Source organism: Limanda limanda, chromosome 8 (assembly GCF_963576545.1).
Source record: "Limanda limanda chromosome 8, fLimLim1.1, whole genome shotgun sequence".
In the NCBI taxonomy this organism is placed as follows: Eukaryota; Metazoa; Chordata; class Actinopteri; order Pleuronectiformes; family Pleuronectidae; genus Limanda; species Limanda limanda.
Genome location: NC_083643.1, coordinates 24,398,527 through 24,461,054, shown reverse-complemented (window position 1 = coordinate 24,461,054; position 62,528 = coordinate 24,398,527). Strand labels below are relative to the sequence as shown.

Here is a 62,528-nt window from a genome sequence, read left to right as displayed (position 1 = left end):
CTGAGTCACACAGTTAAGAATAAATCTCACATTTGTGTGTTATATGCTAAACTTTATTGTGCAACATGTCCTTCGCCTCATTGCATTGCGCACAACTGAAGTTGACCCACTGAGGCTGAAGGACTGACATCACCCATATGTACCACGGTCTATGATATGTACTGGACGGTTAGTGGGGAAGGTTAGCAGTGAAAAGATTTGCCATTATTCAAGAGGGAAAATTTGCAGGTCAGATTTACTGCACATGGCAAACCGACTGCCATTTGCAGTAATTCTACAGAAGTTATGGAAAGCTGGTGTGAGGAATTTGATGCAAGTCAGACATGTCTTAAATCTGCCACCCTACATAAACCTTTTTCATCTAGTGAACATGACCTTTCCTCTGGCACCACCCTCAGGACAAATGTATTGTAATTTAAATTTAAATGTTTGCCTCACTAGTGGTTAGATCCTACTTAAAGAAATCCCCCAGACAGTTAGTTTCCAGGTGTAATGAGCATTACAGCCCTGGGGACCCTCGATTGTCCACAGACACTTGTGTCAGTATTTGCCCACAAATATGACATCAACCACACACTCTCACTTTCTCACAAAACACCGCAGGTGTTCGACCTTGTGGACATCTCCTGCAGTTCAGTGAAGCAGACGCAGAGCTGCAGCTAAATGTGTGCAGATGTCCTGTGGAGGTTGATGGTGTAGATAATGTTATTAATGAGAGCAGACAGCTGTGACAGGCTGGATTAATGTATTCACTGCCGACATTAACTCATAAGAGTCAAAGTCATTGAACACACATTTACATCCTGTCACCACTGATTTACATGTTCTGAGGTGAGGTTTATTCAAGGTTTCTTCTGTTCATTAAGAAAGCAAAAGTCAATTTGAAACAAGGCTCAGCCTGACATCCACTTCAGAGTCAATATTTTGGATTAACAAGGTTTTTAGCTTGATTTGAAAAGTCTAATTTAGTCTCTGGGCCTTTGTCATGAAACAATACCTACATATATTCCTATTCTCCATCTGTGTCCTGTTGCTCTGAAGCTGTCAGTATGCAGGACACACTGACAGGTATGCGTTAATGCTTTGGGCGTACCTGACACTTGGAAATTTCATGCTAATGTACCTTGGTACCTGGTTAATGCAACATTGGACACAGGAAATAAAATCCTAACACCAGGTTCACCAGCTGCCTCTCTCTCCTTTTTCACGTTTAAAACTACAATGCAAAGTAAAGGCCATTTAATACAGATCCAAACATTGTGAAAAAGCTGATGACCTCTGTGAGCTTTCAAACCAAAGGAATCCCTGCTTTCACTGTGTGTATACATTTTCTATTCAGAACTAGGACCTAATACGGTATTGTGTGGTTCCCCAAAAGAGATGGGTGCAGTGTTTGTGAAACTGAACTAAACTGCATCATCAGGCCTGTGTGGATTTCTTTGACAGTGAATTGTTAGTACTGTCATCATAAGTTTCCTTCACATGTAGCATGATGTAAACATCAAGGTGATCATGAAGCAGAAGGTAAACATGAAGTAATATATCACTAATCTTTGCTGAACATTCTAAAGACCAACTGATATTCAACAATGTATATGCAAAGATAGTATTAGCCTGAGTTGAACTGTTGAATCTCAACTAAGACCCTGTTGAAATGTTACGCACTGTGTGGATTCTTTGTCCGTGGAATGTCCTAATTAAATGTTACTGACCCCTAAGAGTACAAAATGTTATTTAGTTTATACTTAATATTAATATAATTCATATGATGATAGCAATAATGATATTCATGTGATTTTCTGTTGTTTTTTTCCTTGACCCTTCACATTGTTGTCTCCAGCCCAGCGACACAGACGTAAGTGATTATTGATTACTAAAATCTATTATACTCGTATCTAGCTCTAGATTTTTATTGTATGACCGCACCAGAGCAGCCTTGTATGATTCATAGGTCAAAAAAGTCCTTTTCTATTTCAAACTTGCAAGCCACGTTTTGAATTTGTGAGCATTATTCAAAAAACGGATTGAGCTCATTGCTCCATTAACCTCAGTGACACACATCCTTTGTTTCTCTAAGATGTGGTTTGCTCTTCAACTGTAAAACATATTTATTTTGACCATGAAATATGTATTTAGTGAGCTAGTAGTTAGTTGAGTTGTATCAGCTTCTGCAGCTTTGATCAGTGATTCAGCTTGTTTGTGAGAATGTGATGCTTCCTCCTCTCCTTCTGTCTCCTTTGTCTCAGTGTACAAACATTGAAGGCGTGTGTCCACTCAGCTGTGAGAGTGCTGTAAGTACCAACTGTACCCTGACCGACGATTTCCACCAAATATTAGTGCTTATATATCTAGCAATGTAAACACACGCTGCTTTCTGTCACTTCCCGTCCAGGACCTGAACTGTTTCCTGGTCGACAATAACGGTTTCATCATGCTTTCCAAAGAGAGGAATGAGGTGAGATCCAGAATCTGATCAGGAGAAAATAAAACTCACAGTGTAAAGGATGCTGGGAAATGACCTGGGCTCTCTGTGCGGTTCTGACTTTATAATGTTATTGGCCAACGCATCACCTTGCTGGCTGATGTTGCATCGATAGGCCACACCCTGTGATGCCCTCAGATAACCCTGCACTATCAGCAGCGCAGGCAGACGGGATCGGTTCAAAAGAATGAGACCTGACCGACATGAGTAAACTGGTTTGATGTGGGTTTTCGCGGCTAACTGAAATGAACTGAAAACACACCTAAATAACAGCTGATGATTAAATGTGAACACTCTCCTTTAATCCACTCAGAGTCGGTAGATTAGTAATAGATTTTTTTTTTGATCATGAAGTTCAGGGTCCATAAGGTCAGTGTCAGGATGTGATTTCCCTGCGGCACAGCGGCTCTTTGGATCATTTCACGCGTTCATAAACAACATCTGGATGGCTCACAGGATTTGAGGACATTTACCGCTTTAATCTCTCTGTGTGGAGCGTTAGCAGCGAAATATAGCAGCAGATGCACCTGCCAACCTTATCTGACCGTGGAGCTGAGCCGGCACTGAGTGTGCCGCCAGACCCAGGGCAGATGAGATCTGTCCAGGCGGAGGTCACACTGGTCTGAAGCTAATTAAAGTCCTAAACTGTTGGATTAAAAACCCAATGAAACAGAACACCATTTGAATTAGCATAATTTGTCTGTTAAAATTAAGCTGTGAGTGAAGGATGAGTCATCAAACAGTTCAAAACTGTTTTAGAGGAAGAGAAAAGACAGAGATTTAGATCTAAAAGTTACAATAAGAGCTCTCGGACACTATCAAGAGATAAATGAGCAATTAAAATAGAGACCCAGAATTAAAACATTTATTTTTAATTGCAGCCTTTAAAGTGTTAGTTTGAGTTACAGATGTGACTGTTTGTTTTGACTGTGTTCTGATGTATCATGAGACACTGAGCTCTTTGTCACAGACAAGAAAAAGATCCCAAATGTTTAGATTTCTTGAGTTCTAAGGAGGAGTCATATCCAGGTTTACTTGCCAGGAGTCTTCTACATCAGTGCTTTATCAACTTTATCTGACATTGAAAAATGAAAATGTTGTTGTAGCAAACGGAATTATTTAAAAACAAAATTATAATATAATTTAATGTTGTTGAACAATTTATCCATTCATATGGTTTCCTTATCTCACAATTATGTGTATTGCACGATTTTAATTTATTTTCCATCAATTTTCTGTCCTTGGCTAAAACAGTAACAGAAGGAAAGTTGAGTGAGTGTAGAGACGTGCAGAGCCTCCCCGTGCTGTCCATCTGACAGCTGCTTGTTAGCTCCGGATTAACTTAGCCTGTTAGGAGCCATATTACTGAGGATTAATCCTGAGCCCACCAGGCTTCGATAAATACACACACACATACGCACACACTCTCAGCTGTGCAGCCGCAACCACTTCATGCCCCACACCTCCTCTTCAGCTCCAACACATTACTTCTATTTCACTTATTTCATCTCTCTCCAGAGCTCCAGCGTGTTGTTTGGTTCGTTACCAAGAGTGGAACCTGTGATATGTGTGTGACAGTGCAGCCTCGGTGTCACAGCCAGATGTGCAGCAGCAACTGGATCTGCTGAGGCCAGATGAGGCTTAGTTATCTGTAGGGCTGTCAGGGGTCAAATGGAGCTCCAGCTGCAGGGTTACTATAATAACTGAAGGTTATGTGTACTTTACGTTCTCTTAATGAAACACTGTGGAAAACTGAATCTCTTATGTAATATTGTGCGAATGTGAGTGGGCTGTAAACAGATAGCTCAAACGCTTTGTTGTGGCTGTAGATCCATTCAGTCAAAACAAAGTGAACCGTCTGATCATGGACTTTAGTTTCTAACCGGAAGTTAAAGAGACACAGTGACGTGACGTTTCCTTTGGTCTCTTCTCTTAAATAGGAAAGACTCGTTTAAATGAACTGTCATCTTTGCAACTCACTAACTCACAAACAAAACTGCAGTGGGGTCATCATGTTGCTCCGTGTCTGCTGGATGTCAAACTAGACAACTTGCTTGATTCTGCCCCCCAACCCCACCCCATCCCCAAGTGGCCCAAAAAAGGAAACTGGACTAATCTCTCTGTGAGGATCGACAGAAGGGGGTTGATAAAACTTCCAGCAGCCAACAAACAGATTCATCAACAGTCACACAACCTCCTTTGGCCTTTAAATGACAAGGTTGACTTTGAGTTAAGATGCTTGAGTGTTTGAGGTTAAACCTCCTACTGCCCTTCACAATAGACATGGAAGCTATTGTCAAAAGTGCCATTTTATATCATGTTGCCAATAAGATGTAAAAATAATAAGTGAGATGCTGAAACTGAGCAGCGAGGCATGCAGGCTGTTAACCTGCTAACATGGTAAATGCCCTGTATTTATGTTGTGAGTTTTTCAGACGGTACAATGGTCAGCTCACAGTCAGAAACATACACTGTTACAGACAGTCACACAATCCATACGGTCATTTATATACTATCGAAGTGAGCGGAGCACTCCATCACCTGAAAGTTTGTGTTTGCTTTTCTTTTCTTAGGGAATGATTCCAACTTCCAACGTGATATATGTCGCATAATCAAAATAAAAAGTATTGGTGTGACACTGGTGGAGAACAGAAAAAAAAGAATTCAACAAACAGCAGTAAAGTGTTGTGCTGTAGAGAAACCTTAAACCTCGAATTACTGAGCTCATTTTTTATTATTTGCATGTCTGTTGCATTCCCAATGGCCTTACTAGGCAGATATTATGATGAAGTGCTGCCTCCATATTTTGCTGAGCGCTGAACTTTTTACAGGAAGCTTGTGGAAACACCCAGCATCCTCCTCTGGAGGTGTGAAGGTGCCGCTCGCAGGTCGTTGCAGGGCACGGTAAATATTTAATCAGCAGAGAAATTAGGTCAGTGCTGACTTCGAGAAATACGTCGGAGGGAGGAAGTGGCGCGTGCAGGGTGACCAAGCAAAACACAGGGCTGGTTATTACTGGTGGTGTTGGGCTTTGTGCTGAGGAAAGGTCTGTGTGATCAATGGTCCCTGCCTGCGAAGCTCATCCTCAGGTCGGCCAACCGCTCAGATGGATGCACACGGTCTACAGTGGATATAATACTTCTGTTAAAATGTCAGGATTTTGTCATGTAAACAATTTTTACCAAGGTAAAACATGTTAGCCCTTTTCACACCTTTCTTGTGACCTGTGATCTCTGAAATCCAACAGGAAAATTAAAATAAATGCATACTACTGCGAAAGCTGTGGTCAGCAAAGAGCTTCCAGAGCATGGACAGCATCCTATTGTACAAGGCTATCAATCAGAAGAGGAGTACAAAAGATTTTTCCAAGGCTTTATATTTATTATGGAACCCAGTGAGGACATTATGCTACAGTAGTCACATTATCACGAACAGGACCAAACTGGATGAAGGAGTTTCTGGCCAGTGATGGTTGCTCCATTCATGTGACAACAATTTCCATTTGTTCTTCATATGTGGGCCGATGTGGCGCAGGAAGTAGAGAGAGTCATCCACCAATCAGAGGGTCAGCATGATTCATGCAGTGAGTATGAATGGTGTGTGATAGACAAAGCACCTCAAGTGAGTGATAAGACTGGAAGGTGCTTTATGAATAGAGAAACATTTACCATTAATGTGTGTGCTCTATGGGGAAGGGTGGAAAGACGGAGGAATGTTTCGTGATGAAAAGAAAACCTTTGTGTTGTCCCTCAGAACCCTGTTTCTGATGAGACGTAATCAGAAACAATATGTTTGGTGCTAAAACCATGCTGCACTGAAAGAATTATGAATATCTCCTAAATGTGGAGGGATGCACTCGGAAAATCCAAATCATCTCCTTTCCTAACCACTATTCCTTAAACCAGATGGGTGTGAACAACACAAGGTCAAGGAAAGATGTGAAGGAGAAGCCGTTGGGAGTTAGGTAAGGAGAAACATGGGGCGGAGAAAATCCATTTACACCCGGTGTTGTTGTTTTTTTAACAACTTTATTTATAACAGAAGATATGCACAAAATGAACAGTACTGTAGTCTATGCGTTGAAAGTTGTAATCAAATTTCCAGTGAGACACAGAATGGCTCTTCCTGAAAAGAGATAGTTTCAGTTTATACAGAGGAAACATTTAAACTAATTTACTCACAGGAAATAAATAAACAGGACTGAAATGTTGAAATAACATAATATTGTGAGGGAAGAACGTAAAAACAAACCTTATGTAAGAGGAGAAAATTCTTTATTGTGTACATTCCACAGTCGGGGGACTAAAAGTGTTTGTTGTTTATTGTGACTCTTCACTGGACAGATGTGACAGAAAAAATCAGTGGCTAAGACACCATGTGAGGATTCACTTTAATTTGGATGGTGTCAGGAGATTTATATTTACATGGGTGTGTTCAGGTGCAACTAACTAACTGCATCGCAGCTGCAAAGAATTGTGGGGCGGCATTTACTCCTTTCCTTTTTTATAAAGGATGGTCTGATGTTTCCTATGCTATAAGAGAAAAGTTAGGAATCACTGAAGCTCCGTCCCTTATCCTTCAGAGAATTTGAACAGCTCTCATTATGGCGGCCGCTGAAATACTTCTATTGGAACACAGCCAAGGATTTGCATAATTCAATTCACTTCAATTTTATTTGCAAGGCACCAAATCACACCGCACACTGTAAAGTACATAGTGAGGTCGAGACCGTACAAAATAATAGAGAAACCCAACAGTTCACCAGCCAGCATGACAATGACCCAGAGCATACAGCTTGTCCAAATCAATCAAACAAAGATGTTCACATCAAAAGGTAAATTTAAGGTTTGTATCCATTTATTTTCTTAAATGATTAGTTTTATACTTAAATTGTAAGGTTTTATGTATAAGGTAAAATCGAAGATGTCCAAGTTCTAAAATGATTTATCTTAGTTTAACTTTTTGAACAGGGGTGTGGACTTTTCATATCCACTATAGTCAGTTTTGAAATTAAGAATTGACAGTGTGTGCTCCATGGGACTGTAATGTGCACCACTGGACAGAAACCTAAGAGAAGAACCTTTTGTTAGATTACTAGGCATTTTTAGCAATTAAGTTTATAGTGGCCATTTAGGGTGTGTTGACTCAGCTTTTACTCAAAATACTCAAATGCAGACTTCATTATGAGTACAAAGAAATGTTGTAAAGCTCAGTGATCAAATATTGATTTGTTTGTGGACACCATATCAACATCCAAATCGCTGAGCTGTCCACTTCTCTCAGAATGAATATTGGAACAGTTTTTTTATGTAATGATTTGATGTTGTCCTGCAAGCTGTATGTTCAGGCTGTTGGTTTAGTCAGTAAACCAGTTCTGAAGACAGTCCCATACGGACTCCTCATAATTGAGCCTGCTCCTGTGCCATATTTCTGCGTAGCTCCTGACAGGAGTTTGACAAGAGGGTGAAGTATCAGCATAAGCAGCATCTGACTGCTAACACTCAGCAACCTGTGAGTCCTCTGAGGCTGCTGGGGAAATCCAGTCCAGACAGAGATAGAGTGTGGGCAGAGAGCAGCTTGCAAACATGAACAAAGCTGCTAAGGCAAAACACTCAGGGAGGGACACACACTCACATACCCACACACACACACACACACACACACACACACGCACACACACACACGCACACACACACACACACACACACACACACACACACACACACACACACACACACACACAAAGCATGAGAGAGAGAAAGAAAGTGTGAACATTTTTGTTTTAGTACTTTATTCCTGCTGCTACCTCACCAAATCAGACTTTTTCTTTGTTTCCCTTACAACAAAATTGTAATCTTTAAAACTCCTACATCCTGTCTTTTGTCTAAGCAGTAGACTGGAGGAGGCTTTCAGGGACAAATGTCCTAACTAAATGTAATGAAGTGCAGTGAGGATAATTTTATTTAGGGTTTAAGATGGCACTCTTTAATGATTTTAATGTTTGTTGGCAGTACTTTAATATTTGTAAGAGCTACTTATAATATGAAATTTAATTTATTTGCTTTGATTTGAGAATCTAAGATAATTGCTGGTGAATGAATTGAAGCTGAAGTGCAGCGCAACTAGGGAAGCACAGCCAAAATATTATTGATCAGAAAAATATACAATATATAAAATATTCAGTAAGATGTACGTAATCAAGCAGAAAGGAAGAATATGTCTTTTTTTGATCTGTGACCAAACAGAAAAATATAATAGGGCCTAGAATGACACTGTGTGTTACTCCACAGGAAATTGGTGCAGTATTTATGAAACTCAACTAATCAACATCATTGGAACTGTGTGGCAGTGTTTGATCAGATTTGACTGACAGTGACTGAACAGTCTGACCACAGACCACAATCATCAGATCCTGATTCAGATGTCGTTAAATCTTTGTACATGACACCACCATTTTCTATCAGTGAGAAGCTCAATGCAAAATTGGGAAACAAGTTCAGTTGTTGTAATATTTGTGTAATAATCAAAACTGGACATAGAGGCTTAATTTAAGATCCTTTTGCCCTGATTCATAAACTAATTCAAACTTAGTATAGACTTCAAGGCCTTTAATTCCACAGCTCCTGTGTTGAATGGAAATTAATAAATAAAATAAATACAAAAACAAACAAAAAAGATACATCATTCATCGCTGCTTGGTTTGAGCAAAATAATCCAGAAAAATTAATTTTGAACTAATGTTGAACGCAACAGACGGGAAATGAAATGGCATTATCAATCAACCATTTCCTGATGGGTTTTGAAATAGAAGTCATAACACTCTCTTTAGTTGTCCAGACATAAAATGTCCCAACTAATGTCATAACACACTGGTTTAACACATTAAACACATTATTCAATTAGTAGCGTTGATTGTAATATCAACTGATGCACAAATAACTGTGTCTTTGTGGATGAATGATGATTGAACTGGAAGAACAAATCTCAACTGTACCTCCTTGTATCGTTTCCAGGTCGGTCGCTTCTTTGGCGAGGTGGACGGCTCTGTCATGGCGTCACTCATCAAGATGGGCATGTTTCAAAAGTACGACTGATTGCTGCTTTGCTCTCTTATCAGTTCAACATGCTGTTTTCTTCAGAAATACAGCTGACAAATACATTCAAGCAATGCATGTATGTGCAGCACTTTTGTTATCATACATCACTATCACATGTTCTGCACAGCCATCTAAATACCTTTTAAAATAACAAGGAGAGGGATCCCTCACATGTGACACTTTCTGAGGTTTCATTTATTTTCCCCTGTTAATAAGATCATTTTTTGTAGTTTTTCCTTACACTTGTTGAGGGTTAGGAACGGAGGATGTCGCACCTTGTTAAGCCCTAATAGAAACAGCCTTAAAAGTGATTTGTAAACATGGGCTATACAAAAGAAATCTGATTGATTGATTGATATTACACACAGACAACTACACAAATATAAATGTCATCTACACTCACTGTTCAGTAATGATGTGTAACCTGCAAACATATGTACGTCTGATTTTGTTTGTTTTTGTCTTGAGAGTGATGAATGACTGTGTGTGAACTCCTGAGCTGTTCTCTGCTCACATGTTACTGAGTTGAATGTTTGCATGTTTGCAGAGTGTCATTGTTTGACTACCAGGCGATGTGTAGAAACACTCACCATCACGCCAGCAGCGCCCGACCTCTGCTCAGCGTGAGTCGCACCACTGCACTAAAATATACTATCAGTCAACTAAATGTTCAGTTGTGTCCATTACATAAGCAACAAGTGTCATGACAGAAATATGCAGTAAGAGTGTGTTGATTTTCTATTAATTAAAAAAATCAACTCAGTTCTTTAATTCCCTTCTTGTTTCTCTTCATCTTTCAGCCATTTTACTGCATTGCTGCGTTGATAAAGTGGCTCTTCTCCAACACACTGATGTAAGTGATGAGGATTTTTTACTTCTATCTGTGAAATTGACAGGAACTGTGGTAAAGAGGCTGATGTTGATCCAGGATGTTACAGGGACGTGAGCCCCTCCTGCAACTGTGAATTCAGATATTAATGCATACACAACTTAGACTTCATTTCACAATCATGGCTATATCAAATCATCACAGCAAGTGAAGATGAAAATCAATCATTCTCTCAAGGTTATAAAGGGAATAAATAAAAGTTTAAACGATTACTCTTCCCTGCTCTGGAAGCCATTTGTCCGTTTGAAATAATCTCCCAAAGTTCCCAAATATATTAAATCTATTAAAATTGCATACATGAAGACAGAGCTGCAGGTAATTTATCAGCATCAGCAGGATGTGAAATTAGTCCGGTGGGTTTATTTTATATTTATGAGCACTCAGTGTGCAGAATTTAACTTTTCCTTTTTTGAAAATATGTTAATATCTCTACAATACCACCTGTATTAAAATTTGTATTAAATAAGGTGAAAGAAAAGAGCGTCTGCTTATCCTATGAGAAAATAGACATGTTTTGTATGTTGCATATAATTTTTCAAAATGATCTGTAATGAGGTGTTTGTGTCTCCTGCCAGGTTTCTGCTGGACTTTAACCTCTGTGGTCTCTGGCACTCTGATTACCTTGTGGACGGTAAGATGCTCTGATGATCAAATCAAGTAAAACGTCTCGTTCATCAATGCTCGGCTGCTTGTTGACGAGAACTGATAAGTTAAAAGAAGTTAAGATATTAAATAAAATACATGTGAAACTGAAAAGTGCCAGAGCAGCTGATGGTGTGTTTTTCCACAATTTATATCTCATTTACAAACATCTGTCTCCAATACGGCGGTGTCATCTTCATCATCACCATCTTCATCCTCATGATCTTCATCATCATGATCTTCATCACCGACTCGGTGTGTTCCCTGTGTCTCCTCTGTGATCCATCTTCATCCTCTCAGCCAAGGCTGGTTATCACACAAGTAAGTTCATCATGTCTGTATGTGTGTATGTGTCTGTCAGGTTTAGCTTCTTATCGTGAGGTGAGATTAGATTTGGACTCAGGATATCCTGCACCATGAAGCTGGTTCACTGTTAACCTAGGTAAATCACCATGGTAACAGATGCTGCGGGGGCTGAGAGGATCAGATTACAAATATCCTGTTAACAGGTTGACTGAGTCGTCATTCCTACAGGATCCTGACATGGAAAAGAAAGTTTACAATAAAGTGTTTTCAAACAGCAGAAAAAGAGAGTGAGTTTACCTTTTGTGAGCTAGTTCAGGCAACTAGCTCGAATCATGTGATATGTTTAATTCTCCACAATCCTCTACATTACACACCCTCCCATTTTTGCGGTTTGTTTAAGCTTCAAAATGTCCCATCACTCCCTTTGCTTGCCCCCCCGCTGCTGCTGTAAAACACAAACTAAAAGCTTCACACACAAAAGATCGGAAGTTTTTTTAAATTCGCCCTTTCCCCAGTAATATAGGTCTTTGCTTTTGATGTTATATAATATTATTAAAATTTGTGTGTGTGTTTGTTTCAGCTCACAAGCAGAGGAAGGTGGAGGCGCAGCAGCCCTGTGACACTGAGTATCCTGGCTTCATGTACGACTCATCTATCAGAGAAGCTAACAGCCTCATCAAGTGTGGACGCTGCCAGAAGTACGAAACACACACACACAAACAAACACAAACACACACACACACACACACACACACACACACACACACAGACACACACACAAACACCCACACACACACACACACAAACACACACACACACTGACCTTAACTAAACAAATGAAATCCTCTTCCTCTATTTACTAAAAGCAATATCATCCGTCAGTTTATTTCCTATAATTGCCAAACATTACTGTCATTGTGACTGATTATCTTTTAAAGGTCTGTTGTTATTTCTCTAGAATTGTCAAGGTCTCGACCTTAATATGTTGGGATTTGATGCTTAAAATTGAATTCAATTGAATTAAATATGTCCCTAATATCATTTTTTTTGTTGCCATGCACTTTGTGCAGCACTTTGTAACCTTGTTTAGATAAGTGCTATACATAAAAAGATATTATTATTATATATTTTATTATGTAACCTATATATTACTGTTACAGTGAAGTTAACGTACTTGTTAATTGGACTGATGAAGAACAAATTAAATTTTCACTTCAATTTTATTTGTAAAGCTCCAAATCACAACATATATTATCTCAAGGCACTTTTCAAGGTGGAGTAAATATTAAATCAACCGTTCTGTGTCTGTGTCATTAACTGGCTGTTAATGGCTAAGCAGTGACAGTTATATGTTGTTGAATGAGTGAGTATGATCTGTGATTGTTTATTAAAGGTTCAGTGTGTATAATCTAGTGACATCTAGTGGTGAAGTTGCTTGTTGCAACTGAATACCCCTCACCCCATCCTCCCCTTCTCCACATGAGAGAGAACCTGTGGCAACCTTCACTTGTCATAAAAACTCATGGTTTTAAGTTTTTAAGTAAAAAAACATGGCGGCCTCCATAGAGAGGACCCAATATGTTTTAGATGAAACACTTTAGTAAAAACATCACACAGATTATTTTATATACAATTTCTAATAGTTCCCTTTCACCTACATTTTACACACGTGTGATGATTGACTGAGGAGCTGTAACCTGTTTGTGTTTCAGGATGTTCGTGGTGCAGCAGATTCCTGACAGTAATCTGGTTCTGGTTGTGACTCAGGCCGACTGTGACTGTTCCCGTCAGTATGGAGCGATCCTGCTGGAACCCAAAGAGATCAAATATATCCTTCATTCACTGACAAACCGCAACAACACCGCCCCCTGCTGGAGACGCTCTAGGGAGGACACGGCTGTGACCTGGTTAATTGGACAGTGTGTTGCTGATGGTGTTGGTTCAATAGAAACTCATGTAAAGAGCGAATGATGCATTTAAATACCCCTCGTGCAGCCCAGAGGGATACGTGTCCATATTTCCACTAGTCAGGTCCATCCGTTAAGAGCCAGTCTAAATATTAATTTGTTTCTTCTCATTCGTGCCGGTTATCTTTGGTCTTGGTTTATTTTCTTTGAATTCCACCTTCTTGAACAGTTTTCCTTAACTCCTGTGAACATAATGCCACAGTGAAATGCAACAGGATGAAATCCCAGAAGGTCCGACGGCGTCCAGAGTCGTGCCACTCCTACCACCCGAAGGTGAGTGCTGCTGACGCTGTGGTGAACACATGGACGATTTAAAACACAACCTCTGTAGCAGAGAACGTTTACTGATGCTGACCAAGCTGACTTGTGTATGACTTTTAAGATTCATGACTATAAAAATATTTAATTAATACAACAATACTATCAACAAACAAATACAAAAAACATAACACTTACCTTTAATTAGATTAGATTAGATTCAACTTTATTGTCATTGCACAGTACAAGTACTAAAACAACGAAATGCAGTTTAGCATCTAACCAGAAGTGCAAAAAAAGCTGTAAAAGTGCAGAGTATTATGCATATTAAAGTGAAAATGTAAATAAATAAGATCTGTACAGTAAGAAATATATATGGAATATTACAGTATTAACAGGAATTGTAAGATATAAGAACGATGAATACACTATGAGCAGGATAAAAATATAAATATATATAAGTATGAATACACAGGCGGGATATACAGTAGTAAAAAAAGTAACAGTCAGTGCAAATGTACAAATGTTCAAATGTCACTCAAAAGTCACTGTTAGTATTTAAAATTGATGACGATAGTTTATCTGTTAACGTTTTTGTTAATAACTTGAACTCTTCCAGTGTTTCATACACAGATGATGAATAACAGTGTACTGAAGCTAAACACAGATGAAATGAGAAATTATAAATCTTTACAAATAAATGATCTAAACAATTAGAAATACCATCACTGCTGCTTAAAGCAACATTATAGTGTGTTATTAATATGTGTTCAATTAAATGATCCTTTAATGTTACAATGAACCTTATCATAAGGTGAATATTTAACATTTAACATTTAAAGATCAGTTTACCTCTCACTTGTCTACTCTTAGTCATTTTAATAGACAATATATACTAAGCTGTTGATGTGGCTTATGAAAATGAACATTCCTCTAATATTCCTGTTGCTCTCAGCTGTGTGTACTGTGTTTAGCGTGAAACTGGTTGGTTTATGTACAATGTACAGAGCTCACTTTAAACAGGCAAAGGAAAATCAATAATATATTAAGTCATCAATTCATTCCATTAATCATATACAGATAATACTTGAACTAATACAAGTTAATGCAGTTGATAAAATGCTGATATGTAGTACGTTAATAAAAAACTTATAATCTGTAACTTCAACAGGAGAATGCTAAGGAATGTGGCGGAGCGTCGGCCATCTCCCTGTCCTCTTCTCTTCTCTCTGCCTCTGCGCTCGTCTCATTGGTCCTCCACCACTGGACGTAAACCAGGACTAACCCACCAATCAGGATGCTCACAGGGGAGCCAGGATGCACCATAACAAAACACTGACCAAATAGCCTAAGGAGGTTTTTCTAAATACTTGCCACAAGAGACAATGGAATATCACAGATGTCCCCCCCACCCACTGCTCAGACATGCTGCAGTTCAATCTGCAGTGGAGATAACGGGCTTTGAGATTATGCTTTTTTTGAATGGACTCATTTGTCAGTTTGGAGTAAGTCAAACCGAAGAAGGAGCTAAGCTGCGAGGCAGCTCTGAGCTGCGTGAGAATCAGGAGTCATCACTCTGCAGACGTTCTGAACAGACTCCTGAAGGAAACTGGAGTTTAAACAGTGCAGCTTGTGGTTGGAGAAGTGTTGCCATGACTCACAACAAGAATGTAGCTTTTTTGATGCAGAAATATTGTGTAAAAGTAGAGTTGAAATTATTTACAGAAAAAAACTGTTAAAAGACAAAGAATCCGATGGTGATGACATCAATGTACTGTGGTGTGTAAGTCAATGTGAGTGGCAGAAAGGTGGTTTCTACAATATATAGTAGCTGGTTTTTAGACTGGTTTCCCCAAAGAGGAACAGAGAGCTTAAAATATCATACAGCTTTTGTAAAATTTCCACCAACACTTCTTTTATGTGTCTCATACTTTACATATGATGGGACACAAGATATGGTATAGATATAGTTATTTCATAAAGTAATTCCCAGGAATCTCTGATCTGGTGATTTTCAGTTGAAAGATTAAATAATATATTGTTTGGTTTAAAAGAAAGGCCCATTTGGTCTAGGTTTGATATTATTGGATGTTTTTTGTATATGTCAGAGGTTTTTACAAAAAATGCAGCTAAAGCAAGAACTTTGTATGTGTGTCAACATTTAAATAAACTTCAGTGGGATGCAACTAATTCCTGTGTAAACAGCACTTATATGTCACCTAGATGTATTAAACATGTTTTCACGGCATTCAACTAGAGAAGTCAGTTGACCAGTTATTTAAAACAGATCCATTGTAGTTGAACTACCTGGCACATTAAACATGACTCAGGTATGAGAGAAAATACTGTATCTGCAGCACCTGGAGCCTTTAAGTGAAACCATCAGATATTAGATGCATGTCCTCTATAAGTCTAATGGCTTTTAATTTCCTAATAAATTCTTTAATTTTTGCTTCTACCTGTTGATATGTTTGTTTTTCTTTAACTTTACTTTCCAGCACCAAGTGGATGAAAATGTCACAACATTTGTTGAAATCCAATCATTCAAGATCTATAAAATATGTTCACAGTTGTTTTGTCACAGTGAAGATGACCAGCAACCTTTTGGAGATTAAATCATTTTACCCTTTTAGACATTTTCAAAAATTTTTTTCCCTATTCTGCAAAGTAATGCTCTTACATTATACTCACAGTGTGTTGAATATAATGCTACTGCAGTAAATTGTGAAGAAAAGTCCCATTATGAGCCACACAAACATCAGTTTATTCAGTTAAAAATTTAAATTCTTTTAAATTCTTGTAATTTTCCATGTTAAAGTATTGTATGTTATAAATTTATAAGTTATAAAAGGTTTCATCATACAAGTGGGCTTCTCTAAAAATATTTAAGGTCTTGACCTTATTATGCTATGATTTGCCTCTCAAATTGGACTTAACAGAATATCTTTTATCACTACTGAATATTAATTTTGCCATGGACTTGAGTGTGAAGCACTTTGTCACCTCGTTTGGATAAGTGGCATACAAATTAAATTATTCTTATTGCTCCAATATGTAAAGAATGCTTCACACCTCCATTTTGCAAAATATGTGCGTAGGAGAGAGACGAGAAGATCAAAAACTAGTAAAGCTCCCGCAGTGTCCAACTTGCGGTCAGTGATATCTTTTTTCGAAGCTATTGATATCCTCCGAGAGTGTCAAATGTCATATTAAAAAGCTGGGTGTTCACTAACCAGAAGGTAAGTGGTTTAATCCCCATCTCCCTCATTCCAAGTTTCCTTGGGCAAGACACTGAACCACAAATTTCCGCCGACAGTTCTGTATGATTGATGTCATAATGGGTAAAAGGCTTCTAGTGGTGATCAAGACTAGAAAAGCATAGTAAAGATGTCATAGAAAGTCATAAGTTGTAACTAAAATGACCACACTGCGACTGTATGCTCCGCTAACCAGGGCAGTTTCTGTGTTATGTTTCTCCATAACTCTGTACCAGATTAATATAAACATCACTTTAACCTTTACCTTTTGCCACTGAAACATAATCACTTTATCTTTGAGTCCAAGTGACAACAGAAGTTGAAGAAATTCACTCAAGCAGTCTCTGATATATTCAACAGGCCAAAAACACATTCAGTGATTCGTACCAGATGTAATGAAATTCCCTACGGCCAGAGAGATGACAACGTAAAAAGTGGAACAAGTGCCAAGGTTAAATATAACAAAGGAATTTATTTCAACACAGTCATTTTGTTTTGACTAAGTTCACATAAGTTACTCTACTAATCACAGATCTCAGCTCTTTAACATCATTCATACACGAAAGGGTGTGACTAATTCAGACTCTTGGAATCTTGATTAGTCATTAAAACAATTCACTCATTAAAACAAGACAAAGCAGCTGTTTAATGTCAGAATGTTCACGTGTCAGTCACGCCCTCCTGCAGATAAACAGTGAGGTCACCCCCTGCTGGAGAGGTGTAGTAATGACAAAGATGACAATACATTCAGGAGAAAAAAATCCCTCTATGGTAACTTTTATTGATAATACTTATGCCGTGGGCCTTGATCTCAGTAACTTCTACCTCAGACAAATATTTCCTCCACTTCCCAGAATGCCTTTTGATAAGTCCTGCTACTGAAAGATTTTAGCAGAAGTTCACGCAAACCTTTGTGTAATTTCCTCCCTTGTGTAAAGGAAGGGCCTCATAAAGTCTGTTAAAAATTAAATTTTAACGACTTAAATTTTGTTAAACATCATGGCAATATTGGTCATGTGGATTTGTCCTCCTGTAATATTCTTCTTAAATCTTCAGATGAAACCAAGTGGCTGCATTTAGATCCAATCCAGTCAAAACTGTGCAATACGTTTTTTTATTTTAATTGCTTTAGATCAGAAAATGATGAGGATGTTTTTACGTATAACAAGTGATAACTCAGTTTTACATTTCTGTACACACTTAAGAGAAACTTAAAAGGCTTTAGTTACTAAATGCAGTATTTAGAATTTCCTCTGGAGAACAGAGGAATACAACAGGCTGAGAAGAGAAGTGTAATTGGTTATCTTCTCTTCATGGGAAATGTTTTAAAAACACAAAAAACTAATACAAATACTCTGATTGAGAAATCCATGTTGAAGATGAAGCCGTCACTATGCCTGACGATGTTAGAAACAGATTTTGTGATCAATGTTTTCGGGGGATTTTTGTTTCAACAGTAAATGTTCCAGCAGAAATTCTTCGGCAAGCACTGAAAAATGAAAGCTGTTATTCACTGGGCTGATGTTTGCAGCCGCTTCCTGTCGAGGTATTATCACACAGAATTCATACAAACATTTACACATCATTTTACAGCATTGAGGTGTTTCTGTAGAAAATACATCCAAACTGACCTGTGCCCTGAAACATATCAGTGATAGGAGTTAACACAGGAAAACATCTGCACCAACTTTTAAATGTTGCAAATACAACTGCAGGAAACAAAAAAATAAATAAAAACGTCAAATCAATCCGCAAGATATTGTGACCTGTAGAAAGGAAATTTAAATTAGCTGCAGAAAGGTTGAACTTGAGCTCCTCTCATTATAAGGAAGGCAGACGTCAGTCAGAGAGCAGAACTTTATGAAATAAATAAAAAGATATAATCAGTCTGTTATCACGCTGTAAATATGACTCATTTACAGTCCATTCAGAAAGATTAAAATCTGATCGTGGTTGGTCTCATGTTTGATGGGTGTGTTGAGGCATTCTGGAGCAAATCCATGTCCAATAATGAAATATGTCATTTTCTTGTTTGCCTTGTTCCTTCATTTTTATTAGGAAAAAAATATAACTCTGTTGAGGGGATACACTGGATGAAGCTGTGAACTTGCTGCTGTCAGGGATTAGAGTTGTTCATTTGAGGGTTTGAATCATTAAAAAAGGTTCAGTGTGTATGATTTAAGTGAATGGAAATTATTGGCAGAAATTATATGTAAAATAATCCTGTGTTTTCATTATTGTGTAATCATCTAAATTGTACTAATTATAGTTGTCTTTACCTTTGAATGAGTCGCTTATATTTAAATACTTTATATTAACATTGGGAACGGGTCCTATCTACTAGATGTCACAAAATTCTACACACTGAACCTTTAAACGTACTCATTTATTGAAATAATCACCTCCCAGGCTCTGTAAATGTAAATCCACACCGAGTTGAGTTTTTTCAGCTGGGATGAAAACTGGCTTCCTGCTCTACGCGACCTGTGGTTTCTCCTGAGCCGGGCCTGTCTCTTCGGCATTCCCTCCTCTGTCCTGGTTCCAGTCTCGGAGGCCCTCCGGCAAGCTTGTGTCCTCCTCAAAGCTCCCAGTCCCCTCCACAAACTCCTCATATGTTGACTTCTCCTCAAATGGCCGAGCGCCCAGCAGCTCCAACATGTCCCCCTTGTCCAGAACCTCTTTCTCCAGGAGACGCTGGCCCACCTGATGACACAAATCAGGATAGAATCTTGAATTGTACATTTTCTTGTCCCAACAAAATAATGATTATAATAATGTCATTAGTAAGACACTTTTTAACACAAGTAACAAAGTGCTTAACAACAATTTGAATCTCGCAATCAGAATTTAAATAATACAAATCACAATGAAGATACAGATAATAAGAGCAATAGACATCACGTGATAAAAGCTTTTTTTATAAAAATGTTTCTTAAGAAGTCAAATAAAACGGGTAAGCGATTCTATCTCTTCCGGCAGACTTTTCCAAAGTGAATGATTTCAGCCTAAATTTCAGAATGGTTAGCATCGTCATATCAGAGACTCTCAGACAGCATCCTGTTCTGACAGGAAGATACAAGTTCTGAAATATAAGGAGGGGCCAGTCCATGCCTGGCTTTAAAAGTTATTAAAAGAATCATAATTATGTCTAAGCTAAAAAAATGTCATCTGTATTTTAAATTAGTTGAAAGGTCTACAGCAAAAGGTAATGAGATGAGCAACTACTTATTTTACTATCCTACTAATTATCAAAAATTGGTCTGTCCAGTCTGAAGCTCTTGTATGTCTTTGTGTATTAAAAATGTATTTTCCTTATTTGTACCTGGCCTGCAAAGTGGCTGTTTGAATCTGGAAATATTTTATTGAATATAAATGATACAAATCCCACCGCTCTTAAAATCATACAACACTCCAGTTTTAGCAGGTGATGTGTCAGACTCTCACCAGCTCTACCAGATCCTTCTTTTCCAGAATGAGCTGCATCGTGCGCTCGTAAGCTCGATCCACCAGCTCTCTAACCTCCTGATCGATCAGCTCGGCTGTTGCCTCGCTGTACGGCTTCTCCAGGACCATCTCACCCTGCCGGGGCAGATCGAATGACACCTGCCCCACCTTCTCGCTCATCCCAAACTGCACCACCTGAGGAGCACAGAGGAGAACAAGACGTCATAGCAGGAAAAACCCTGTTCCACTGAATCAGGAGCCCAACAGGCCCAACAGACTCAACAGGCCCTGCAGGTGTGTGCCGGTTACCTGGGCGTAGGCAGACTGTGTGATTTTCTTCAGGTCATCCTGAGCGCCGGTGGTGATCCGGCCGAAGAACACCTGCTCGGCAACGCGGCCTCCCAGCATCATGCACATCCTGTCGAAGAGCTGCTCTTTGCTGTACAGGTACTGCTCCCTGGGCAGGTACTGAGCGTAACCCAGACCCTTCCCCCGCGGAATAATCGACACCTTGACAAAAACAGAAGCATTTGAGTGGGACATTTGGACAACTGCTAAAAACATGGCAGCCTCAATGAACATAAAGGGCCCATTCTAAGGTAAAGCTAAAGTGGTCACTTATTTTTAGCACATCTGATATATGAATTGGTCCTGATAATTGTTGCAGCTATGGTTATAAAATTGACTATAAACTTATTTCCACCATTCTCTCAAAATCTGTTATAGTTTGATTGTATCAATAAGGTCTTATCCTGGTTGGTTTCAGGCTATAAACAGTGATTAATCTGATGATTGTTTCCTGGATTAATTGATACATTTTTTGTTTATAAATTGTCAAAAGAATTGCAAAATATATATATTTTTAAAGCCATTATAGTCTGTGTTGGTGTCTTTAAAAGTCTGGTTTTGTTATAAACTGTTATAACTGTTAACAAAAATATTATGTTAACAGTTTAGTTTATGTTTATGTGAAGTTTGACAAAGAACTGCATTAAAGCTCGGGTTGGTAATCCTGGAAAACTAGCAGGCTGCAAATATGCAACAGATACATCTCATCCCTTCCCATCTAAGCTACTATTGCTCGTGTTTATTACTTTTTTCCTTTTATTTTTCCATATTGTATTGATGGCTATCAGAACATCAACAGAGTTCATAAAAATGCCTACGGCCAGTGGCAGACTGCACATCAGGAACACCGGGACATTTCCCTTCCCCGCTGGCCTAATGGTTTTTTTTGGCCTTGAAACACGTGGACTGCTATTACGTTGGCGGGTGTTGCAGACATCATTGAAAAGATGTCAGATGGCAGGAAGTTACTGCGTCACCTTATTGTGTACTAGTCTGGTAACCCTTATCAAATAGGGTTAGCATTTGTGTGTTAAGGGTGGGCAGAAAAATAGTCAAATTCCCAGCCTGAATTATTATCCCTGTCCACCCATGTGTACAGCAATTTTTTTTAATGGCGGACAAGTTAGGCGATTAATTATCTAGCGATTATCACATAATTGTTTCAACTCTGTCTCGGTTTAAATAAAAGCCAACAACAAGGCAACTATACTGCTAATTTGTTGGTTCGTTTGTTGTTTTTTTAACTTTCCTGTTGCTTTTGACTTAAATTGCATTTATCCAACTGAAGCTTTTTACTTGTTTGAATTATTAAGTGCAATCCTAATAATCTTTGTTGAGTGTTTTCATGAACATTAGTCATTCTTTATTATTAAAATAAGATTTTATACAGACATTTGGATTTTATAATTGCACAATGAAAATATTCAGATTGACCCACGCTCAGCTTTGTTTGAGCAGTTTATCACTACAAGAATCACTGTATTAGATACACCTACTTAAAACAGACATGGTGATTTAACGTTATGATTATTCTGAGACCATTAGTACTAATGTACTAGTATTTTGTCTGTAATACAATACAATTCAACAGCAGCACAAACTACATTCTCCAGAATAATTCCTCAGCGTTTGAACACACTTGACATTATAACCTTCATGAAGGAGGATTTACTGCTGGACTGTTGTGTTAGCCTGCATTGCTTTTAGCTTTTCATAACAACTTATGTGTAGGTATGTGTAGGTGTGTGTTAGTATTGGTAAACTCTACCTTCAGCAGTGGGTCGGCGTGTTGCAGGAACCAGCCCACGATGGCATGGCCGGCCTCGTGATATGCCACAGTTTTCTTCTCTGCGGGCTGTAGGACCTGAGTCTTCTTTTCCAGACCTGAGGACAAGCCCAAAAATCCAGGATTTAGACTCAGCGAAACCTAAACTGTAATTTATCTACAATATCTACTGATGTTAGAGCTGTAATGTCTGCTGGTGAACACTGTGCAATATGAAAGGTATGAAAATTACAAAAATAAATTGTTCAAATTTAAGCTAAATCAGATTTATCAAATCGTCACGTGACACTGACCTCCGATGACTCGGTCGATGGCCTGTTCAAAGTGTTTGCCGTTGACGGATGGGCTCAGGTATCTGGCGGCAATCAGAGCCGCCTCATTGCAGACATTAGCGATGTCAGCTCCTGATTGATTCACAGGGAGAAATATATCAAGACACATCTTGAACAAAAGTCACAGGAAGGTGGTGCTGTTTTCTATGGAAGCCCATTTCCGCCACTGTGATGAAAAAAAAAAAATTGGTATCTCATAATTATGAGATACTATCTCATAATTATGACTTAGCATCTCATTATTATGAGATACTATCTCATAATTATGACTTAGCATCTCATTATTATGAGATAGTATCTCATTATTATGACTTAGTATCTCATAATTATGACTTAGCATCTCATAATTATGACTTAGTATCTCATAATTATGACTTAGCATCTCATTATTATGAGATAGTATCTCATTATTATGACTTACTATCTCATTATTATGAGAAAGTATCTCATAATTATGACTTAGCATCTCATTATTATGACTTAGTATCTCATTATTATGAGATAGTATCTCATAATTATGACTTAACATCTCATTATTATGAGATACTATCTCATAATTATGACTTAGCATCTCATAATTATGACTTAGCATCTCATTATTATGAGATACTATCTCATAATTATGACTTAGCATCTCATTATTATGAGATAGTATCTCATTATTATGACTTAGTATCTCATAATTATGACTTAGCATCTCATAATTATGACTTAGTATCTCATTATTATGAGATAGTATCTCATAATTATGACTTAGCATCTCATTATTATGAGATAGTATCTCATTATTATGACTTACTATCTCATCATTATGAGAAAGTATCTCATAATTATGACTTAGCATCTCATTATTATGACTTAGTATCTCATTATTATGAGATAGTATCTCATAATTATGACTTAACATCTCATAATAATGAGATGCTATCTCATAATTATGACTTAGCATCTCATTATTATAAGATAGTAACTCATAATTATGACTTAGCATCTCATAATTATGACTTAACATCTCATTATTATGAGATAGTATCTCAAAATTATGACTTAGCTTCTCATTATTATGAGATAATATCTCATTATTATGACATAATATCTCATAATTATGACTTAGCATCTCATTATTATGAGATACTGACTGCAGGGTCTGTCATGCAAGTCAAATGTTGTATTTCTGTTACAGTGGCGGGCGTAGTTATCATTAACTCAAACCTTAACTTTACTTCACTGAGTTCCCAGCCTCTCTACCACTGCTCACCTGCTCTGCTGCAACCCGCCCACAGTCAGACACTAAGTCATAATTATGAGATAGTATCTCATAATTATGAGATGCTAAGTCATAATTATGAGATGCTAAGTCATTATTATGAGATGCTATCTCATAATAATGAGATACTAAGTCATTATTATGAGATACGGATTGTGGGCGGGGCGCCACAGAGCAGGGAACCCGAGGCTGAGCGGGTGCGGGGACAGCAGCCTTCCTCGCGGAAGTGGAAGACTGTGCATCGATACAGAGACATAACAGGATCGATCCATGTTTTCTGCTCCGTTCATTGTCTTAGCGATGTGCTGCCGCTGAATAATTATAACAAGCGCTGCTCCAGGATCAGAACAGACGCTCTTTAAAAGTCCGGTTGTCTTGTGTGTGTCGGACTCTGCTTCCGCCTCACTTCCCTCTGACCCGCGCTCACTTCACACTTTAACAATAAACACCAGCACCGATCACAAGTTATTAGGACACGTACAGGACTGATGTTTACTTTGTGTTTGTTTGAGTTCATGAAACACGTGTTGTGTGGAGCTGGGGACTACGTGCACACGGTGTTTAAACATGTGTTTCGTAACGTGAGATGTAACGTGACGCGCACAGTACAGGACCGTCAGCGTTGAAGTGACGGAGCGATCCGAAGTCTTGATAGGTCATCATCGAATAATTACTAAAAAATACATGTGATTATCAGTTTTAGTGAAGAGGAATAGAGACAAGCATACACACACACACACACACGCACGCACGCACGCACGCACGCACGCACGCACGCACGCATGACAGACCCTGCAGTCAGTATCTCATAATAATGAGATGCTAAGTCATAATTATGAGATATTATGTCATAATAATGAGATACTATCTCATAATAATGAGAAGCTAAGTCATAATTTTGAGATACTATCTCATAATAATGAGATGTTAAGTCATAATTATGAGATGCTAAGTCATAATTATGAGTTACTATCTTATAATAATGAGATGCTAAGTCATAATTATGAGATAGTATCTCATAATAATGAGATGCTAAGTCCTAATTATGAGATGCTAAGTCATAATTATGAGATAGTATCTCATAATAATGAGATGTTAAGTCATAATTATGAGATACTATCTCATAATAATGAGTAACTAAGTCATAATAATGAGATGCTAAGTCATAATTATGAGATACCATCTCATAATAATGAGATGCTAAGTCATAATTATGAGATACTATCTCATAATAATGAGATACTAAGTCATAATTATGAGATGCTAAGTCATAATTATGAGATACTAAGTCATAATAATGAGATACTATCTCATAATAATGAGATGCTAAGTCATAATTATGAGATAGTATCTCATAATAATGAGATGCTAAGTCATAATTATGAGGTAGTATCTCATAATAATGAGATAAAAAAAAAAAAATTTTTCATCACAGTGGCGGAAATGGGCTTCCATAGTTTTCTCATCACCAATTTATCTGATTTATAGTTTCCTTAAAACTGAACACGTAAATTTACAATTTAGTCTTAAACTTGCTTGTTTATGGCTTTCATCTGTTTGTGTCTGCAACTTGGAAATTAGGATTCAATGTAATGAAATAATTTTTAATAATATAACATGTATTTAGGCTGATAACTCTCATACACAATTTGAATGATGGAAACATAACATTGTTGTGAACTGTTACAGACCAGTGAATCCTGGTGTTGCAGCAGCCATCTTCCTGGCAAGATGGTTTTTGTCCATCGTTGGGTCCAGTTTGATTGGTTGAAGATGAACTTTAAAGATGGATGCCCTCCCCTTGATGTCTGGAGGACCTGAGACAGGAGACGTCCATTTAACAGAAGAGAAAAGCATTAGTCTCAGACAAACACTCAACAACCTCATACATTTAGCTTAGTGTACCTGCGAGGCTCTTCCTTTATGAATGTGTATATGAATGGCTGAATGTGAATTGTAGTGTAAAGTGTCTTTACTGGTTGTTAGGACTAGAAAAGCACGACAAATGTAGTCCATTCATGTTTCAGCTGAAAGGAAACCAGCTGAAGAATTAAAAGGAAGCACTCTGATACTGTTGACGTGTTGCATTGTGTGTATTGGCATTTGCTGCCTGAGATCACATTAACCTGCATTTTTTTAATATATGAAAAGGTTTGTGCCTCTGCACCAGCAACAGCCGAAGCCAATATGTTCTTGTATTATCCGTCCATTTCTCATAAACATGTCATCTCAGGAATGCTTAAACTGAACTGATGACTAGAGATGTAAATATAGGTGAAGTTAAATGGATGTTCACTGCATCTTGAGAAGTTGGAGGCAAATAGCCTTAAAGCAGTAGCACAAGTGGTATAACAGCTTTGTCATTGTGTTACAAGTTTGTCATTGTGTAACAAACTCATCATTCCAAAAAGCATTTTAATGATTTACTAGGGGGAATTTTGTATTTCTTGTAATCAGTTCATAAAATTGTTTTCAAGAAAATATCTGATCGTAAAAGGAATAAATTTATGAAGCATTCTTCTGTTTCTGTTGATCACTCAAAGTGCTGGTGATGTGATACACTTCATGATATAGGAGATACAATTCAATATTTTGCAATATATTGTGAGCAAGGCGCTGTAGTGCTAATGAAAATCACATTAGCACAAAATCAAACATTAAAGATATTCAAAAGCATTGTTATTTTCTTATATTGCTTGAGACGCCAAACCCTAAATAGTCAAGTGACGTCAGCAGCTTAGTCAAGAAGCATTTTTTCAAGTCTGTTCAGGATGTGTATTTGTCAATGCCTGCTGTACCTATGTAGATCTGTCTGTCGAAGCGCCCCGGTCTCATCAGAGCAGGATCCAGGATGTCAGGTCTGTTGGTTCCAGCCAGGACCACTACATTAGTAGATGTGTTGAAACCTGCAAGTACATGAGATTCACATTTTAATGACCACATCAACTTGAAATCAGGAATCAGACTCAAGTTATGATTCAGCCTACCGTCCATCTCCACCAGCAGCTGGTTCAGAGTGTTCTCCTGTTCACTCTGACCACCAAAGTTCCCTCCTCCTCTCTTTCTCCCAACAGCATCGATCTCATCGATGAAGAGGATGCAGGGGGCGTTCTTCCTCGCCATGGCAAACATGTCCCTCACCTTTAGTAGAGAAAATTCGTAATTAACTTTTTTTATAGTGTTTTTCTAGTCTTATCAGCCAGATTCACCCATTCAACCAGCACAACTATATGCTGCATTTTTTTCTATCACACACTTCATAGTCATACTCTGTTGGCACAGTCATCAGGAGCAATTTTGAAGTTTCACTAACTTGCCCAAGGACACTTTAGCATCTAGGCTGGAGGAGCCAGAGTTCAAACCACCGACCTTCTAATTAGTGGGTGACCCGCTCTGATTCCAGAGCCACACACGTTTTAACGATGTGATTCTCTTAAATGGTAAAACATTTCAGGTGTTGTGGACATGCTGTAAAATTAATTTTGAAGCAAAATGAATCTGGGTTCATCTATCCATCCATCCATCCATCCATCCATCCATAACACCTTAACCAGAGAGTTATTAAGGAAAGCAAAAGAAACTCGACTTCACATTCACCACAGTCGTCTGGTTCAGTACACGTCTGATGTGATTTCCTTCACTCACCCTGGCTGGACCGACGCCCACAAACATCTCCAGGAACTCAGAGCCGTTGACAGTGATGAAGGGAACGTTGGCTTCTCCAGCTGTGGCTTTGGCCAGCAGAGTCTTCCCCGTCCCAGGAGGACCAGATAGCACAGCCCCCTGGGATACCACACACATGTTAACATGTTATTCATCATATGTTGTTTCACTGCTCTGGACATTGAACTGCACAAACTAATTTATAACTTCAGAACCACAAAAGTCACCCAACAAATAAAAAAACGTTATTGTTAAAGCTTTGTTAACTTAAAGTAGCAAGATATGTGGGTTTCACTTTACCTTATAATAGAAAATGTTTATTGCAAAATATAATGGCTCTAGATTATTGACACATTCAGCATAGATCTGTATAAGCCATGCTTTCACTCCACAATTCTGTCCTCCACAAGACCAAGCTTTTCTTCATTTACAGCACAGAATAAGAGAACCCTAACCCCCCATACAATCTTAGTATGAAAAGGAGAGCCCTTTTGTTTTCTTCAGTATCCATCTCCAGTTTTCCCCAGGTTGCACAAATGGCAGAGGTTGAACAACTCGCAATCACTCTAGAAACTCTACCTGGCAATACAAAACAAGACTTACTACATGAGGAGGCAAAGAAGGTGAAGAGCACTAGATTGATAGAAACTGAGCTACAACAAGAGTGAACCTCAGAAAGGCATACCTTGGGGATCTTGGCTCCAAGGTCCAGGTACTGCTGTGGGTTTTTCAGGAAGTTGACAAACTCCAGGATCTCCAGTTTGGCCTCCTCGCAGCCGGCCACATCCTTAAACTTCACGTCAATGCTGTCCTTCATCATTTTGGCTGTTGACTCACTCATGCTGAAGGGCCCGCCCCTCCCGCCACCAGCGCCTCCTCCCATTGGTCCTCGACGCAGAGTGAACAACAGGAAACCAATCAGCAGCAGGGTGGGGAGCATGCTCATCATAAAAGAGCTGCGAGAACAGAGAAGAATAGTCATTATTAGGGTGGTTCAATGGAAAGGATGAACATTGTTGCCATGATGGAGATCAGTATCCACAACACCTGTAAATGTCTGTCAGTCCATTATGGTGAAATAAAAACAGTACAAAATTATCCAAACAATTTGGTGGGGCACATGTTATTGGCTGCAGGCCGCCAGTTGCCAAACACAGCTGCAATTTATCTGAGGTGGTAGAGGAAGTTCAACTTCCACAGACTGCCTGTTCAGGCCCCACTCCCACAGAGGGAAAAGTGAAGGGGCAATTATCTGAATGAACGGTATAATGATATAAAAATAAAAATTTTAATATTTCAGTGGAACCATGACATGAAAAGAAGACTTCTCCAACAGCTAAAGTGTGTCCATATGTTTCTCTCAAACACAGATGTTGGGACAGGGAGTGGGGGTTCATACTACAGTACTGTCAGACCAATACCGTAAACAGGGTTTGTATGTTGAACTCACCCATCGCTCTCAGTGCTGTAGACTACGGTGGCTCGGTGGGACGGCTCCAGGCCGAGCTCTGCGTGCGCCACCTCAAGGTTCCTCTCAAACGTGTCAACGCTGCCGATGTTGAACCAAACGTGGCTCTGCACAGATGATTTCATGTTACTTTTTGATGTCACATCGTTCATGTAATGTTATATGTAATGTTATATACGGCACAATAACATGCAGCATCATCCAATACCTTTTGATGGCGGATTGATTTTGTGGTGTAATTAATGGATAAATAAATGAATTCCTATTGCACAACATAATAATTCAAATAACAAAAGCATCTAGTGAGGCACAATGAACATGTGCTTGGGGCCTTATTCTATTAATATTAGTCCGTTTCATGACCCTCCCATGCTTTGGTGGTCCCCTTGTTACATCAGATTCATTGTGATTTCAGATTTGCCAAAAAAGCAGCAGACATTCATAAATGTACCAAATATTAAAAAAAAATTGGGGGGGGGGCGGTTAATTCACATCTCTTGTTCAATGTCAGATTTCATTTCAACGTGCATTTTGTTTTTTCTCACCGCATCATCATCAGCTCCCGGCACCAGGATGACTTTGACATACTGTTTGTTGATGACCTCTAACCGGTCCACCTGGACATAAAAAAAATATTATTTTAAAAATCGGTTTTCATTTTCTGATTTTTCTGACGAATTGTTCCTGCTCCTCACCAGGCCTCTGCCAAGGAATCGATGGACAAAATCCTTCCAGCTGATCTCTCTGCCACTGTCTCTGAAGAACATGTAGAGTAGAAATGAACTGACACCGGCCGCGGTTATCGCCATGTAACGGAAATCCTTCTCATCCCACGGGAAGTCCCCCTAAAGAGACAGGTGTGAATGTTAGTGTTAGAAACAGATTACAAGCTTCATTCCAGCGGCCTATCCATTTTTAAGACATACTTTTATCTGAAAGTGTTCCTTGATCTTACCGAGTTCTAATTTCCCTACTTCTCTTTCCACATACCATATCGAGTTCTATGCAATTGTTTTTCATCTGTTCCATTTTAAAACTGTTGATTTTATGACTGGCCTGTTTTAATTTGCTGCTATTGTAAAGCACATTGTAATACGGATTTAGAAAATTACTCAATAAATAGGTTTATTACAATTAAAAGGAAACTTGATGTCATCACAGCTGTCATTTTAGATTCCACTTGAATATTGAAAAGACAAGTCTGGAGTGACTTGAATTACTGAATGTCTAGGGTTTGTCTCACCTTAGCTAGACACATCTCTTCCGACTTCACCTTGGTTAAGAAGATGATGCCTAATAACCACCGTCAACTCTGGTGTTTATATATATATTTTTTTGAATAAATAAAGTTGCCCTTATATATGGAACTTATATGTAGCGCATGTAGTTTGCCGTTTTTTTTAAGACTACTTGTACTTACATGATTCTTGCTGTTCTAGGTTTGTACCCTCATGGTTGAATGCAATTACTGCAAGTCGCTTTGGATAAAAGCGTCAGCTAATTGATATGTAATGTAATAAAATGCATACGTCTTGAGCAGCAGGTCACTGGTTAGACATCTGGCCGGCAAATGTTTTCTTTTTGACTAACAACCTGAACTGTTGTTTTCAATGACAAATATAGACATTAAATGTGATGGGATTTTGACTTCACAAACCTTCTGCAGTCGGCTCCACCAGTCTTTTCCTCCTCCCTCCTCCTCCTCTATTCCCTCCTGATCTTCCTCCACCAGCTCCTCCTCCTCCATCTGAAACTCAGATTAATTGTTCTATTACACATCTGTCACACCAATCTCCAACCTGGTTTCCAGTTCTGTGAATTATTTTATCCCAGCTCTTCTTTCAGTGAAGTAATCAATGTTATTTTTTCCACTGATTCCATCTTTTGAACCTTAAAGACCTCAACCTGGAGCCAGAACATCTATTAAGAATCAACAGTGTCACATAAAACAGTAACACAGAAAATGTCAATATTGTGCATCTTTGCTCTCGTCTCTCGGTTGAAATTAACATCAGTGTTTGAAATGGTTTATTTATACATATTGTTCATTTAGTTGTTTGTACTGCTGCCTTTAATGGAAAGTTCGCCCGAAAATTTCAATTCACTCATTATCTACTCACTATGCCGTGAGTAGATAATGAGGTGGGTGAAGTGTTTAAGTCCACAAAACAACCTAACATGCCTCCACACTGCTCGTGTAGTGTCCAGAAGCCCAGACATTCATATTCCAGAGTGTGCGTGCGAACGTGAACACTGCTGCAACGAGGATATTAGAGGACATTTCGGCTAAAACTCGGTGTAAATGACACCATTTTGACCTGAATATGATTGTGGGGCCTGACGGACACTTGGATGACACCACACAAGCGGTATGTTATTTTCTGTTGTTGAAAGAAATGATCCCCAGTAATTAAATTGTTTTGGATTTGGCTGCAATGCTGGTCACCCCTGAGACTCCTGAAGTGTTTGTGGACTCGAACACTTCACCCACCCCTCCATGGGCATAGTGGTGGGTAAATAATGAGTGAATTTCCGTGAACTATCCCTTTAAAAGTAAATTTGAGTGAATCAACCTGCTGGAACTGATTTAAAAGCAGGGTGAATGGTGGCAAATGCAGGCAAAAAAATATGTTCACATTAAAAGGGAAATGTTTAAATGAATGAAAATATATTACATGTCCTACATGAAACAAAACCCTTACTTTTCAGAAACAACAAATAAACATGTCATGGTACCTTTTCATAACAATTTGCACCACCATATATTCTGTGGGTCTATCTCGTTTTCATGACCGTAAAATAAATCAAAGATAAAACTTTTTGGATGTACACACTCCACCAGCTTTCTTTGTCTTGGACACAGCAGCTCTTACCTTTGGGTTCACTGGAGTACAGTCGTCGCTGTGCTGTCTGGAATCTGCGACTGAATGGGAAGTGAGCTGGAATCCGATAGCCGTTCTGCAAAAGACCACATTGCCTTTAGTGCAGCTCGTCTATAACTATATATACACAGTATGGCTTAGCAAATATGACCTCTGACAGGTAAACAACCTCTCTCTGAATTTCACTTCTATTTAAAACATCTGAGCTAACCTCTGAACTGCATTAGACTCAGTGAGCAGTGGAATACTTACAATGTAGGGAACTAGGTCAGAATTTGCTCAGAATTATTGATTAGCTAGAGCCAAACTAAAGTAAATAACCTCGTTGACATTCTTTGTAAGCTGGAGCTGTTTTGGTCACAGCATGCTTCCATACTGCTAGTGTGGTTCGACTCGAAGCTACGTCAGTTACACTGTGTTTTAAGCATAAAAGTCAAGTTTGTTTGTGTCAAATATAAATGTCGGGCCTTTCTTCTGCAGTGACGGCTTTTCTAGCATGAAACACCTGGTGCTTTGAGCTGCAATAGAGGGATATTAACATTATGAGGTAGGGCTGCAACTAACGACTATTCTGATAGTCGATTAGTCACCGATTATTGAAACGATTAATCGACTAATCGGATTATGAATGACACAAATTCTCAATTGCTATTATTTAGCAAGCAGCTTTTAAATTTAGCTTGAGGTTGTTCAAGGCATGTGATGACTGAAAATAAAGACAATAAAGATCGATACTTCATTATAAAAAATGTCTTTTAATAAACGTTGCTGCATATAAGGGTACTGTTGACACAAAAGCAAAGACAAATCAAGTTTTTGTCCATTTTATTAATAAAAACATCAACAAACGAAACTACAGTCTTCTTCTGACTAAATCATTTTGATTAAAAAAAGACGTTTGTCAGGCAATAGGATAACATTTTGCTTTTAAACTCGTTAAAAAAAAGTTTAAACCATATTTTTGTAATGGATTCTAGAATCCTGCGCGCAGGTAAATACGTGTATATATAACGTCTGACAGAGGCGAGTCCGCATCGTCTCCGTTACAAAGTCACACGTGCCTCCTCCTCACATGCACGTGTCCTGCTTCCATGGAGAGCAGGTCCGCCGCAACAGATACTGTAGGTAGTTTTTCTCGGGCTGTTTCGGGTGAAGTTTTCCCGAACTTTTTACTTCCTGGTGCGCGACTGCGCGCGGCAGCGGACGCCGACATTGGTCCATGTTTTGTTGCTATTGCACATGCGCGACTTTCAGAGATAGGAAGGAAGCGAGATGGCTCACTCCTCAGCTGCTTTCATCAGCACCTCCGGTAAAACGACGTTAAGTTCCGCTGCGTGGCACGAGAAACACGCGCTATGACGTCACCAACGAATCATCGACGAGTAAATTCGTCGGCGACTATTTTGGTCATCGATTTTTGTCGACGACGTCGACTAATCGTTGCACCCCTATTATGAGGGAATCTGGTCCTGATCAGAATGTTACACTGGAAAATAATGACCGATTCATCCTCCTCTTAAAGCCACACATTAGCTTCAGTGATTTTAAAATGGATCGGTGAAATTGAACATCAATTATAATGAAATTGGCTTCAGTGACATTTATGTTTCGAGTATGGTCTAGATGAAAAGTTCTAAACACCAAAAACACTTTAAATCTAGAAATAATGTATATGATAATCATATAACCCCTGACATAAATACACTGCCCCAAAAAATTATGGGAGCACACTAGGGGTGCAACGATTAGTCGACGTCGTCGACAAAAATCGATGACCAAAATAGTCGCCGACGAATTTACTAGTCGATGATTCGTTGGTTACGTCATAACACGTGTTTCTCGTGCCGCGCAGCGGAACTAAACGGCGTTTTACCAAAGGTGCTGATGAAAGCAGCTGAGGAGTGAGCCATCTCGCTCCCTTCCTATCTCTGAAAGTCGCGCATGTGCAATAGCGACAAAACATGGACCAATGTCGGCGTCCGCTGCCGCGCGGAGTCGCACACCAGGAAGTAAAAAGTTCAGGAGAACTTCACTCTTAACATGGCCCGAGAAAAACTACCTGCAGTATCTGTACAGCGGACCTGCTCTCCATGGAAGCAGGACACGTGCATGTGAGGAGGAGGCACGTGTGACATCGTAACGGAGACGATGCGGACTCGCCTCTGTCAGATGTTATATATACACGTATATACCTGCGCGCAGGATTCTAGCATCCATTACAAAAATATGGTTTAAACTTTTTTTTAACGAGTTTAAAAGCGAAATATTATCCTATTGCCTGACAAACGTCTTGTTTTAATCAAAATGATTTAGTCTGAAGAAGACTGTAGTTTCGTATGTTGATGTTTTTATTAATGTTATTTTCCCTGTCCTTTTTTGTTAACACGAAAAATGGATACTTGAATTTTAATTTATTTTTAGTACCAGCACTTGGCCTGTTCTTGGTTCAAAGTAAAAAGGGAAACTTAAATTTAAATTAATATTTTTAATTAGCACTTTGCCTATCCTTGGTTTTAAATGGACAAAAACTTGATTTTTCTTTGCTTTTGTGTCAACAGTACCCTTATATGCAGCAAAGTTTATTAAAAGACATTTTTGTTAATGAATTATCAATCTTTATTGTCTTTATTTTCAGTCATCACATGCCTTGAAGAACCTCAAGCTAAATTTAAAAGCAGCTTGCCAAATAATAGCAATTGAGAATTTGTGTCATTCATAATCCGATTAGTCGATTAATCGTTTCAATAATCGGTGACTAATCGACTATCAGAATAGTCGTTAGTTGCAGCCCTAGAGCACACAAATCAAACATCAGATCTTGATAACAAATTACTCAAGTCTTTACTGATGAGAACAAAATTTCGATCATTGGTCAATAGAAAACAAAATCATCGACCCATTGAGGGCTAGATTCAAACCACACTGAAAATCTGAGTAAACAATTTGAATCAAAGGCTAATCCAACTTAAGTGAATTTAATCACGGCAACTCATAATGTGACTCAGTAGTGTGTATAGCCGCCGTGGGCATGAAAGCACTCATGACAACGTCTGGGCACTCTCCTGGAGGATCTCCTCCCAGACCCGGATCAGGGCATCAGGGAGCTCCTGGACAGTCTGTGGTGGTACTTGGCAGGGTCAGATACAAAACATCCCATAGGTGCTCGATTGGATTTAGGTCAGGGGAATGTGAGGACCAGTTGATGGCATCAATGCGTTTTTCATTCAGGATTTGCAGAAACAATCTGGCCACATGAGGCCGGGCATTGTCCTGCAGGAGGAACCCAGAGCCCACTGCACCAGCGTGAGGTCTGACGATCATTCTGAGGATTTCATCCCAGTACCCAACAACAGTCAGGTTACCCTCCAAGGATATGCCTCCCCAGACCATCACTGCCCCCCACCACCAATCTGGTCATGCTAGATGATGTTACAGGCACCATAACTTTCACCACCCCATCTCCAGACTCTTTCAGACCTGTCACATGTGCTCAGTGTGAACCTGCTCTCATCTGTGAAGAAAACAGAGCGCAAGTGGCAACCTGCCAATTCTGGTGTTCTAAGATGAATGCCCATCGAGCTGCCCGGTGCTGGGCACAGGTCCCTATAGAGGTCCTTGGGCCCTCATACAGTTTGGTTAGAAACATTGCACACCAGTAGCCCGCTGAAGGGTCGTTTTGTAAGACTGTAAGTGCTCCCCCTGTTCCTCCTCACACAAAGGAGCAGATACTGGTCCTGCTGCTGGGTTGATGCCCTTCTACAGCCCTGTCCAGCTCTCCTAGTCTCCTGGTATCTTATCTATGCTCTTGAGACTGTGCTGGGAGTCACAGCAAACCTTTAGTCCGCTCGTATACATGTGCCCTCCTGGAGGAGCTGGACTACCTGTGCCAACTGATTGGGCTGCAGGTACCACCTCATGCTACCAGTAGTGATAAGGACACTAGCAGAACACAACACTAGAGAAGAATCAGTCAGGAAGGATAAGGAGAGAGCAACTGTCTGATGTCACCACATGTAAAACCATTCTGATCTTAGGGCTTGTCTTGCTTTTGCCTCTCCATTGACCTGGTGTAACTTTCATTTGCACCAAAGTAGGTGAAATTGTTTCACAATCATTTGTGCTTCCTAAATGGACAGATTGATATCCCCGACTGCACTGACTTGTTGTTATACTGTGATGATTAAGTGTTCCATTAATTTTGTGAGCATGTCAAGAGACACTTGAAGGACAAAAAAATGGAACAGAGCTACGTCTTACACTCATTTTTTTATTTTGAATAAATGTGAACAAAAAACTGTTCGTTCAAGGTCATCTATTTCAATAACTTGGATTTTTTAACCAGCAGTCCAAAAGCCCAAAACTCATCAGTTTAATATCATATTTGGCAAAGAGTGAAGGTATCCCAACATATTGTCATCTTTTATTTAAGAAGCTAAAACCAACAAATAAGCAACTAAATCCACAAAGTGCTGGAATGTGGTACTATCACCAATCGGCACTTTAAAGGCACTTCAAATGGTTGACTATGCTATTAGCTACTGGTAGCTACCTTCTGTCAACACTGCTATAGATGTCTTTGGGATCATATCCAGGCTAAATAATGGTGTAAGTAGTTGTAGTAATAGAAGTAGTAGAAGTAGTAGAAGTAGTAGTATTAGTAGTAGTACGACTACAGTTGACAGACACTTCGCAAGTGGCTTTAAAGAAAGCTAACTATTGCGTCACAACAATGTCGCAGCATTAAGGTCAGCTAGAAGCGACCAGTGTTTTCACATTGAAAACATCCGATTCTTCCGGTAACAGACGCTTTCTGATGAGTCAGACTTGTGCCGAATGGAAGACTAGTGTTTATAGAAGGCGTTGGGAGTAAAATTGTCTCTTACGGTTCGTCGTATTGTTCTTTAAAAAACAAACGTACACTAAACGGAAGGGTTTTGTAAAGAGATTTGGCAGCACGCATTCAAACATGCTACATTTCCCTTATTAAATCTAGATCCATGAGGACATTTAACTGCGACATTTTGGGCCGTTTTTCACCCAACATTTACCCCCCCACTCCTCCACCTTCACTTACCGGGGCTGCCGAGCTCCGATATGCGGCTGAGAAGAGCCGTGCTGCGCTCACCGTGAAGAGCCGAGCCCGGGCTCCCCCAGGCCGGCAGAGAGGCAGAGCGACCGCCGAGAGGAGCCTCAGCAGCTGAGACATCCTCCGTCTGTCGCCTGCCCGCCGCTCAGTCACAAACCACCGCGGTGCTGCTCGCTGAACTCCCGGTGGGAAGCTTCGCTGCTTCGCTGCTTCGCTGCCGCTGCAAACGTTATTGAATAAGAGCAACAGCGTGAAATGTCAACGGGATCACACGACGATGATGTAAAGTCCTGAAGGCCGTCTCTGCACGTGCCTGTCTGAAATGATTGCGAGAATTCATGTTTTGTAGCAATCACAAATTTATTTTGAATCACAAAATACAGATTTACCACTATATAATATAGCTAACTGACATAATGTGCGTAAATCTATGTGTTTTGTTTAAATATGACTTTATTACAGTCAGGTATGAGATGGGCTAACACTGTGTGTCAGCCATACTACACCTTGGCTCTGATTGGCTGAGACAGAGACGTTTTCCAATGCTCTAACATGTAACTGTTACAAAAGCACGTGGTAACACTATTATCATTACATGTTTAAAAGTTATGGAAACTTCCACCACTGAAATACTCTATATTCATCTGCAAGATGTTCTCCATCCTCCAGCTTGTTTTTATGTGTGAAACCACACACACAGTCACATTAAAACAGGACTTAACATCACAGTTTATAGTTTGCTCCCGTGTTTTAAAAGTTGTATTTTAAGAAACCTCTTCCACTAGTTCTGTGTGTAAAACAATTATAAGAATTATTGTGCAGGGCCATATTATTCCAACACAGGGGAACTGTTAAGGATGCAATGTCTATTAATTGATTAATTGTTCAGAGCCTGAAAGAACAGAAGACAGTGCAAGTGTCATTTAAAAATTTCCTGAAGCCCATGTTAGCATTCATGGTTCTTTGTCTGACCAATAGTCCAAAATACATGATTTTTTTATATCAAAGAAAACAAGAGAACTGCCTTAATTCACAGAACAATGGTATAATTGATCTATAATTTGGCATTTTCTATATCAATCATCCAACCTGTCTATAACTTGTACGTCAACTGATCATCTTAGCCCCAGGGTTCTACTTGAGTCCTAGGTACACTTGGAGGAAATAACACAGCCGTGTGGAGTAAAGAGTCAACAATATATTTGTCATTACCTTAAATATTGAAATACTCCCCAGATAAATTACCATTTTAGTGATCAAATTGTATTTTCAGTGCCATGCTTTTAGACTGCAATATTGATGTGTCACTGTAATTTAAGTTGAACCATTATCCATGTATAATAAGAATAATCAGAAATTAGGAAAATTAAGTCACTAATCATTTCAGCTGTGGCAGATGCTTCACATATTTTTAATTAATGAAACTTTTAATATCAATAAGAAATTAATAAAATGTGACATTCCATCTATGTCCATGGCTGGGTCAGGGTGTTGAAGCTGCAGCCGCTTGTCTTCTGAGCTCTGCTTTGGAGCTATCAGTGCTCTGAGAGTTTTGGGAACAATCTGTCACTGAAGAAGGAAGATGTGTTGTTTGGTTTCCTGACTACAACAAAAATTCTAAAGATAAGTTCTACTCTGATGAATGAAATTAAAAAGCGTATTTCAGGGAATAGGAAAGCCGTCAACTGTAACGTTGGCTGTGTGTGTTGATGTTTCCATGTAAACATGGGCTTTGTTGGTAAAGTGTAGCCTACCAACTGCATAACTCTACTTTATTCACTTTTTTCTTTGTATGTATGTATGTATGATGTATGCTACAAGGCCATGACCTTGTTCTGTCTGCTGTTGTACACTTTTTTGCACTTGAGAGAGAAAATAGATAAAAAGTTAAATGTTCCCTTCAGCTTCCTCTATAGGTGCTGTAAGAGAACTGACTCATCAATAATGGGATGTGGAACCTCTGCTGCGGATCAGTGATGGTGAACACGACCTGAAAACATACAAAAAGGTACTGATAATAAAAATTGTAAATAAAAAGACACAGAATCACAGGACACATATTGAAAACGGCTTATGATAAGTGGATCTTCTGTGAGTTGTGTCTGTTCGTACACTGTTTGTACTAAAATTCACTTAATAATAATAATACATGTTATTTCTATAGCGCTTTTAAAAGGTACTCAAAGGCACTTAACATGGTAAAAACACGGTAAAAATAATAACAACGAGGTAACATTATAGCAGCACTTGATTATTTAACAATAACATATTGTTTATGCAAGTGAAATCCAGAAGCTCACCTCTACATACGGATAGAAGGAGGTCTGACCCAGACCCTCCCAGTATGAACCGGTCTCAAAGCGTAGCTTGTACATGCCGGAGATGAAAGCTTCAGCGCTGATGAGTCCTGGGCAGCGGCCATCTTCATTTGTTGTCCTAAAATCATTTAACTGCTCAGTCGTGAAGGTTGAATGAAACTCACAAACTCTAATTAAACAACGAAAAGCTTTGGCCTGCCTATATTCGTTCAAATTTGTATATTGACAAACAATACATACAATAATTAATAATGATATTTAACATCTTGAAACACAAGATTTAGTGTCCAAATCATTCCATTGCCCTGAGGACCATGAATTTCTGTACATCTACTGTGTTCTACAGATGATACATGCTGTCACTCAGAAGGTAAACAGTGACTGCTACTGTACATGCTGCTCAAAGAAAACTTATACAGCATTAAATTGAACATAAGGACCCCAAAAACGTTCTCTCTAGTAATGGATACCTTCTCATAATCATTTGAACGAACCCTTTCAAATGATGTCAATTTGATTGCTACAAAAATATATATTCTTTGCTACAAATATATGTGTAAATTTCCTTTAGTTCTTTTAATCAATTCTGGTATGTTTGGAGAATTTTGACTGAAATATGGAAAAACCAAGTGAGGTTTGGAGTTGTTCCTTATGGGATGCAGATATTACCTGGGGATGAACAGGATTTTTGCGGCGCTAACAGCCAAAACACTTCCCTGATCCTCACATAAAGTGATTGAGACATGCCCAGTTATATACTTTTCATAAGAACATTGACGATGAATTCAAATTTTTGATTAGAGGTTTAATTTGCTGTTTACTGTTCCCTTCAATTCAGTTTCAGCATCGCCGGTTCAACCCTACCCGACACTCAGCATGTTCCAAATCATCAGCTCGGAGTCCAGGAGATGCAGGCTGACTGCCATCTTGGCTGCAGGGATGCCATCTCCAGTGTTCAGCACATGAGTGGTCAGAGGGTTGGATGCTGCTGCTGCCATGAGCTGTCAGAGAGGTGTGGACAGGTCAGCCTCACCTGTATATCGCTTTCTGTCACACAAACAGTCACAACTGGATTCACATTGAAGTCAGTCAATGACGACATTTGATCGATTTCTCCGAACTGGATGATAGCAGCGTTTGCAGGAATGTGATTTAGTACATTTACATACACACTAATATTCCACTATCTGACAAAATGTTACAAGTCGTGTAATCAGCATATTTTCTATGATTACTATGAATTTATCTGTTGCACGTTTGTGGTCAGTGCTGTGTGTTTAGGTCTATGGTTACACCAAGCAACAAGACAACAGGGTCTGGGTTGGCATAGCCGGATGAATCTAAATTCAAACACTGTGTTGTGACTAAACTATTCAACAAAATGAGTTTCTTAATAAATCCCTGTTTTTTTTAAAGATGTAGCCCCCTAGATAAGAATTATAGGATCATCATTGTTTACATCTGTATCCACTGCTTAAATAGCCTCGTTGTTGAAGGGCATTAAGAGCTCTCACTCTATTTATAAAGTTTTTAAGTTCTGAAGTCCACATATCTACATTTTTACAAATCAAACATATGCCCATGAAGGAAAATGGAAAAGAGACAACATTTCTACTTTGCTGATAAACTAATACTATACAAAATTCACAATTACACATTTAAATCATGCTGTAGGAAATGATTCAATCTATTTCGAAACTTAAAAGAAAATCAATGGTTGACGAGTACATAAGCCCTGTGCTTCTCAGTCAAACAAACAAGTCCAAGGACTTTAACATTTGGCCCTTTACTTCCACTGACGTCCACCCAAAAATCTCATGATCCAGCATTTAGAATCGTCAATTATTGTTCTACTTTCCTATCTGTTCTGCATATGAAGAGGAAGATGGTTCTAAACTTAAAGACTGATCAACTCTGAACTTTTTGGTCCCTGCAGGAGAACTAGGCTGAGTAATAACAACTTGTATCTGTACAGATAAGGTAAGGAAAAAGACTATAATATACATTTATAGAGTATATACAGTCTATAATATACTGGTGAATAATAATAAAATGCCAATGCATCAAAGTGAAATAGAGAAACCCCAACATCTGAGTTTCAGTGTTTGTTGTGAGAGAAGACTCACCTCTGCAGTGTGCTCCTCTCTGCTGCAGCGAATTCAGTCACTCACCAAAACTCATCCAACCAGTTGCACAAGCCCACTGCTCAGAGACACTTACCCAGCATGCACTGCAAACAGGCCTCAAAGGTTGTCCTTCGTCAAATAAATCATTAAAACATGGGGGGCAGTTTTCCTTCAGTCCACAGCATGTGATTAACTGACTGATGATGATTAACTGATTTAATTAGGACTGTGTAAAATACAGTAAAGTTATTCTTTTATTATAGACCTTTCAAATAATTTAGCTTCTCAACAGCATTGCCGTTGTTTCAATAAACACCTCTACTGAGGGGGTTATGTTTTCATTGCTGTTTGTCTGCTGAACTGATTTTATTCAAACTTGAAAATGGTTGACAGTTGACGTATGAGCCAAAGAGGGCCCATTCACTTTAAGAGTAGATTCAATAAAGGCGTCGGATCAAGGAATATTTTTTCACTTTCTTTAACATTGCGGTGATGGGACCATTACTACTGTTGCAAATGCAAAGATATGCAGAAGCACAAACCAGCTAGCTAAAACTGCAACCCAAAACAACTCTAATTCATATATATCCCAATTTACATTTTAGGGTGGGTTTCATGCATGGCAGGGCTGTTTCTTATGACTGACAGTGTATCATTAGCTCAATAGATGAGCATCAGGGAGAATCTAGAAATAAAGCAAGACTACAAAGTGCTACTAAATTGTTAGTTTCAAACATTGGTAGTTTAAAGAAAAAAATAAAAAATTACTAACAATTTTTGAAACTAACAATTTAGTAGCACTTCAATTTTAAGTGCTACTAAATTGTTAGTTTCAAAAATTGTTAGTAATTTTTTATTTTTTTCTTTAAACTCTTTAGTCCTTATTTTGTATTTGACATTGAAACAGTCTCCTCCTTATTCCCACCTCCTCTCTCAAGTCATCAAGAGAAAGGCAGCTGCTCCTCTTTTTTTCGGGCTCGTCAGATAAATATAATTTCAACTTCGTCATGTTATGTGCAGTTTGCTTCCACCACCGACTCACTGATTTTCCAATAGCGTTTAAGTCAAATAAAAGTAGCCGTTTAGTTTCATGGTTCTTTATTCGAGTCATCCACTCCTGTCTGTCCTCTGTCTTCATTCACTCTCTCTACCCTCCTTTAATTTGACCCATCATCATCATCATCATCATCATCATCATCATCATCATCATCATCATCATCATCATCATCATCATCATCATCATCATCATCATCATCATCATCATCATCATCATCATCATCATCATCATCATCATCATCATCATCATCATCATCATCATCATCATCATCATCATCACCACCACCATCATCATCATCATCATCATCATCATCATCATCATCATCACCATTTTTTTTGTACTCAACACTAAATGTGTTTATTTGTCATTGATTTTAACAATAACATTGGAAATGATAAGATCAACAAACAACAAGTACCTGGCAACAGGTAAAAAAAAGTAAGAAGGTGAATGAGAACAGAGAAGTTTGTATTTGTATCTTTATTGCTGAGGATTATTTCATGTCAACAAGCATAAGGTGATCAGTGACCAGGTTAATTCAGACTTAACAATCACTGAGGACAGATTATTTGAGATGCACAAACAGAAGGATAATTTTCACTACAAAATACATCATTCCATTTCTTTTCGGTGTATAAATTGTTATGACCACAGTTTTGCCTTCCTTCATAGTTGTTTGGCTGTCCTGGGTACCAAAAGCTAAACTTCACTGCAGAACCATCAGACCACATCCAGCTGCCTTCTTTGTGGAGGTCGCTGAGTCCGATCCAGGTGAATCCTTCAGCATGATCGAAGTTCTTCATCAGTGCTTCGATGAAATTCTCTTCATCCAGACTGTGGATAGACACCAGGTTGGCTCCCTGTGACACACAGTAGAGCTCTGCATCAGCCCAGGTCATATGTGTGGACACGTACTAGTAGCAGCGGTTGTTGAAGCTGAACCAGAACATGGGACAGTTTCCACGCTGCAGCTTGACCTCAGGTCCATCTGAAGGAGACACAGCACCCAGGGTCAGGGCCAACAGAAGGAGGAGCAGGATCATGTTGGCGTCTCTCTCTCTCTCTGTCACAGGAGCAGGACGAGGGGTTGGAGATGATCTGCAGTGTTGGATGAGAATGAGAGTTTGAATTAGTGTTTCTCTGGAAACAAGGCAGAAAAACCAACAGCTCACCTGGATGTCACAGAAGTTTTCCCATGATTTATCAGTTAAACCTTTGGACAGCTTTAGAAAAGACGACACGAGGGCAGATATGTCACTTTGTGGTTGACTTCTTCTCATTCACAACAGGTAAACAACTGCCAAACACAAGTTGACACATCGACAATGTTATGATAACAAAGTCTTAAATGTGTCCTCTCTTGTATTGTGAACTTTGTGTTTTTTCCAACATGCAAACAGCATTGCTTTAATTTAACAGGACTTCACGCAGACATGACAGCAGCTAATAAGTCATTGAGCACAGCATCATCAGACTGCCCTTCTCCGCTGGCCACTGTCACAACCCACAGATAGTTTATAAATAAGGAAAAAACACTTTTAATGAAATACATGAAATAGAGTAGATCATATTTGGATCACTGCTGTGACTCCTAATGATCTCATAAAGGGGTTTAATTGTTATTAGTGCTATGAATAAACAGCATCTCCCCACTGCTTGGATCTCCCCAAAAAGAACTCTGATGGTTACATGCTGTCAATAAATACATAATGTTTTAATCATGATAGTCAACCAACGAGTGTGTATTAGAAGTATTTGCCCCAGAATCACACAACACTGTAAAAACACAATAAGAAAATTAAAGGCAGGAAAATTATTATTCACCAATTTTTAACAACAGTTTAGCTTTGGAACCTCCAGGAGAGCTCTGCTCTTTGTTTTCTATGTGCCTTGTATTTTATGTATATTTATTGCTCTATAACAGTGCCACAGTGGTGGGATGTAAAAAAGTACATTTACTTAGTTACTGTACTTAAGAACATTTTCCATGTGTCTGTACTTTAAGTAGATATATTTTTGTTTCTTTTCACTTTTACTCCACAACATATATCAGCCATTATCTGCACTTTCTACTAATGCGGGCCTTTTTTGCCAAACACGTGGTGCTCTGGGCAAGTTGTAATCTTGATAGGAACCTATAGTGGCCCAAGTGGTAAATAGTTAATATGGCCCAAAAAGTGCAAAACTAACCCTAACCCTAACCCTAACCTGCTATGATTCACTCCTCTGTGAAGAGTCCTGGTGTTCATTTGGACTATGTTTTCAAATTTGACAATCTGTTGTTAGTAGCTTCTTTCAGATCAGACTTATAGCTAAGGTAAAGGTCTATCTCTCACCTAAAGATGTAGAGAGGGTGACCCTCTTTACGTCTTATGCCTTCATAACTTCTCGACTTGATCCTGTAGCCCAGGGGTCTTCAATGTTTTTCAGGCCAAGGACCCCCAAACAGGTGGAGAGATGGAGCAGGGACCCCCTACTATGTATATTGTATAAAATTGTGTTTTAAATTACATACAAGTCTGTCATTGTATGCAAAGGGCTCGACAGCACTGGGCACCTTCAACACCTCTGGAGGGAAACAGCTGTAATATAGCTGTGTGAAGGTCCTGAACTGTCGCTCTCTTGCAGGAGTCAGGGAGTCGAGATGGACTGAGGTTTTTGGCTCGGACTATTCCCCTAGTGGCAGCTGGCGGGTCCTGTATAAACCTCCTGTGGAGAGACGGATGGCAGACATCCAGTGGAGAATTATACATGGAGCTCTAGCTACAAACAGCTACACCAGATACTTTTGACATTAAGTACATTTAATATGAGCTACTTTAAGACTTTTACTCAAGTCATTTTCTGACGGGTGACTTTTACTTTAACCGGAGTCACTTTCAGGTAAGATATCTGTACTTTAACTCAAGTATCGCTTTCAAGTACTTTATACACCACTGTTCAAAACTAAAAAGAGGACTCGCAGAAAGGACTCAAGTGAGTACCTGGTTGTTATTGGATTTGCACTGCATATGCCTGCGTTCATATACAATTATTCTTTCTATAAAATTAATAATATGTATGATTCTAGTCCTGTGTGTGGATCATATAGTTGTGATTAAAGGTGTGGGTGGGCCGCACAAATTTTTAGTTTTCAAATTGGGCCGCGGCATTCTTAAATTTGGGAATGGCTGATCTAGAGGAAGTAAAACTCTTAACAAAGTTTCTGAAGGTGAACCTGCGGAGGGATCGTTACCAGAACAGCCTGCTCCACCCCGGTCGACCAAGGCAGCCCGACCAACATCTGGACTTTTAGGGTCTCGTGCTGCCCCCCCGACGGCAAACACGCCACCGGATCTGCACATCTCCCGAGGCAGCTGGCAGGCAAGTGAGCGAGAGAGAGGTGCGTCGTGTGTAGAGGCGCACCTCCGCTGATCAACGGTAAGGAACCAGTTTTGAGAATATATGAAGTAGAGAGTACTTTTACAGCGAGTAAAAGTATCGAAGTATTTCTACTTCGCTACTTCCCACCACTGCTATTTACCACTTCGGCCACTATAGGTTCCTATCCAGATTAGAACTTGCTCAGAGCACCACATGCAAAAAAGGCCCACATTCGTAGAAAGTGCACATATTAGTTGATATATGTAATGGAGGAAAAGTGAGAAATAGACGAAAATAAATCCACTTAAAGTAAGGACACATGGAAAATGTTCTTAAGTACAGTAAGAAAGTAAATGTACTTTGTTACATCCAACCACTGTGGCACTGTTGTAGTGCAATAAATATGCATAAAATATTAAAACATAGAAAACAAAGAGCAGAGCTCTCCTGGACGTTCCAAAGCTCAACAGTTGTTAAAAATTTGTGAAGAATTATTTCCTCCCTTTAATTTCCTTATTGTCTTTTTAGAGTATTGGGTGATTCTGGGGTAAAAACTTCTGATACACACTCTTAGGTTGAGTATCATGATTAAATCATTATGTATTTATTGACAGCATATAACCATCAGAGTTCTTATTGGGGATATCCAAGCATTAGGGAGATGCTATTTATTCATAGAACTAATAACAATTAAACCACTTAATGAGATCATTAGGAGTCACAGCAAAGATCAAAATATGATCTATTCTATTTCATGAATATCATTAAAAGTACCTTTTCCTTATTTATAAACTATCTGTAGGTTGTGACAGTGTCCACTAGAAGGCAGAGGATGAGCAAGTCAGTCTGCTGTGCTCAGTCACTAATTAGCTGTTGTCATGTCTGCGGGAAGTCCTGTTTAATTAAAGCAATGCTGTTTGCATGTTGGAAAAAACACAAAGTTCACAATACAAGAGAGGACACATTTAAGACTTTGTAATCGTAACATTGTCGATGTGTCAACTTGTGTTTGGCAGTTGTTTACCTGGTGTGAATGAGAAGAAGTCAACCACAAAGTGACATATCTGCACTCGTGTCGTCTTTTCTAAAGCTGCATTTTACGAGATCAAAAGGTTGAACAGAAAAATCATGTGAAAACTTATGTGACATCCAGGTGAGCTGTTGGTTTTTCTGACTCGTTTCCAGAGAAAACACTTTTATCGGGCAGCTGTGTATAAAACAAAGTGTTTGCCAAGTGCCTTTGACCAATAATATCAAACCAACAGAGCAGACACCCTCTCTGAAGATTATAAAAGAACTCAGCCTGCCCACCTGTCATTCAAACTCTCATTCTCATCCAACTGTGCAGATCATCTCTAACCCCTCGTCCTGCTCCTGTGACAGAGAGAGAGAGACGCCAACATGATCCTGCTCCTCCTTCTGTTCGCCCTGACCCTGGGTGCTGTGTCTCCTTCAGATGGACCTGAGGTCAAGCTGCAGCGTGGAAACTGTCCCATGTTCTGGTTCAGCTTCAACAACCGCTGCTACAAGTACGTGTCCACAACGATGTACTGGGCTGATGCAGAGCTCTACTGTGTGATAGAGGGAGCCAACCTGGTGTCTATCCACAGTCTGGATGAAGAGAATTTTGTCAAAGCCCTGATCAAGAACTTTGATCATGCTGAAAGATACACCTGGATTCAAACTTGTGTACATCTGTGGTGGATCCAGATCAGCCGTTCGGACCACTACGACTCCTGATGGGGTGGAAACGACAGAAATGCCCAAAAGACACATTGCCTCTCTTCCCATCAAATTAATTGGACAACATGAGGATAGCAAAAATGAACACTTGAATTTTTCTGTGATGCTATCAATACATATTAAGGGAGTCGTGAATTTTTCAACCACAGTGTTTCCTGAAGCCCCAAAGATCTGACAAATCATCCGCTCATTTTAGGATGTGTGTCAAACACATCACTCTTGATGACTGAATGTGTTGCTCCTGAAACTACAAGGAATGTAATCTCTTTTCCTAGCACTGTGAATGTGTGCGTTGGCATATTAGCATTATGCATCTGATTGATATTTGACATATGTTCCTATCATTAGTTTGTCTTTCTTTTCTAAAAATTCTATTACTTCTGTGATAAATGTTTGTGTTGGTGTGGTGCATTCACCCTCTTGATGAGTGAGGTTTTCCTCACGATAGAGAGGCCCTGTGGTCGTCATATTTACTATTAACCATGACACACACACACGTGCACAGGCACAACTCTGCTCCACCTCGTCCACGGAGCAGAACAATGTGCTGAATGAGTTATTTATTGTAATATATTGTTTATTTATGTATTTTAAAGTTGACAAAATTGTTTATGTGCCTGAGGTTTAACACGTGCAAACACATCAGATATAAAAGGTGTGTGGGTTTTAAGCTTCACTGCTGTCATGTAAAAGTATGTGTTGTGCTTTATGGCCACTTGAGGGCAGCAGAGGAGCAAGATGATGTGATGTTTGAGAAAACCACAGGAGGTTGTATTCAGTATTTTGGGTTATAACTGTGTAAATATTTTTATGACTCTGTTTGCATGTTAAAAGAAAAACACAAAGTTCACAATGCAAGACAGGACACATTGAAGGCTTTGTACTATTGTAATATTGTCTATGTGTTCATATACGCCTACAGTTTTTATGTTATCACTTATCTGTTGTAAAAGGAAACAAAAAGTCAACAATGAAGCAATACATCTCCCCCTCGTGACCCCTCAGCCTTCAGATAGCTGGAGCTACACGTCTTTTCTAAAGCTTCGTTTTACTATGTGAACATTTTACTGAAAATGAATAAACTATAGGTTTTATGTGACATCCAGGTGAGCAGGTGGTTTATTTCACCTGTGTTCACTCACATTGTGCTTTTATATTACTGAAATGTCCAATGATATCAAACACCCTCTCTGAAGCTCCCAAAAAGAACATGGCTGAGGTGGGAATCTGTTTTAGAGGAATGTATTTGGTCCATTTTCTTTTCTTTTTTAACACTTACACGAAAAGAAACTCCATAGACAACACCAAAATATTCAGAACTCGGTGGATCCCTTGTGTTATTAAGTGTAAATCGACAGGTAGGTTGTAAACATTAATTTTGATGTCCTACTCCTTAAATCAGAAACCAGATTTGCACAGTTCTAAGGAACATGATTAAGTAAAAGAAAGAAAATCTTCTACTCAACTGGATCCATTGAAGACAGTGGTATCAAGCATTTTGGGCTTGTCAAATTAAAGCCAAGTGAGAAAATAAAAGGAAATGATGAATTTTTTATATTAAGATGTTTGAATCATCAATCTAAACTGCTGGAAAAACTATTTTTCTTACTTTTTTAGAAAATTTGTAGTATTTAACTGGATCTATTATGAAGCCTCCAACTGTATCAAAGTGAGTCAAGAATTTCCAAAGGAAAAGCACAGTACAAAGGTAGTGTTTTAAAATGGTTTACAGATTACAGTTAAATGTCAATTTGGTTCACCACATCTATCCAGAATTACCAGGACAGGAGGCTGAGATTTCAGAAATATACAATTTATTCAATAGGTGCAAATTATTTAAAAGACAGTGACATGTGCAAAGGTTGAAGGACTGGTCTGGACTTGATATAAATAACAGATTAAAAGGAGAGAAATGAAAGGCTCCAGACCCAATTATACAACGCTAAAACATCATGCATTAACACAAACACAGCAAACTTTAAAACACACTGCAAGCGATATAATGAAACAAAAGGACAAAAGAGGGTCTCTAGTTGATGGAGCCAATAACTCACTATTGTTCAAGTCATTACACCCGGAGTGCACAGTCCCAGTCAACCATATATATTGCACATTGCCATAAAACAAAACAAAATAAAATAAAACAAAGAAACCAATAATCAAACCAAATAACCAGAAAGAAACTAAAATTAAACAAGGCCAAATAATCTAAATGAAATCTAAAGTTGGGGTAAAACAGTGACCGTAACTATTCTGCTGAAAGCAGCCCTATAAAACAAACATGTTGTAGTTAAGGCTGATATATGCTACTCCGTTTTTTATGACGCGGACAGAAACGGACAGAGAAACGCCCTCTCCGAGCGCCTCGAAGAGCTTTTCATGCACCTCTGATTCTTCTAACTATCCGTGGATATTTCGGATAGCCTACGGACAGCCCTTGGCTGTGATTGGTCCGCGAACGACATCATTTCCGTAGGCTACAACGTCATTTCCGGACCTCAAACTTCCTGCTTCATTCCCTGTGTCACAACAAACCCAAACACAACTATGATTCTACGATTAATGTGACGTGTGTGTTAAGCCAGCGGAGTTGTCCGGCTGATGGTGGCTCGTTAGAGTACTGACGGCATGTGTGCACGGTCACATACGGTTATAACAAGCTTTCAAAATGGCGCTAGCGGGCTAGGCTAGCGGGCTAGCCACCATGCTAACTGCGGTGGTGACAGTGCAAAAACCCGCCGTGACGACTTTAATTCCACTTCAATCATGACACTGTTTCTACAATAGCGTCAGGTTAGAAGCAAACACTGGGTAGTAGTTAGTGTGCTGACTGTGTGGAAGCTGGGGGGAAGCTAGCTAGCTCCGTCTAGCTTCAAGCTACACGGAGCTTCAAGCTGTGGAATTAGCAACAGAGTTCGGAAACAAGACCTGGGAACCGCTGGGCTAAGAAACGATTACATCAGCATTTTGACCTGCTGGGTGTTACTTTATTTTATTTAGTTGCCATCGTAACCTACACTGTGTGTGAGGAAAAAGGGGAGTAAGTGAATAAACAGCGTGGACTTCTTCTGATTACTCGTGAGGTAGGCTTCTCCAAGCTTGTCTTCCGTTGCGCCACCTACTGTTCTGGCGGTGAATTGTTTTCAACACGGAGATGTATAAATGAAAAAGTGTCCGTCCGATCTGTCCGTTCGTCCGTCCGTAACGGATTCGTAGTAGCATAATGGAGCCTTTAGGTTACACAATTTAAACAAGTTTATCAAAATGTTTAAAAGCAGTTACAAACATAAAACATATCATTATATCGTACCTTTAATTAATTTAAATAAAGCAGGGACCGCGTGCATCCACGGCGGCACTGACACCGTCACACACACCCGCACAGAGACACGGCTGCACGCTGAGCTCGCAACAAACAATTCGCGTCCGTACCTGCTGCGCTCACGATGCACTTCCTCATACACACACTCAGGACCGGCAGTGGGGAGAGAGAGAGGGGGAGAGGGAGAGGGGGAGCGCTACGACGTCCCTAAATAAACTCTGCCGCTTCCCCGCAGCCTATGAGCATCGCCTTTCCCGTCAAGAAAATTTAACACATCCCGAACGGGGAAAACACCCCCACTAAAAGTATAAAACGTCACCAAGAATTGACCCCGTTACACAAAGATTAAAGTAAACTATCAGATCTATATGGCAGCTGATGATGCCCAGTGATCTCAGCAGCTTCCCAGAAAGGGCAAAGGGAACATTGAACTCATTCGTATTTAAATGGCACTGATATCAGATGGATCATTGACAGATAGATTGTCTTTTCTCATTGTGGTTTATCTGTTTGTTAGCTGGGTTTCGCAAGATGCTTCTTCACCAGTGTAATGTTTCGTGCCAACTCTGATTGGACCATGGACCACTCATTATTGATTACTTTAAAAGAAACAAAACACAGTGGCACTGACTGTTATGGTGCAATCAATAGTTATAAAATCTAAGAACATAGAAAAACAAAGAGCAGAGCTCTCCTGGACGTTCCAAAACTGAACAGTTGTTGATATTTAGTGAACAATTAGTTCCTCCTTTATTTCCTTATTGTCTTTTACAGTGTTGGGGGATTCGGGGGCAAACACTTCTGATACACGTTCGTTGGCAATGATCTTTGCACATTAGGAAAAAAACAAAGTTCACAATACAAGACAGGACACATTAAAGACGTTGTAATCGTAACATTGTCGATGTGTCAACTTGTGTTTGGCAGTTGTTTACCTGGTGTGAATGAGAAGACGTCAACCACAAAGTGACATATCTGCCCTCGTGTCGTCTTTTCTAAAGCTGCGTTTTACGAGGTCAAAAGGTTGAACTGAAAAAAATCATGTGGAAAGTTATGTGACGTCCAGGTGAGCTGTTGGTTTTACTGCCTCTTGCTCAGTGAAAACACTTTTATCGGGCAGCTGTGTATAAATCAAAGTGTTTGCCAAGTGCATTTGACCAATAATATCAAACCAACAGTGCAGACACCTTCTCCGAAGAGTATAAAAGAACTCAGCCTGCCCACCTGTCTCCTTCAAACTCTCATTCTCATCCAACAGTGCAGATCATCTCCAACCCCTCGTCCTGCTCCTGTGACAGAGAGAGAGAGAGACTCCAACATGATCCTGCTCCTCCTTCTGTTCGCCCTGACCCTGGGTGCTGTGTCTCCTTCAGATGGACCCAAGGTCAAGCTGCAGCGTGGAAACTGTCCCTCGTTCTGGTTCAGCTTCAACAACCGCTGCTACAAGTACGTGTCCACACATATGACCTGGGCTGATGCAGAGCTCTACTGTGTGTCACAGGGAGCCAACCTGGTGTCTATCCACAGTCTGGATGAAGCGAATTTTGTCAAAGACCTGATCAAGAACTTTGATCATGCTGAAGGATACACCTGGATCGGACTCAGCGACCTCCACAAAGAAGGCAGCTGGATGTGGTCTGATGGTTGTGCAGTGAAGTTTACCTATTGGTCACCAGGAGAGCCAAACAACGATGGAGGAAGGGAAAACTGTGGTCATTACTTCAAAAGAGGATGGAATGATATACTCTGTAGTGGTCGTATTCCCTCTGTTTGTGCATCTCACATAATGTGTCCTCAGTGATTGTTAAATCTGATTTAACCTGGTCACTGATCACCTGATGCTTGTTGACATGAAATAGTCCTCAGCAATAAAGATACAAATGCACACTTCTATGTTTGTACTCATTTCACCCACTTACTTTTCATGCCTGTTGTCAGGTATTTGTTGTTTGTTAATTTTAACAATTCCAATCTTATTGTTAAAATCAATGAAGTATAAGCAATCACATTTTAAGTTAAAATTATATTTTTGGTACCAACACTGGTTTAATGTTTCAATGTAACCTCAAGGACACTTGTGTGATCATAAGGACCTTTGTGCATTGCTCAAACTTTTGTGAATGCATGAACATTTTTAATGTGTCTAATAAAAACCCTGATAGACATCACTGTGATGTGGGTGGGAGCAGAATGAAAGCTTCCAGTCTCTCTTGGAAACAGGATTTACTGTCAAGTTCAATGTTACCAACACGTTTACATGTTTACACTAAGATCAAAACCTCCACGATGTCACTTTCTACATCTCAAACTCAGGGCTCTGTGAGAAAAACCACAGACATGGCATGATTGTGAAATTTAAACACAGACAACATCTGCTCTGAGAAGATAAATTAAAGGGACGTGTGATGGAAATCTGAATATACAAGAGGCTGGAACACCAAATTTGTCTCAGTGTATTTTAATAGGGGCTTTCTGTGGAAAGGACCATCACAGAGAGTCACAGGGATAAAGAGTGAAGATGCAGAACAGTCAAATGCAAGGATCTTATATAGGAGAATCAAGGCTGTTTGTCTGAGCTGGTTCAGACTGGTTCTGTAGGCGCAATTTGAAACAGGAATCAAAACACAGAAAACTGATTTACATATGTTTCTTTTGCCGATAAAGTTTTCAGGTCACACACAGTTCAGATCATAAACAGTGCAGGTCATAAAAGTATTAAGACAGGTCTGCGAAAAAATACTTTTCAACTACAAAATAGGTTTCAACCATACTTAGTTATTTTTCCACTACATTTCCCCCCTTTTTTTGTCATTTATGACAACATAGGAGAATGCACAACTACAGTAAAACATCAAATACATCAATTCACAAGGATTCTAAATGCATCATGACCAATACTGTAGGAGAAAGCATTCTGCTGTTGTTGTGGACACAGGTATTCTGACATGTAGATGTACAATCTTATGTCACCCTCGCGTTGAATGGGGTCATAAAAGGTTGTAGAAGCAACCATGAGTCAAAAGACCTGACATGCGGAGACGGCCCAATATCTAGATGATTAGGACAAGTTATTGATAGGAGGAAAAGTACAGTTCATGTGCAGCCACATTTCCTCCAAAGTACACGCTCATCCACTGTGGCTCTAAGTTGGAATTCCGAAAAATCAGAGCGTGCACTAGTGAAACCTTGCCAGGAACAATTACACCTGCCCTCAAAAGAGAGTTGAAAACTGGTGTAATACCATTGATGGCTTCCTGTTCAAGTGCATATTGTGATTGATGTGGTCTGTAGCCAGATTCTGGTTTAATGATCACAGGTTTCATGTTTCGAATTAAACCCACATCATGATTGCCTTGAGCCCTTGCAATGTTGTTTGTATAATGTAAATATGCATGTGCATATTGGGTGTCTCTATGTGTGTCTGGTACCATTTGAACAGCCTTGAAAGTGTGAACAACAGATGCAAATAGTTTTTCATACACTTTCAAAAAAGGTTTATACTGAACTACAGGATCTGATGTATTTTCCCAGATGTCAGCATTGACAAATTTTTTAATCCACGGTCCCAAAACTTGCCATTATAATTTGTGTTTTGACAGCAAGACATGTGAGTGTGGTCCAGGAACGTCAAAAAAGGAAAGCATCCTCTGAACATCTGCAAAGGAACAGAGAGGGTGACTACAGAAACAGCACATCTATGTTCATTCCAGAATGCAACTTAGTGTTAAATTATCTTTCACACAACTTTCTTTAAAACTTTCTGTAAACCATCTTCTTTCAAAAACTGCATTTTTCCCTTTGTGTATGTGTGCAGTGCAGTTTTAATCTTCTGGATGCACACACGTGGTGTCTGTTCTTAGTGTGACTGAAAGGGCCTGATCCACTAGATCAGTGTTGATGGATGTGACAACAGCTGAACAGAACTTCCACTCATACACATATAGCAGTGAATCAGCATTACACTTAATGCATGTGTAAATCTGTGGTGGATCCAGATCAGCCGTTCGGACCACTACGACTCCTGATGGGGTGGAAACGACAGAAATGCCCAAAAGACACATTGCCTCTCTTCCTATCAAATTAATTGGACAACATGAGGATAGCAAAACACTTGAATTTTTCTGTGTTGTTATCAATACATATTAAGGGAGTCGTGAATTTTTCAACCACGGTGTTTCCTGAAGCCCCAAAGATCTGACAAATCATCCGCTTATTTTAGGATGTGTGTCAAACACATCACTCTTGATGACTGAATGTGTTGCTCCTGAAACTAAAAGGAATGTAATCTCTTTCCCTAGCACTGTGAGTGTGTGTGTTGGCATATTAGCATTATGCATCTGATTGATATTTGACATGTGTTCCTATCATTAGTTTGTCTTTCTTTTCTAAAAAATCTATTACTTCTCTGATAAATGTCTGTGTTGGTGTGGTGCATTCACCCTCTTGATGAGTGAGGTTTTTCCTCACGATAGAGAGGCCCTGTGGTCGTCATATTTACTATTAACCATGACACACACACACACGTGCCCAGGCACAACTGGCAGCAGAGGAGCAAGATGATGTGATGATGTTTGAGAAAACCACAGGAGGTTGTATTCAGTATTTTGGGTTATAGCTGTTTAAAATATTTTAATGACAATGTTTAAATTCTGTTTGCATGTTAAAAGAAAAACACAAAGCTCACAATGCAAGACAGGACACATTGAAGGCTTTGTACTATTGTAATATTGTCTATGTGTAAATATACGCCTACAGTTGTTATGTTGTTATCACTTATCTGTTGTAAACGGAAACAAAGAGTCATCAATGAAGCAATACGTCTCCCCCTCATGACCCCTCAGCCTTCAGATAGCTGGAGCTACACGTCTTTTCTAAAAATTCGTTTTACTATGTGAACATTTTACTGAAAATGAATAAACTATAGGTTTTATGCGACATCCAGGTGAGCAGGTGGTTTATTTCACCTGTGTTCACTCACATTGTGCTTTTATATTACTAAAATGTCCAATGATATCAAACACCCTCTCTGAAGCTCACAAAAAGAACATTGCTGAGGTGGGAATCTGTTTTAGAGGAATGTATTTGATCCAATTTCTTTTTCTGTTTTAACACTTACACGATAAGAAACTCCATAGACAACACCAAAATATTCAGAACTGGGTGGATCCCTTGTGTTATTAAGTGTAAATCGACAGTCAGGTTATAAATATATTAATTTTGATGTCCTACTCCTTAAATAAGAGACCAGATTTGCACAGTTCTAAGGAACATGAGTAAGTAAAAGAAAGAAAATCTTCTACTCAACTGGATCCATTGAAGACGGTGGTATCAAGCATTTTTGGCTTGTCAAATTAAAAGCTAAGTGAAAATAAAAGGAAATTAAGTATTTATATTAAGATGTTTGAATCATGAATCCAAACTGCTGGGAAAACTATTTTTCTTACTTTTTTAGAAAATTTGTAGTATTTAACTGGATCTATTATGAAGCCTCCAACTGTATCAAAGTGAGTCAAGAATTTCCAAAGGAAAAGCACAGTACAAATGTAGTGTTTTAAAATGGTTTACAGATTACAGTTAAATGTCAATTTGGTTCACCACATCTATCCAGAATAACCAGGACGGGAGGCTGAGATTTCAGAAATATACAATTTATTCAATAGGTGCAAATTATTTAAAAGACAGTGACATGAGCAAAGGTTGAAGGACTGGCCTGGACTTGATATAAATAACAGATTAAAAAGAGAGAAATGAAAGGCTGAAGACCCAATCATACAACGCTAAAACATCATGCATTAACACAAACACAGCAAACTTTAAAACACACTGCAAGCGATATAATGAAACAAAAGGACAAAAGAGGGTCTCTAGTTGATGGAGCCAATAACTCACTATTATTCAAGTCATTACACACGGTGTGCACAGTCCCAGTCAACCATATATATTGCACATTGCCATATTACAAAACAAAATAAAATAAAACAAAGAAACCAATAATCAAACCAAATAACCAGAAAGAAACTAAAATTAAACAAGGCCAAATAATCTAAATGAAATCTAAAGTTGGGGTAAAACAGTGACCGTAACTATTCTGCTGAAGGCAGCCCTATAAAACAAACATGTTTTAGTTAAGGCTGATATATGCTACTCCGTTTTTTATGACACGGACAGAAAGGGACAGAGAAACGCCCTCCCCGAGCGCCTCGAAGAGCTTTTCATGCACCTCTGATTCTTCTAACTATCCGTGGATATTTCGGATAGCCTACGGACAGCCCTTGGCTGTGATTGGTCCGCGAACGACATCATTTCCGTAGGCTACGACGTCATTTCCGGACCTCAAACTTCCTGCTTCATTCCCTGTGTCACAACAAACCCAAACACAACTATGATTCTACGATTAATGTGACGTGTGTGTTAAGCCAGCGAAGTTGTCCGGCTGACGGTGGCTCGTTAGAGTACTGACGGCATGTGTGCACGGTCACATACGGTTATAACAAGCTTTCAAAACGGTGCTAGCGGGCTAGCCACCATGCTAACTGCGGTGGTAACAGTGCAAAAACCCGGTCACGACTTTAATTCCACTTCTATCTTGACACTGTTTCTACAATAGCGTCAGGTTAGAAGCAAACACTGGGTAGTAGTTAGTGTCGGGAGTCCCTGCTGACTGTGTGGAAGCTGGGGGGAAGGTAGCTAGCTCCTTGTAGCTTGAAGCTACACGGAGCTTCAAGCTGTGGAATTAGCAACACAGTTCGGAAACAAGACCGGGGAACCGCTGCGCTAAGAAACGATTACATCAGCATTTTGACCTACTGGGTGTCACTTTATTTTGTTTAGTTGCCATCGTAACCTACACTATGTGTGAGGAAAAAGGGGAGTAAGTAAATAAACAGCGTGGACTTCTTCTGATTACTCGTGAGGTAGGCTTCTCCAAGCTTGTCTTCCGTTGCGCCACCTACTGTTCTGGCGGTGAATTGTTTTCAACACGGAGATGTATAAATGAAAAAGTGTCCGTCCGATCTGTCCGTTCGTCCGTCCCTAACGGATTCGTAGTGGCATAATGGAGCCTTTAGGTTACACAATTTAAACAAGTTTATCAAAATGTTTAAAAGCAGTTACAAACATAAAACATATCATTATATCGTACCTTTAATTCATTTAAATAAAGCAGGGACCGCGTGCATCCACGGCGGCACTGACACCGTCACACACACCCGCACAGAGACACGGCTGCACGCTGAGCTCGCAACAAACAATTCGCGTCCGTACCTGCTGCGCTCACGATGCACTTCCTCATACACACACTCAGGACCGGCAGTGGGGAGAGAGAGAGGGGGAGAGGGAGAGGGGGAGCGCTACAACGTCACTAAATAAACTCTGCCGCTTCCCCGCAGCCTATGAGCATCGCCTTTCCCGTCAGGAAAATTTAACACATCCCGAACGGGGAAAACACCCCCACTAAAAGTATAAAACGTCACCAATAATTGACCCTGTTACACAAAGATTAAAGTAAACTATCAGATCTATATGGCAGCTGATGATGCCCAGTGATCTCAGCAGCTTCCCAGAAAGGGCAAAGGGAACATTGAACTCATTCGTATTTAAATGGCACTGATATCAGATGGATCATTGACAGATAGATTGTCTTTTCTCATTGTGGTTTATCTGTTTGTTAGCTGGGTTTCGCAAGATGCTTCTTCACCAGTGTAATGTTTCGTGCCAACTCTGATTGGACCATGGACCACTCATTATTGATTACTTTAAAAGAAACAAAACACAGTGGCACTGACTGTTATAGTGCAATCAATAGTTATAAAATCTAAGAACATAGAAAAACAAAGAGCAGAGCTCTCCTGGACGTTCCAAAACTGAACAGTTGTTGATATTTAGTGAACAATTAGTTCCTCCTTTATTTCCTTATTGTCTTTTTATGGTGTTGGGGGATTCTGGGGCAAACACTTCTGATACAGATTTTTTGGCAATGATGTTTGCACGTTAGAAAAAAACAAAGTTCACAATACAAGAGAGGACACATTAAAGACGTTGTAATCGTAACATTGTCGATGTGTCAACTTGTGTTTGGCAGTTGTTTACCTGGTGTGAATGAGAAGAAGTCAACCACAAAGTGACATATCTGCCCTCGTGTCGTCTTTTCTAAAGCTGCGTTTTACAAGGTCAAAAGGTTGAACTGAAAAAAATCATGTGGAAAGTTATGTGACGTCCAGGTGAGCTGTTGGTTTTACTGCCTCTTGCTCAGTGAAAACAAATCAAAGTGTGTAAATCAAAGTGTTTGCCAAGTGCATTTGACCAATAATATCAAACCAACAGTGCAGACACCCTCTCTGAAGAGTATAAAAGAACGCAGCCTGCCCACCTGTCTCCTTCAAACTCTCATTCTCATCCAACAGTGCAGATCATCTCCAACTCCTCGTCCTGCTCCTGTGACAGAGAGAGAGAGAGACTCTAACATGATCCTGCTCCTCCTTCTGTTCGCCCTGACCCTGGGTGCTGTGTCTCCTTCAGATGGACCTGAGGTCAAGCTGCAGCGTGGAAACTGTCCCATGTTCTGGTTCAGCTTCAACAACCGCTGCTACTAGTACGTGTCCACACATATGACCTGGGCTGATGCAGAGCTCTACTGTGTGTCACAGGGAGCCAACCTGGTGTCTATCCACAGTCTGGATGAAGCGAATTTTGTCAAAGCCCTGATCAAGAACTTTGATCATGCTGAAGGATACACCTGGATCGGACTCAGCGACCTCTACAAAGAAGGCAGCTGGATGTGGTCTGATGGCTGTGCAGTGAAGTTTACCTATTGGTCACCAGAACAGCCAGAAAACGATGGAGGAAGGGAAAACTGTTGTTGGGGGTGAGGTCCTGAGTGACCATCAAACAATAGGTTGTAAATACTTGAGGCCTACAAGGCCCAGCTGAAACCAGTTCAACCAGTTTCAGTCTTAATTCACACCTTCTCTAGACAGCCTGGAGCCTCGCCTTGGTGGGGGAAGCATGTCCTGAACCCCCACTGTGCCCCCCCTCCAGCAGGCCCTGGTGGGGAGATGTTGCAGGCCGCTCTGCAAAAACCCAAATGAGACTCTGAAACGCCCACTGAGGTCGAATCCCCGCCCACTAAGGTCGGGACCCTGACATCTAATTGGCTGAGGGCAACACTGACCCTTGACCCCTCCTCCAGGGGGGCAGGTACCTCCCAGGTAGAACAAAACCCCTCTGCTCCCAGAAATTCGCTCTCTTTTCCACGCTGCTCAAGTTGTTTTCTGACCTCAAGAGGTCTAACCACACGACTCAGTAACTAAGGAGGCGATTAGACGTTTGTTTAATATCATTTTTATTTGAAGTCGTTTCATTTTCTTCTTATCTCAGTCAAAGTTTTATCTTGATAGGACCTTTCCGGTTTTAACTTGAAAGATCGAAACAGGAAGTGCCCCGCTGGACGGACTCCGACACTTCCATAGACTTCCCTTTTTCCAACGATCCACAAACGGCTTCCACAAAGCCGTTCCCTGCAGAAGCGCGACGTTCATCCCGCTGAGGAGTATGAGACAATCCACTCTGTTCCTGTAAACCAGCACGTTCTCCGCTGTTACAGAAGAAAGGCGAAGTTTCATTCCGTCAAGGAGCACGAGGAATTCGCTCCCTTTTCCGGTCCAGCGGCGGAGCTCCGGAGCTCCGCTCGTGAGAAAGACCACGTGATTCACTGGCCCCCGACACATTCGCGCCGAGTCGCAGGCACATCGCGAGGGTTGTACAGTAAGAGACTTGATTATCTGGGCAGATACGTAGCATATTGTTTAATATTTGAGTGTATTTGTTTGTGGGATCTCCGTGTCTCATTGTTTAGCCACGACGATTCGGCTACTTCCGGTTCATTTCCGGTTACGGCCTTGTGCCACAGTTTTTAAGCGCCGTGACATAAACGTCTCCGGTTGCACTCGTTCCCGTCTGAAGAACCTTACAGAGATTTTACCGTCAGACTTCAGCACACAACGCCGTTTGAGTGCTGAGCGGTAAAGTAAATGTAACTTGTTGCTGACGGTGTTTTTAAGAGCTTCTTTGAACTCTCCTTGCATGCCTTCTCTTCTCTCTCTCTCTCTCCTTCTAAACCGACCTATACACCCGTTCCGATCTGTATTTAGAATACAGTTCATGTGACAGTTAAATCTATATTTAAAGGGCCTGAAAACATCTGGCTGCCATTTTGAAGCCAAAGCTAAACCAGAACAAAGAATCCTTTGTTCCACCTCCTCCTTTGTGCCTCACACGTGGTCCGGCGGCCATTTGAGATTATTCATCGGTAGACCCGCCCCCAATTCTGGCTCTAAATTCATAACGAACCCGCCATTTTGTTTTGTAGTTTTAAGCCTAACATTGTCGGCCTCCATCTTGGATGTGACGTCACTACGTTACTGCGTCATCGCCACGCCCCCTCCCTTTTCTCTCTCGCTCTCTCACACACACACACACCCACACACACACACAGACACTTTGATAGACACAGACAGATGCATACACACTCAGATACACATAAGGGGATACATGTGTCTTCTAAATTGTGATAAATGCTGCTGCTGTTGTGATCTTTGAAATATGGGAGTTTGTTAAGATGATGAATCATTAAATAACACTAACTTTATTTCACACACACACATACACACACAGAGAGACACTTTGACACAGACACACACACACACAGACAGAAATACATAGGTAGACCGCAGGTTGTCCATGTATTTTCTGAATTGTGATAAGTGCTGCTGCTGTGTTTATCTTTGGAATATCGGAGCTTGTTAAAATGATAAATCATTGAATAACATTATAACTTTATTTCCCCTTTTTAATAAATACTTTTGTAATTAAAGTATCTGTAGTCTGTGATTATTTGTGCATATGTATGTGATTGCAGCTGGATTATGATCGCCTGTGCTCGAACTTAGAAGCCTTCACTGTTTATTAAGTAATCGTTAATATTAAAATATTGACATTATTAATTTGACATTTATCATTATGAGACTGATAATTATAGCTTGACATCGTTGGCCCCTGGGAAACCAGGGTGGTGCCCCCCTTTCTCAATTATTAATATAGATAGTATTATTCTTAAATTGATAATTTTATTGTGTTGGACTAATTATTTTCATTATTCTTGGTTGATAACCTTATCATTGTTAATTGATAGCTTGTACTTTCTAATTGATAATTCCTATTTTCTCATTAGTGGTTTTATTGTTATTTGATTACTGATCATCTTCAATTAATAATTTAATTATTTTTGATAGATAATTTTTATTATTTTAATAATCATATTTCATGATTATTATTAATTAGCCAACGTCAAGTCTACTCCTATTGCACAACATAAATGGTGCCCCGTGTGAGGGGATCTAACTCCAGCTGTATCATAATACTGTGTACA

At 39.6% G+C, this 62,528-nt stretch overlaps 4 protein-coding genes and 2 pseudogenes across 7 annotated transcripts in view; 3 read left to right on the top strand and 3 right to left on the bottom strand.

Moving 5' to 3' along the window:
• Window positions 1-16,099, top strand: part of LOC133009152 (voltage-dependent calcium channel subunit alpha-2/delta-4-like) — a 62,543-nt gene extending 46,444 nt beyond the window's left edge. For both annotated transcript variants that reach the window (XM_061076560.1, XM_061076561.1), the window contains 12 exons: window positions 1,841-1,855; window positions 2,247-2,291; window positions 2,393-2,455; window positions 9,496-9,566; window positions 10,127-10,202; window positions 10,380-10,432; window positions 11,044-11,099; window positions 11,411-11,431; window positions 11,997-12,114; window positions 13,129-13,247; window positions 13,577-13,656; window positions 14,813-16,099. In XM_061076560.1, the coding sequence (XP_060932543.1) occupies window positions 1,841-1,855; window positions 2,247-2,291; window positions 2,393-2,455; window positions 9,496-9,566; window positions 10,127-10,202; window positions 10,380-10,432; window positions 11,044-11,099; window positions 11,411-11,431; window positions 11,997-12,114; window positions 13,129-13,247; window positions 13,577-13,656; window positions 14,813-14,914 (819 nt within the window). In that variant the 3' untranslated portion in view covers window positions 14,915-16,099. The remainder of the gene's footprint in view (window positions 1-1,840; window positions 1,856-2,246; window positions 2,292-2,392; window positions 2,456-9,495; window positions 9,567-10,126; window positions 10,203-10,379; window positions 10,433-11,043; window positions 11,100-11,410; window positions 11,432-11,996; window positions 12,115-13,128; window positions 13,248-13,576; window positions 13,657-14,812) is intronic.
• Window positions 16,100-17,350: 1,251 nt separating this feature from the next.
• LOC133009273 (AFG3-like protein 1) lies at window positions 17,351-37,275 on the bottom strand. Its single transcript, XM_061076719.1, has 16 exons — window positions 37,214-37,275; window positions 32,080-32,164; window positions 30,864-30,953; window positions 29,902-30,051; window positions 29,752-29,823; window positions 29,189-29,313; window positions 28,424-28,694; window positions 27,721-27,858; window positions 27,063-27,216; window positions 26,874-26,981; window positions 25,767-25,892; window positions 22,770-22,880; window positions 22,459-22,574; window positions 20,652-20,852; window positions 20,343-20,537; window positions 17,351-19,601 (listed from the first exon to the last, which is right to left on the bottom strand). Exons 3-16 carry the CDS (start codon window positions 30,951-30,953, stop codon window positions 19,374-19,376), a joined length of 2,085 nt encoding a protein of 694 aa, XP_060932702.1. The 5' UTR covers window positions 32,080-32,164; window positions 37,214-37,275; the 3' UTR covers window positions 17,351-19,373.
• A 240-nt stretch (window positions 37,276-37,515) lies between these two features.
• On the bottom strand, window positions 37,516-41,707 carry LOC133009274 (5-hydroxyisourate hydrolase-like). 3 transcript variants are annotated; one of them, XM_061076720.1, is made up of 4 exons: window positions 41,619-41,707; window positions 40,357-40,539; window positions 39,475-39,610; window positions 37,516-39,164 (listed from the first exon to the last, which is right to left on the bottom strand). In XM_061076720.1, the coding sequence occupies exons 2-4, from the start codon at window positions 40,488-40,490 to the stop codon at window positions 39,075-39,077; spliced, it is 360 nt and encodes a 119-aa protein (XP_060932703.1). In that variant the 5' UTR covers window positions 40,491-40,539; window positions 41,619-41,707; the 3' UTR covers window positions 37,516-39,074. The 3 variants fall into 3 exon arrangements, with proteins under 3 accessions (XP_060932703.1, XP_060932704.1, XP_060932705.1); XM_061076721.1 differs by having other exon boundaries at window positions 40,357-40,493; XM_061076722.1 differs by having other exon boundaries at window positions 40,357-40,560; window positions 41,619-41,690.
• Window positions 41,708-43,226: 1,519 nt separating this feature from the next.
• LOC133009580 (lactose-binding lectin l-2-like) lies at window positions 43,227-43,783 on the bottom strand (annotated as a pseudogene).
• Window positions 43,784-52,379: 8,596 nt separating this feature from the next.
• Window positions 52,380-53,069, top strand: LOC133009373 (lactose-binding lectin l-2-like). The gene has a single exon (XM_061076862.1). The coding sequence runs from the start codon at window positions 52,422-52,424 to the stop codon at window positions 52,902-52,904; it is 483 nt and encodes a 160-aa protein (XP_060932845.1). The 5' UTR covers window positions 52,380-52,421; the 3' UTR covers window positions 52,905-53,069.
• A 6,486-nt stretch (window positions 53,070-59,555) lies between these two features.
• Window positions 59,556-59,970, top strand: LOC133009733 (lactose-binding lectin l-2-like; annotated as a pseudogene).
• The last annotated feature ends 2,558 nt before the right edge of the window (window positions 59,971-62,528 follow it).

What these genes read in the sequence shown, in the direction of transcription:
- LOC133009273 (XM_061076719.1), bottom strand. Translation starts at nt 30,953, where the DNA reads ATGGAGGAGGAGGAGCTGGTGGAGGAAGATCAGGAGGGAATAGAGGAG. An exon ending in TACAGCACTGAGAGCGATGG is followed by an intron (nt 28,695 to 29,188) that starts GTGAGTTCAACA and finishes CTGTTCTCGCAG; the next exon opens with CTCTTTTATGATGAGCATGC. An exon ending in CATCGACCGAGTCATCGGAG is followed by an intron (nt 22,575 to 22,769) that starts GTCAGTGTCACG and finishes GCTTGTCCTCAG; the next exon opens with GTCTGGAAAAGAAGACTCAG.
- LOC133009274 (XM_061076720.1), bottom strand. Translation starts at nt 40,490, where the DNA reads ATGGCAGCAGCAGCATCCAACCCTCTGACCACTCATGTGCTGAACACT. An exon ending in TGGAACATGCTGAGTGTCGG is followed by an intron (nt 39,611 to 40,356) that starts GTAGGGTTGAAC and finishes AAATGATTTTAG; the next exon opens with GACAACAAATGAAGATGGCC. An exon ending in CCTTCTATCCGTATGTAGAG is followed by an intron (nt 39,165 to 39,474) that starts GTGAGCTTCTGG and finishes GTATGTTTTCAG; the next exon opens with GTCGTGTTCACCATCACTGA.
- LOC133009373 (XM_061076862.1), top strand. Translation starts at nt 52,422, where the DNA reads ATGATCCTGCTCCTCCTTCTGTTCGCCCTGACCCTGGGTGCTGTGTCT.